This window comes from Electrophorus electricus, chromosome 17, assembly GCF_013358815.1.
Source record: "Electrophorus electricus isolate fEleEle1 chromosome 17, fEleEle1.pri, whole genome shotgun sequence".
Classification (NCBI taxonomy): domain Eukaryota; kingdom Metazoa; phylum Chordata; class Actinopteri; order Gymnotiformes; family Gymnotidae; genus Electrophorus; species Electrophorus electricus.
Window position 1 is genome coordinate 8,777,525 of NC_049551.1, and position 72,089 is coordinate 8,849,613.

At 39.2% G+C, this 72,089-nt stretch overlaps 3 protein-coding genes across 5 annotated transcripts in view; 1 reads left to right on the top strand and 2 right to left on the bottom strand.

The window, feature by feature from the left end:
- Window positions 1-32,905: 32,905 nt before the first annotated feature.
- Window positions 32,906-36,892, bottom strand: LOC113576752 (GTP-binding protein Di-Ras2). The gene is made up of 2 exons (XM_027009038.2): window positions 36,669-36,892; window positions 32,906-35,651 (listed from the first exon to the last, which is right to left on the bottom strand). The coding sequence occupies exon 2, from the start codon at window positions 35,629-35,631 to the stop codon at window positions 35,032-35,034; it is 600 nt and encodes a 199-aa protein (XP_026864839.1). The 5' UTR covers window positions 35,632-35,651; window positions 36,669-36,892; the 3' UTR covers window positions 32,906-35,031.
- syk (spleen tyrosine kinase) lies at window positions 35,870-52,838 on the top strand. Of its 3 annotated transcripts, none has more exons than XM_027009036.2 (14): window positions 35,870-36,503; window positions 43,209-43,662; window positions 43,964-44,124; window positions 46,168-46,306; window positions 46,664-46,736; window positions 46,908-46,939; window positions 47,513-47,581; window positions 48,883-48,958; window positions 49,131-49,290; window positions 49,606-49,815; window positions 50,406-50,595; window positions 50,789-50,929; window positions 51,288-51,400; window positions 51,674-52,838. In XM_027009036.2, exons 2-14 carry the CDS (start codon window positions 43,261-43,263, stop codon window positions 51,744-51,746), a joined length of 1,839 nt encoding a protein of 612 aa, XP_026864837.2. In that variant the 5' UTR covers window positions 35,870-36,503; window positions 43,209-43,260; the 3' UTR covers window positions 51,747-52,838. The 3 variants fall into 3 exon arrangements, with proteins under 3 accessions (XP_026864837.2, XP_026864836.2, XP_026864838.2); XM_027009035.2 differs by lacking the exon at window positions 35,870-36,503 and adding an exon at window positions 39,838-40,172; XM_027009037.2 differs by lacking the exons at window positions 35,870-36,503; window positions 47,513-47,581 and adding an exon at window positions 39,838-40,172.
- A 17,449-nt stretch (window positions 52,839-70,287) lies between these two features.
- The window catches only part of auh (AU RNA binding protein/enoyl-CoA hydratase), a 20,649-nt gene continuing 18,847 nt past the window's right edge, over window positions 70,288-72,089 (bottom strand). Inside the window, exons 9-10 of the mRNA XM_027009007.2 lie at window positions 71,361-71,408; window positions 70,288-71,014 (exon numbers count right to left, since the gene is read on the bottom strand). Coding sequence (XP_026864808.2) covers window positions 70,937-71,014; window positions 71,361-71,408 — 126 coding nt within the window. The 3' untranslated portion in view covers window positions 70,288-70,936. The remainder of the gene's footprint in view (window positions 71,015-71,360; window positions 71,409-72,089) is intronic.

The window sequence follows — 72,089 nt, forward strand, 5'->3', positions numbered from 1 at the left end:
GGCAAACACATTCTCATTAGTAACCTTTGGTTCTTCCCACTGCTTTCTCAAGAGGTCCAATGGTCCCCTCACTTGATGACCATAGATTCACTCAAATGGAGAAATCCCTGTAGGTGCTTGTGGTACCTCTCTGTATGCAAAAAGAGCTACTGGCCCCAGTCAGTGCCAGTCTGTGAAAAATTAGCAAAGCATTGCTTTGAGGGTCTGATTTAATCTTTCAACTAAGCCACCTGTCTGAGGATGATAGGGGGAGGCCTTAATGCCACGTATGCATTCTATACACTTCTTGCAGAAATCTAGAAGGTTTATGCCTTGATCTCTTAAAATCTCCCAAAGCATCTTACAAACAGAAGCATCGGAGCAATGGCCACATGTCTAGCCTTGATTGTGCACAATGGGAAAGCTTTTGGGTAACATGTGGCATAATCACATACCACTAAAATATACCTGTTCCCTGTCTTGCTTCTTTCTAAGGGACCCACTATGTCCACACCTATCCTCTCAAATGGGCTATCAATTATAGGTGGCACATGCGAATGTGCTGTGGGAACTGAGCTGCTTGTTGTCAATTGGCAATCACTACATGTCTTATAGGATTCTGCAACATCTGTGAACATTTTTGGCCATATGAAACATGCACCTATGCAAGACAGAGATTGATGCTTGCCTAGATGCCCTGTCCAGGATATAGAATGACCAAGCTTCATTACCTGTTAACCTCATTGAGGCTGGAACAACCAGCAGCTCAATTTCACCTTTATGCTAGTATAAAATTTCCTTCTTTATAATATAAGCCTCTTCATTGAAACCTATGCTCCTTTGCTTTATGCCATCAACCTCAGAGACTTTACTAAAGGTATGGCTGCAAAGTTGGATCCTGACCCTGCAGTGTGGCAAAATCGGATGGTATAGGGGCTCTACTGGGGTCTCAGGCATGGGTGGAGGCTCCTCTGCTAGGACTGACTTCAAGAACTTCTCCCTGTGTTGCTGTACTTTAGGCTTAACTGCCTTAGGGCAGTTTACTTCTACCTCAGCGTCATTCAATGGTAATTCTGCCAGGGTGTCTTTGGCACTTTGTGCTCTTGTCATTACCGTGCACTGTTGAGTTTTAGAGAGCAGATCTACTATCACTGGGATATCCTGTCCTACAACTACTGGATTTGGGAACTCTGCAACTGCTACAGTCAGGAGAAATGTTTGTCCATCTACCCTCAAATAGACCTCAGCAGTGGGTTAGCTTTTTTCATCTCCATGTACACAGGTTACCTTTATATTGCACTCATTCCAGTCCTCTCTTGGAAACAGACTTTCCTTCGCTAAAGACTGAGTGCTATCTGTATCAATCAAAGCATTTTCTTACTGACTGTTTACTAGCACTGACACCATGGAGCCAGTTATGACTTTAGACTGTATTCTAGGCACTGTACACAGCAAGGTAGGCTTGTTTTTCTTGCGCTGACAATTGGGTTTAATGTGCCTTAGTTCCCCACAGTAATGGCATCTGACTGCTACCTTACTGACTCTCCTGTTAATGACCTATTACTTTGAGGTGTACTTGGAGGTACCATAGGTTGGGAGTATCAAAACTGCAAGTGTGCCCTGCTGTTGGCATCACCAAGAGACCCCCATCACCCTGTACAGACCCACATCTGGAGTTCTGTTCATGGCTGAAGTAGCAAGGACCTTGACCCCTCCTGGCAGAGATGAAAAACTTCAGCCACCTATGCTACCTGTTCTGCTGTCTTGGGGCTACAGCCTTTGATCCACACCTCTAGTTCTGAGTTCATCATCTGAAGAAATTGCTCCAGGATAATCACTTCACATATCTCTGACTTTTAAAAAATTCTCCAATATCAATCAACTTCAAAACATGGCATTTTCCCTTAAAATTCCCTTCCCTTCAACACAGGCTACAGTTTATTTTGTTTCCAAGATAACATGGAAGCCTCTCCACAAAAATAATCAGAGGTAAGTTCAGTTTTCACTTAACCTACTTTTGTTTTACCTACTTAGTTAAAATATACAATATTTTCTGGCCAGATAAACATTAAATGTAAACTCTAGTAATATATAAGAACAAGATTTAATCTCAAATACAATACATTCCTCATCCCCTGCAGGTCCTCACTAAATAACACTTTTCCATGCATGTTAATCATTCAATAAATCACATCAATGAAGTTTGGCAAAACAATTCCTGTGTGATAATTTACATGCATACATATATATACATAGCATATGTACATCTCAAACACAGAATCCATGTGAACACAATGTGGTGGAGGGTAGCTCCATCACACTTAGTCCACCCAAGCCCATCCTCACTGTCGCCCATAGGGGTCTGACCAAAGAGCTGTTTATAACTGCATTCCATCAAAGACTGCAACTCTGAGTGCAGGCAAATAGCTATCCCCTAACAACTCTAGATCCAAATAAATATATCTTACCATGAGGCTATGCCAAACTAGTCATTACATTCTTTGTATATAAAGAAAAAGAAGTTTGGAAACTCACATTGGGATGAAGAAGAAGTAATCACCTGTTATCTGCAAGCTGCTCCACTGCCTATTGTCCTGCCATAAAGCTTTGAAGGAGCTTAATAACTCTAATACCATAAACCGCTTGTGATGTCACATTTGACTATTTATTCAGTGTTTCTTTGAAGCAGGTGCAACAACATTGCCTGTAGGTTGTTTCCAACAGCCTATGTGAAAGCTAGTAATGTGGTCGTGTTTTATCATAAGGACAAATTAAAATTGGAATGTCATATTGGAAGATGATATTTTATATTAGTCAAAATAATATCACTGCACTATCCACACTAAGTTTACACAGAAACATTGAACTATTTACACTTAGTGCAAATAGCATCTGCAATTATCATTTACACTAAGTAAATAACAGCATAATTCTGTTTACACTTAGATTAAAGAGTAACCTCTGTCAAATGCTAGTAGAATGATGTTACAACATATATCATTGATGTTACTTTGTGCAAATAACAATGGATGCTAGTTATACTCAAATAATACTTCAATGTACATGAAGATAGCATTTGCAGTTCTAATAAGTGCACATAGTATCATTATTTATTTTAGCAATATAATTGTTTTGCCATGTTAATTGCTAACAGTATCATTCTTACCAACAGCGCCCCCTCCAGTGTCCAGTGTGATTACTGTCTTTGTCTTAACTGGTAAATCATTACAGCTACTTAGGAACTAATGATTAATTCATCATTAATCAATTAGTCTGAAGCTATAATGAAATTGAGAGGACAGCGCATTTTTATTCCACCACATGAATAACCACAAATGAAACAGCAAATGGATCACAAAAGAAATGAAGTCTTTCTCTAAAATAAGTACATGAATAAGTGTAAAATAAAGAGAAAAAAATATATAAATGAAGCAAAATATTTTAAAATATTTAAAAAGAGATAAAAGGAAAAAGGATCCAGACAGGACTGTGCCCTTCAAGATGACTTCTGCATTCTGAAATTGTATACATATCACATGATATTTGCAGGTTAATAGGTACAATAACACTGTATTTACACTCGCTATTTAGTCAGATCCTATGACATATGCATGATGCGTGACCAGAAATGAAGGTTTATGACGAAGACAGATTTAATGTTAGCTAGCTAGCAGACTAATTTAGCATGAGTTGCATTAGCCAGCTGTCTATGGAGAGGAATTCAGGCCAAATTGAAATGCAGTCACAACAGTGGAAAGGCATGAAATGTAATACACAATTGACATTACTTTTCAATACCAAAATGCAGATTAAGTGCCAGAATGAAAAGCAAAGCCTTTGTTATATTGTTTCATGTTGTGTGACCTCTTTACTGAAAAACAATACATGGGATTTTGCATTTTAAAAAATAAATTCTGAATTTGTCAGAATTTAATTCCATCCACCCTGAAATGTAATCCACTTCAAACATGTTTGCCTCATTCAAAAGCACTAATTTAACTCATTTAAAAGCAATCACAATGAATGCAGTGAAATGCAATGCACAAAAGATTGTATTTAAACAATAATGTGTAAAATGTGCCACAATGAAAAGCATTGTTTTAATGTTACTTGATCTCTTAACACACACACACACAAAAAAAAAACTCGTGAATTTGGATGAATGAATGAATTTGTGTCAAAACTCAATGCAAAACACCTGCGATACACGTACCTTACAACTAATATCGAATTTCACTGTGTGCTGCTGTGAACTTGCCAAAACAAAACATCATTGCATTTGGATCAAGAACAGTTTGGTATTCATGCCACAATTAATTCAGTGTTCTATCACATGCCACAACTGGGGAAGTGGTCCATGATATGGGGTCAAACAGACTCTGATTTGGCATGAATTTGGCACAAATTCCCCCCATAGTTAGCTAGGTTAGCTAGTTGCTATGGTTGCCCAACTAACTCCTCTGCTCTACATCCAGTGGGAGTGATGCTATAGTAGATAGTAAACATCAAATAATAATTAATTCCAGAAGCTATAGCTAGCTAGCTAATATGTTATCATTAGCCTGCAAAATTAGCAAAACCTTTTTAACCACAGGATCATTAATGACTACAGTGACTACAAAGGTTTTGAGAGTAGCACAAATTTTGGTTTTCACAAAGTTTGCTGCTTCAGTTTTTATGGTGGTAATTTGCATTAACTCTAGATTGTGAAGAGCGATCAGATGAATTGCAATTAACTGCAAAGTCATTCCTTGCCAAGAAAATTAACTTAACCGCAAAAATTAATGCATTCCAGCCACTGTATTTCAGCCCTGCTACAAAATGGCCTGCTAACATCATTTCAGTGATCTTCTCGTCCGCTCAGGAGAAAGTGTTAACGAGGACAAGACAGCACTCTGTCATTCTGATTAGAAGAGCAGACTGGTTGCTTTAAAAGGGTGGTGGTGCTTGAAGTTTTCTTCTGTTAACCATGGTTACCTCCAAGGAAACATATGCAGTCATCATTGCATTGCATCAAAAGGGCTTCATAGGCAAGGACATTGCTGCTCTGTGCAAGCTCTGCAAGGACATTGCTGCTTGTAAGATAGCACCTAAATCAATAATTTATTGAATCATCATCACGAACTTCAAGGAGAGAGGTTCAATTGTGCTGAAGAAGGCTTCAGGGCACCCACGAAAGACAAGAAAGTGCCAGGACCCTCTCCTATTGCAGCTACGGGATCGGGTCAGCACCAGTGCAGAGCTTGTACAGGAATGACAGAAGGCAGGTGTGAGTGCATCTGCATGCCCAATGAGGTGAAAGCTTTTGGAGGATGGCTTGGTGTCAAGAAGGGCAGCTAAGAAGCCATTTTTCTTCAAGAAAAACATCAAAGACAGATTGACATTCTGCAAGAAGTACAGGGATTGGACTGCAGAAGACTGGGGTAAAGTTATTTTCTCTGATGAAGCCCTCTTCAGACAGTTTGGGACATCTGGACAATTGATTGTCCAGAGAAGAAAAGGTGAGCGCTACCATGAGTCCTGTGTTATGCCAACAGTGAGGCATCCTGAGACCATTCATGAGTGGGGTTGCTCCTCATGCAAGGGAATGTGTTTGCTCAAACTTTTGCCAAACACTCCCATAAATAAGGAATGGTATCAAAGCATTTACATTGTTTAGCTGACATTTTCTATCCAAAGCAACATACAGTTATGGCTGAGTACAACTTGTGCATTAAGGGCCTTGCTCAGGGGCCCAACAGTGGTAACTTGGAAGTGGTGGGGCTTGAACCCACAATCTTCTAATTAAAAATCAAGTACCTTAACCACTGAGCTACCACTGCTCTAAAGCCTCCTGTAAGAGCAACGTCTCCTAATGATCCAGGAACAATTGGGTGATGAACAATGTTTTTTTCCAGCACCATGTCACAAGGCAAAAATGACAACCAAATGGCTCAGTGAACAAAACATTGAAATTTTAGGTCCATGTCTAGGAAACTCCCCAGATCTCAAACCCATTGAGAACCTGTGGTCAATCCTCAAAACAAACAAAAACACAGAAACTGTGATCAACTCCAAGCACTGATCAGGTAAGAATGAGTTGCCGTCAAGATTTTGCCCATAAGCTGATCAAGGCAAATTACAGAATGTCAAGGCAAATTACAGGCAAATTACAGAATGTCAAAGCAAATTACAGAAGTCTTCAAAAAGAAGGGTCAGCAATGTAAATATTAAGTCTTTGCTTAAACTGGATGTATTTGTCAATAAAAAAGTTTAAAAACTAATGAAATGCTTCTAATTGTACTTCACTATACCATATAAAAATCTGACAAAAGGATTTAAAAAAAAACGAGGCAGTAAACTTTGCAAAAACCTAAATGTGTTAGTCTGAACTTTTGGCCACAACTAGATATTATTTGTGTTCTAGATTAATTAACACCGCTGGGACACTGACATGCTAGTGCTTTGGTTATAAAAGTTACGCTGGTATGAGTGAATAAGGCACAGCAGTGTTGCTGAAGTTTTTGTATGTGTTACTGTCACTACTGGTTTAAAGGTGTCCTGCCCCCAAAACAAGCAAATTGGAAAAGAAAACAAACAGTTCATGGGTCATGCCAGAAACTAACCACTAATGAAAAAATGGAGGATGGCTCAAACTACTTGTGCATGGTAAGAGATGAGCTATAGTCTCTAAACATCCACCTAAAAGGCTAATTATTAAGGCTCATCTAATAAAGTGGAGGCTGAGAGAACACCTAATACAGACTTTGTTGATTCCTTGCTTCCTGGTCAGGAGGTATGTCAGTGGCAGTAGGGCTGAATGACCTGGGCTTAAAAGGCTTCTTCAGTTTTTGGCAGTCTACCTTAGGATGGCAATTAAAGCTCTTTCGTGTAGCTTTGATAAAATGCATCCTTTATTAAGACCCTAAAATGGGGAGTTTTCACTTTAGTGAAAAATTGTCAGTTGTGGTTTCTTTATTTTTCTACATGCTATTCTATTATTATTTACAGCAAATGAGTTTTTAAATAATCTTTGTCAGTGGTTCTTCTAAAGAAAGGTTTATTAGCTTTTCCTATGTTGTCCACTAGATGGCATGAACATTTCAAACATTCTGATGCCAAACCATTTCTGTCATGTCCATTTCCCTTCTTGTAGATCACATGTCTGCACACTGCATGCTTAAACTTTCTCACCATGTGGCATCTGCTCCCGTGCCAAACCACTTACCCAGCAAACTGGCTGTATGCCTGTCCATTTGCACACTTCCTGAACACTTATATGTAATTTCTCAGCATTTCATTGTTGAGGTGTACACAGTAAAATTCCTCCTTCAATATACTGCTGTATAGCATACATATTGAGAGAAGCAAACAGATGTAGACCATGTCTTTTATCAGAAAGAGAGATGTGGTCTGCTCTATATCAGTCTCCTTCCTGTGCTTGTTTAAATAGATGACCAATGCCCACTTTCCAAACAGTCTCTAGCACAAATACTTTATTGACCCGAGTGATTCTGCATGTTTGCTTAATGTAGCCTTTTGAAAATGGGGTTTGTCCTTGTTGTGGCTAATGGATGTGACCTACATTAACGTGCACTAGTGTCCAACATGTTCAGATAAGCTGTGAATCAGTGAAGACCTCAGACCTTCTCCATCTGGATGGGTCACCTGTGCAATAGGTAGCATTCAGAGAGGTACAAGTGAGACAGCACATGGATGCGCACCAGTGTATTGTGCAATGATGTATGAATCTTAATGTTACTGTAAAAAAAATGCATGCGGATGTTCAGAACAATGTCATTTGTCAAATTCATTTATATATAGAATTTGTATATTTGATGTTCATTTTGACCTAGTGGTAGAGGGTAAAGCAACTGCAACTACTAATAAACTAAATGACATTTTATTGTACCATAGCTGTTATATTGTTTCCCTGTATGTCAGTACTGCTTTAATAAAAGACTAATAACCATGTGCTCTAGCCTTTAGATGGAGCGGAATGAGACAGAAAAAAAGTTTGCCTCTTGTCTAATTTCATTCACAGACATGTTATAGCTTCTCCACAGAACCATATGTATTACGTAGCATTTTGAGAGCTTTAGGTGTGCTGACAGCCATGGGCTCTTTTCCACTTCAGCACCCATATGACCTTCGTGCATTGTAAGATGTCATTTTGTGGTATGAACAAATTCACATTCTAGAAACACTGAAGTGGAGGACTAGAGGAAGTTCCATTGGAGTAAAAGGGTTCAAATACTAAAGAGGCAGGAGGGAGTGCTCTGTTTTCCTAAACCTAAAAAAAATAAAATAAAAAAACCCCCAAACAAACAAACAAAAAAAATCATTGAAAAAATAGCACTGTAGATGTAACACTTTAGAATAAACTGTTACAAGTTAATTTTAGGTGAGAAATCAGACACGTATAAAACATTTTTACTTGCAGGTTGCTGTCATGCCTGTCTTCACAAATGTTTACCCTTTATTTACCTTTTCTATTTTTTCAGAGCCACAGCACACCATTTTAACTGTGTGCATTCACGCCTCACCACTTCTAAAATGCTCCAATTAAAAGGGCTGCTATTCTTAGCTTGCTGCTACATAATTTAGCAAGTTATTAGGCCAAAGTCGCAGAATGGACCTATCTGACCGTATACCAGTGGCTGTCCACATTCACAAAAGCTATTGCTAATGCCGCTCTTTCAGTTACTGCAAGCCGCTAGCTGCATCTACCATATGCTGTGTTTCCCTGAGCAGGATATTTTATTCTATATTTGCTGTCTTCATTTAGTTTTAGCATATAAATGCTAATTGTGCAGTTACTTAGCAAAGGGCTCTTTGGTGGAAAAGGGGAGCAATTAAAAGCCACATAAAGTGAATGGATCTTTCAGCCACTTGATTTTTGTTCTAGAGCAGAGGAAAAGGCCCACCATGCAAGCAATTAGTGACCCTTGACACAGGACCTGCTAGAGCCTTTCTTACATTATGCAAAACAACAGACTGAAAGACGTTTAATTAGCCAATTACCATTTTCAACCATCTGGATGTCTTCTTTCTCTCTCTCTCTCATTCTCTCAGTTGAAGTCTGCTTATTACATAACTGAAGCTTCTTGTGGGTGGTGTGTCAACTGTCAAGTCATTATTAGAGCCCCCTTTCTCTCTCTCTCTCTCTCTCTCTCTCTCTCTCTCTCTCTCTCTCTCTCTCTCTCTCTATATATATATATATATATATATAGATATATATATATTGTGTGTGTGTGTGTGTGTGTGTGTGTGTGTGTGTGTGTGTGTGTGTGTGTGTGCATCAACCAATGTATGGAAATATGAAGAAACATATGACAAGTAACAATCCTTTCTCATGTTCTACTGACCAGGATGAATAAATGGTGAGCCACTCTATCAGCAGAGTGGGTGACTTGTTTGTGGAGGAAGTGATGGCTCACAGGAGTGATTACATTATTCAGTCTGCAGCAAGCCTGTTCATGCAGGCTGACTGTTGAAGGATTACACTGGGTTACTGAGCTTTTGAAAGGCATGGATTCATGTGTGTTCTCCACAATGCAAGAGACATAATAGACACAACTGCACGTGGCGAAGCACCAGCAAAAACCTACACAGCTGTCCTTACAAAACACAATAAAATGAAACCAAAACAATGATTAGGTAGAAGATAAGGGCAAGTTTAATCTCAATATTAGATACACATTTGAGAATTTTTATGAAATGATTCATGATTTTTAAATACAGATTTTAGCACAGTTAAAATACTCAGTACCACACAATTTGGTGGTAAGGACAGCTGTCCTTACAAAACACAATAAAATAAAACCAAAACAATTAGGTAGGATATAAGGACACATTTAATCTCAATATTAGATACATGTTTAAGAATTTTTCATGAAATGACTTATGATTTTTAAATATAGATTTTAGTAGCACAGCAGTACCACACAATTTGGTGGTCATTAATTAAATGCTTACTTTTTTAAAATTATAATGGACTAAATGATTTTTGGATGAATAACTTTCATAGATCTGTTCATCTAATAAAAGCCGGTGCACTGAAAAATATTCAGTGAAAACCTTGCCTACTCAAAGCTGTGAAGACAGAGAGTGCCATTAAAATTTTTTTATCCTAATTAATGACCTTCCCTCAAAAGATTAATCCCCGATTTTAATCAAGGGTAAAATGAGAATTGTGCCTTTCCCTCAGCTTGGTCGAATGAAGCTCAAGTACAATCCTTGACTTTATTCACAGCTTTGGGCAAATGATGGTTACACTGAGGGACTCAATAAACAATTTTAGTCAAAGTCATCAAAAACTATGGATTAAGATGAACAAGAGACAAAATGCATATCTCTCCTATTCATAAATCAAATGAGGAGATATATGATTATGTATTTCTTGATCTCTTATCTAATACAAGCTTAATGCTGCTCCCACAAAAACAGGCATGTTACCTTGTGCATTTAGACTGATTAAACTGCATGTTCTGTGGGACAGAATGACTTACTGATAGGTTATCTTGCCCTGGCCTTGGTGTTATTTCTCAATGATGCAATGAGAATACGATTCTGGTAGTATGTAATGGGACAGAGGACATGCTTCATTAAGGATAGAGGGGAATTGTGCTCCCATCATCTTTCTGGTTTTATTCCTGTTGACTGTTGTCATTGCGACCAATTTATTTATTTATTTATTTTTGACTTGGCTTTTTTTAAATTTATTTTTGAATGGCTTGTCTAACTCAGATTTCTCCACCTTCTTATATACATTCTTTTAGGTGTTACCATCACCTGAAATTGCCACATCTGTTATCACTGTTCTTTTCTGCTCCATATCTATTATCACATTCGTTGGTTTGTTACTACTTATTGATCTGTCTGGATCTGAAGGGCCCACAGGATCTTGCCTTTTTTGTTTTCAACCATTCTCTGTGGTTCTTCCCGTTTGGCCTTGGGAGTGTCCAATCCTTATTCTTTGCAGACGTAGCTATATAGTGTATACAATCCCTGCTACTTCAGTTGTACCACTCAGTGTATATTGTTACTGCTTGTATCTTGCAGCCAGCAACTAGGCTAAGGATTATCTCAGGGTCTTCCCTGGGTCATACGCTCTGTGAAATGACAGAGAATATGCACTGTATATGATAGTATTTTAATCAATTTTGCATTTTCACAACATGCCCTGAAATCCATGACTTGGCCATGCAAATAACTGGAATCTTACTGGTAGGATTACTATATAGACCTAATTTGTGACTATATAAACCTAATCTGTGACTAAGAGGAAGCATGGCCATATGAAAGCTCTTCAGAGCATATTCCACAGTTCATTTCTGCTCCTAATTTAGGATTGGATAAATCCCTATTGGATAAATCCCCATTTCAGTTTGTTAGAGAACAAACTGAAATTGAAACACGAGTAGCATATTTGTAATAGAATTGTCTGGTGGCCAGAAACCCCTTACATACAGTTAATGTTCATTCTTTCAGTCACTGGCATTTTTGCATTGACCGCCTCAAAAAATTTAATAACAGATAATGCTGAAATGTTGTCAGTTCCTGTGGTCACAGCTGATTTTCTTTACATGCATAGACATTCAGTGCCTGTTCACATGAAATTTTTTTTATTAGATATGAATGCCAATCCATACCTAAAATGCACTTTGGGTCAAATCGATGGTAATGTTGGTAATGGTAATGATATATAATTGAATGAGAGCAGTTGCAGGGTTCACCTACCTCTTAATCAGAGGGGCACTGAGAAGAAAATGTGCGAATCTTGGTGTGTGAAGTGCCATTAGTGAGCTTGATCTTGTGCCTTTTAACAATAAAAGAAATCCTTGAAGGTTAAGAAAATCCTAAATTAACTAATTACAAATTATGACATCATATAATCAAACAAGATGGTTCAGTGAACTCAACAAATTGTGATACTTCTATCAATAAGATAGAAAGGCTTTGGAAGTGATTTGCCTGATTGTGATGTGCCTGTTTGCTTGCACTGTTCTCTTTTGAACCCTCTGATCCATGGACTGTTTATGTCCACAGGATCCCCAACAATTTATTATTATTTTTATTTGTTTTGATGGCCCATTCTTGAAAAACCTTGAATAGGATGTACATGAAAAGTCCAGGTTGTTTAAAATAGCAGACCTAGTACCAAATAGGTTGCCATGTTAAAAGTCTATAAGCTCACTTGTTTTGCCATTCCTGTACTCAGAACATTAACTGATGCTGAGCACATTAACTGATACTGGAGAACTTGTGTTGGAATGGATAGTTTACTTGTGTTGGAATGGATGGTTCAAAAGTTAGTGTGTGCTTAATAATCTATAAACTCAATGTATATTTTAATTAATAGTATCTTGCAGAGTAGATAACCACTGGTGCACAGTGCTGTCAGTTCAGCAGGTGTTACTTTATCAGTGACTTATCTTACCTTTTGATCAGGTATTGCTGGATCTTCAGGAATTATAAGAGGCTCAGAGCTTTCTGCCAGAAATGTGCAATTAGGTGTGTCTTATAGGAAGAATGGACAGGGTTAAGGACTGCAGAGGGACTATATTAAATTCCTGTGATCTGGAATGCATTCAAAATCAGTCCTATGTTTAACAGAATGAAATCCTAAATGTGTCGGAATCATTGTGTTATAATACTGTCTGGAATTCTTTTCTATGGCAGTATTAGGTCATCATTCTTGTGTTGCTTGCCCCTAAAAAAACCTTATAGTCAAAAGACCACATCATCTACTTTCTCAGTCCTTTCATGCAATAGGCAGCATGTCAGTAGTTTGCACTTGTGCCTTGCTCTGTTCATGTGTTTAGAACACGGCTATAGGGCAAGCTTCTCAGTACATTTTTGTCCCTAACAGTCGCAGACCTCATAACGCTACCGCTCTTCGACAGCGAAATTCAAAAGGAGGACATTGCAAAAGATGGCATGCTCAGAATGAATCCCACCCTGAGCACACAATCTTTTTCTACTTGATAAAGAAAAAAAAAAACCAAACTCCTTGCAAATCAGTGGGTGCCTGTGCATGAATGAGACATGATCCAATTATAGCCAAAGCGCCCCAGAGAGCATGTGAGGCGAGGCGAAGCAAGGCAAGGTAAGGCAAGGCTCCACTCACACAGTGCATGAAGAGGAACCTGCAATGTTCACTGGACTGCAGCATGTGATAATGTAGGCCAGGAGCACATGGGCACTTCATGCACCGGTAGGATTGCACAGGTAAGGACACAATGCCTCAGGCCTAAATCACACTGTTCTGCTAAACTAGGGCTTCCTTCACCCTGTCTAACTGTCAGAGCAGTGGCAGCATAGGGTGGGTGCTTGAGTGGGATAGGACTGGTGCAGGCATTCGCTGCTGAGCTCCATTAGGAAAGATCTGAAGATGGATGCTTATTATGCTGTGTTGCTGTCGGTGCAGATCTGCTCTGTGTGCTAATGCTAATACAGCTACACATTTCATGCCTAAAATAGGGAGCCGCTGGGATAGCATCTCTCTCTGTATATCTATCTGTGGTAGGTGATTTTTGGCCAGTGTGATTGACAGGCTGGAATGCAAGGCAGAACGAGTATTGGACCAGCTGACATAAGAGGTTTGCAACATGGAAGCCTGCTCATCCTGTCTTGGAAGCTTTCATTTTCTGCTTCACTTATTAAGTCTTTTGCCTCAAAACCATCTCCTTGTAGCTCCCTGTAAAGTTGGCAAGACATTGGCACATTACAGAATATTTTGTTTTTCACCCGTTAAATAGTGAGGGATGGAAATGACTGGCTATTATACATAACTTATAGATAACCTTGTGTACTTCACTAAAATTTTGAATCTGTCTCTACATATGTACTGGTGGTTTGTAGGTTGCTGTTTTTGGAGAAGATTTGTGTGTGTAGTGTATGTGATAATTCGATAAAAAAATAGTAATTTGACATTCAGTGTTGGGGAAACAATGATGACTGATGGTTCAGTGTATAATCTGTACTCCAAGAATATTGGAAATAGCTCTTTATTGGGGATTTATCACGGAACGCCCTCCTGAGTCACATGGTTCACATTTGTTTGTATACACACCCTCCGTGAGGTCGCACACCTGCACAGGGTTTTTGATGGTAAGTGTTTTTCTATTAAAACCCCTGTCAGTGCGCACCTCATCGTTGATCGTTGCTATTGTTGCTGTTTGTGTTTGTGTAGAATGTCAGTATATCGTTAGTGCTAGGGTTACTGTGTGTATAGTCTCTGTTTAAAAGTTCTATTCATCGTCGCTAGCATTAAGTGTATTCACATTCACTGTTCATGTTATGTGTGAGTGCCAGCATTGTCATCTGTGTTTTATGTCATTAAATGTTTCACTAAGTCGAGGGAGTCCTGCTCTGCACCCTGCGGCACTTGGACAACGTTACAGGATTTTAGAGGAGGCAGAAAACAATCATATAGTTTGTAAGAGCTTGGAAATGCATTATATTTTACTGCCTCAATCTGAATGCATTTGAATTTGAAATTTAATATGAGGATGGAATTTTCTCTACAGTAACCCTCAGTACTGGGCCCCTTTCTCTCTACATTGAGAGTTTGTCTTATTCAGAGATTTACACAGACATTACACTCTAAATTCAAAAACAGTTATTAATATTAACTCTGTATGCATTGGTTGTCATACAAAACAGCAGGTTTAGAGTTATTGATAATGTATTTTAGAAAATAATGGTGATAGATGCCTTAAAGTTTCGAAACTAAATGAATCCCAGTATGTATCTGAATTTCTGTATTTCAGCCTGAGCAGCTCAGACATTCAGCTCAGACATTTATTGCTAATACTTTCTCATTCTAATACATTTATTGTAATGGTTCCATCCCTGTACCATCATGGTTCCCATGGAAACTGTGCCATGTGGTTTTGTTGTTGTTTTAGTTTTGAAGAACTGAAAGGACATTATGGAAAACACAAGGTAACAATGAACTACTGAAAAACATTAAGAACATGCAGTACCAGGCTTACAAACATTAAGCAGTGTGGTTTATTACCATATGTGAATGAGGTTAGGTCACATTTTATTTCTACAGCTTGGATCTCACAAAAGTTTTTATCCCACCCAGATTTATCCCATTTTTACACACCAAAACAACAAGCTGCTATATTAAAACTCTTTGGTCTCCAACTTTAAAATGCAACCTTGGCATAGTCAGTGTGGTTAAGGGGCTGTGTTGCGGCAATGGTGGTGTTAAAACTCTGTTTCATATTTATCCACACCTGGTCTTGTGATCTCTTCCCTAGATTCTTTCTCCAGCTTCTCATTTATCAAACTCACATGTTCTTAGACCTTTTCTTGATTGTGTCTCTTGGCAGGTCTGTGGCCCTGTTTCCAGTTATACTGCTCTATGAAGTGAAATTGATTATCGTTGTAGACTATGAAGCCACTGCTTTAATTCTGTCTGTATTCTGCCATGAAAGGACTGCAGTGTTGTTCCAGAACATGTGATTTTACCTTTGCTATGTTATTTCTCTTTTATGTTCAAGTATAACTGTAACAGACAAATGATGGTTTTAACATTATGTGTAGCAACTGCGACTTGCCACAGGAATTAACCTAGCATGGAAATAAGCAGCAATGCTTTTAAATATTATCGCATATGATAGCATTGTTGTTAAATGATTAGAACTATGTTTATTTACAGTAACAGCCATACAATAATCAAGTTGTTTTTCCAAACTTGCGTGTGTTACATCTCCATTTTCAAAGAACCTACTTCATTTAGATGAATAAAATAAATAGGTCATTCTTCATTCTTCTGTGCCTTTTTCATTGGAAGCTCACTGAAGAATGTTTTATAATTTGAGTACATAATGAGATAAATAAAAACATAGCTCAGGTATCTTCTATAGCATTATAGATAGCAGCTCTAGATACTGTATATTCAATGCCTGACACTATAATGGAAACAACGACATTATAGCTACACATACTAGCCCCTTAAGCAGGTACATTGATGTATGTGGTGGCATGCACAAATTGTCAGCCACCCTTTACCCTATTAACCACTGGTGATTTCTGACCACATATCCACTTCTGACTGGATATTATTTGGGTGATGGACCATTTTCCACACAATAGTGACACACACAGAGAGAGAGAGAGAGAAAGAGAGAGAGAGAGAGAGCAGAGATACAGTAGTTTGTGCTGCTAATGCATCGGGTAACTCAGGCAGTTACTGGAGATTATACAATTTTCTATTCTGGATTGAGAGTGGTCCATCAGCCAGAAAAATCCAGCCAACAGCTGTCCTGCACACTGATCATTGATCAGGTCTAGGGGATGGCTATCACTAGCTGTGCATGGACACACAATCAGACTGTTCACCTGTAATGTGTATGAAAGGTAGACATTTGAAATAAACAGATCAATGGGTATATGTTTGAAATACACATATTTGGAGAAGACAATCTTTCCCTTGACATGATCAGTAAGTCTAAGGGGTTCTTTGGAGGGTTATTTCAACTAATATAACCAAATCACAGTGAGTTGAGGGAAAAACATCACTACTGACAGTATAAATTTATTCCTATAATGTCTTTGACTGGAACAACACCTCTGTCACTAAACACACTACAGAATCTCCCTCTACATATGCTGGTTTTTCTCCCATAATGGGTAGATGGACTGGCATTTTAGTAAGGTGATACAATATACATAGCATACTGTAGTATTCATTCTGCCTTGCAATGTTTTTATACAGGTTCGTTTTTACGGCAGACTTAAATGTCACTGCAGTGTGTAATATTGTGTATTGTAACATTCAATATTTAGCCTATAATTATAGCTTCAGTATCAAACTTAGATTCCTAGACTATGATCTATCACTGACTTGTTGTGCTGCTCTTTCCTGGCAGAAAATGTGCATGCATGTAATTCATGTTCCCATTTATTGTGGTTTTGATTTGAGTGCTTTGCCTCATTAAAGGCAGCTGCTCCCCTTAAACCAGAAACATGTTAATGTTGATCTTTGTGGATCCCATTGTAACCGCTACTTATATTAGAAAACAGATGACAATTTGATATAATCCTGAGCAGGTGCTACTCAACACTGGCGTGACATTTTAATTCCTCTTTGGTTTTGAGGTCACCTCTCCATCAAGACTACAGCCTAAGGAGGAAACATGGTACAAATGTGTTCACAAAACATGTAAAGCAGCAGAGATGATGTCTGTTCCTGTAGGCTCTTGGCTGTATATCGCATCTCAGCCGTAGATATGCTTTCAGTTCATATTTACCTCTTTAGAACTCCACCGAACTGCCAGTACGATTGAAGAATGCCTGACTGAGGCATAAAAATTTAGCTTTTTCAGTTAGTGCGTTATTTCACTGAAACCTCCTCTATGCTTTGTGATAACAAACATTTCTCAGCCATTTCCTGTGTAAATGGGTGGGCAAACAGAAAATCACGAGAGAGGCAGTAATTGCGTGGTGGTATCACATTGCATAAAGCCTTTGGCCAATGGCCTGATGTTGGGGAGCTCTTTATCTCTGGGCAGTATGTTTCTATTCGTCTCTCATTGTTTCCATCAGGGTCTGGTGGTAAGCATGTCATGCTAGATGCTCAGTCTAGATTAAAGGTGTCTGCATTCGAGTGAGCATGAGAGACCAGCATTTCCTCACACTGAGCGCATGGTTTGACATCATCAGAACGCTTTCAATTCAGTGCTAGTGCTCAGTAGGTATGTCATCAATGCGCCGAGTGGAAGCCACTCCCTGTAAACGCCATGCTCTGGAACCAAGGCCTCTCTTCCAAAAAGATGCTTTTCTCACTGAGGCTGTTAGACCCCAGCAGTGTTGTGCAAAATAAAGCTAGTTTTTATTTCACTATATCTGTGAATCTCCTATTTGCTGGAATTGGTCAGATCTGCAAGAGTCTATTTTGTCATATTCTGATTATAAGCTGTTTTATTTTTAAACAATACTTCAGTTTTGCCTCTCCTTAAACACCTTACAGTTTGAGTAAAGCTGCAGTTCCTCACACTCATACTAGTAAGTGATACACCAAACAGGCAAACCGATCATATTACAGGTTTAAGGAGCTTGAAAAACATTAAAGCTAATTTTGATTAAATGATGAAACATTTAATTACAGCTGTACTGTTGATTTATATTTGAATATTATATGATAGAATTATAGGATTTGACATCATCATATGTTATTACTTGATGCACTATATTGGCAAAAGTATTCGCTCATCTGCCTACACACACGTTTGAACTTGAGGGACATCCCAGTCTTAATTCATAGGGTTTAATATGTCGGCCCACCCTCCAAAGCTATAACAGCTTCCACTCTTCTGGGAAGGCATTCCACAAGGTTTAGCAGTGTGTTTATAGGAATTTTTGACCATTCTTCCAGAAGCGCATTTGTGAGGTCAGATGCTGATGTTGGACGAGAGGGCCTGCCTCTCAGTCTCTGCTCTAATTCATCCCACAGGTGTTCTGTCAGGTTGAGGTCAGGACTCTGAGCTGGCCAGTAAAGTTCTTCCACACCAAACTTGCTCACCCATGTCTTTATGGACCTTGCTTTGTGCACTGGTGCGTAGTCATATTGGAACAGGAAGGGGCCCTCTCCAAACTGTTCCCACAAAGTTGGGAGTATGAAATTGTCTTGGTATGCTGAAGCATTAACAGTTCCTTTCACTGGAACTAAAGGGCCAAGCCCAACTCCTGAAAAACAACCTCACAGCATAATCCCCCCCCCCCCCTGCACCAAACTTTACACTTGGCACAATCCAGTCAGACAAGTACGTTCTCCTGGCAACCGCCAAACCCAGATTAATCCTTTGTTACTCCAGAGAACAGTCTCCACTACTCTAGAGTCCAGTGGTGGAGTGCTTTACACCACTGGATGCAACACTTTGCACTGTGCTTGGTAATGTAAGGCTTGGATGCAGCTGCTCAGCCATGGAAACCCATTCCATAAAGCTCTTTATGCACGGTTCTTGAGCTAACCTGAAGGCCACATGAAGTCTGGAGGCCTGTAGGGATTGACTCTGCAGAAAGTTGGTGATCTCTGCACACTATTTGCCTCAGCACTGTCATTTTACGTGTCCTACCACTTTGTGGCTGAGTTGCTGTCGTTCCCAATTGCTTCCACTTTGTTATAATACCACGGAAAGTTTACTTTGGAATATTTAGTTGCAGGGAAATTTCATGACTGGAGTTGTTGCACAGGTGGGATCCTATCACGGTTCCATGCTGGAATTCACTGAGCTCCTGAGAGCAACCTGTTCTTTCACAAATGTTTGTAGAAGGAATCTACAAGCCTAGGTGTTTGGGTTTATACATCTGTGGTCAGCTTTTCTATTTTTCAATAACAGCAGTCTAGAAAACAACTTATCACATACTGAGGCCGTTTGTTATTAATTTTACAACAAACAATTGCTGTGCATTTGCTACACAAGTATAATGGTTTCTATAAATGTGTATAATTCTTATATAAGAGATCCTATTTCATCCTGTTTGCAGTGGTTCCGGGCCTGTCATTTAAATAAAGAAATAAAATAAGCAAACAGATCAGCAGAATGATTATTTTTATTTAGCCTGATGTCAGACAACAGCCACAAGATGCGATCAGCTTCATTCTGACTCAACACCTAAGCTCAACCCATTGTAAATATAGAACAGGATAAGGAATATGAACCATGATATACTGATATACTGATACACATGATATACATTATACACTGAAGACATAAACAAAACAAAAAATCATGTCCTATAGCTGAAAAATCAATCTAATAAAAAAGGCTTGCAAATTTAAAATGCATTGCTTTTAAAGAATGGCAAATAAATGTAACTGATCTGTATGCTGCACTATAGGTTGGACAGCACTTTTTATTATTAATGGTATTGTCTAAATGAAATGGTGTGTATGGCAGAGACATGCTTAATTGGCCTTGGGTGTGTGTGTAAGGTGTGTAATTTGATTAGAGGAGCTGCTTCATGGATTCAGATATTGATCCGACACGGTATGTGTATGATTGCAGTGCCTGCGTCAGCTTCCAATTTCTTGCACCTGTGGCCTTGGGACCTAGTGCCTAGTATTCCTGGGCATTCATTACAAATCTAGCAGTTACACTGGAATTAAAATGTAGAAATACATATAATATGCTGTAAAGATAGATCATAATATTCATTGCATAGGATTCTAAATGTCAGAAAGTGTAGATTAGTTCTTTTCTTTGAGTTTCTTAACTTCTTTGCTACCATAGCAACTGCTTGCAGTTCAAACAGATATGTCATTAATGCAATGTCCATTAGTAGTAAAATACCTTGCCATGGTCTGCAGGCGTTCATTTTGTTGAACAACAATACTTTTCTTGGTTTCTTGAATGTAATGCTGACAGTAGACAGACTTGTCCAGTAATGGATGAGGAGGAATGGGTGATAACAATCGATCCTTTTGTGCTAGTTATTTTAGTGGCTATGTTAATAAATTTACATGTAGCACAATTAGAACATTTAAAGTTTACAGTACCACTGTTATTATCTGCTTGCTTGCTGATCAAAGACCTCCTGTTTTGGTTGGAAACCTTGTATACTTCAACATAATTTTGTTTTAGATATTTCTCTATGTTGAATATATATATATATATATATATATATATATATATATATATATATATATATATATATATATATATATATAATGTTTAGATATTAAAAATTCAAAAGTTGAAGTGTACAAGTATACTAGGTTTCCAGACAAAACAGGACATTTCTGACAGTGATCTTTGATTATATATATTATATATATACTCTTTTGGGGAGACTCTCCTGAAGTAGTCTTCTGGTATATTACACCAGGCTTCTTTCAGCACTTCCCAGAGTTCCTCTTTAGATATAAGCAGTGTCTTTTCCTGCTATTCCTCAAGAGTAAGGGGAGGTGTGTGACAAAGGCTGAAGCATCAACGATACCCGGGTCTCAAACGCAGGTCCTACAGGTTGTAAATGTGTGTGCTCTCAGCTTTTGTCACACTGCAAAGCCATATATATATATATATATATATATATATATATATATATATATATATATATATATATATATATATAGTTACATTTCACTCTGAGACTGTCAGTCAATCTGCTGGGGTCCATGCCCACACAGCAGAATGGTAAAAGGCAACAGAGCAAAAAAGAAAATTCTGGTCAGCAGTCATCTTGTAGTCGCAAAACAAACCAGTAATGAACAGGGTAAATGCTGGTGATAAACTGTACATGTCATCAGATACAGCTGTTATGTACACTAATAAAATGCACCTATAAAATTGATCTGATGAATGAATACAGGCTCAATGTAGGTGTCTTTAATGAGGTTGCTGGTAAGTGTATCTATTTACGCCATGATGCTTATTAGCTAATTGTATTTGCATGGCCTGCCTTGCTCATGCATATGAACAGAATATCTAAGTGTGCGCAGAAATGTAAAAAAACCAAGCATATATTTCAATTAGTTGGTATTATCTTAAGTGCAATAGCTAATGCATAATACAGATTTTTCAGATTATTAACCTGCGTTCCATTAATGGAATTAATACATGCAGTCACCATCATGCTAAACCTGCCAGCATGCTAAATCCACAGGGACCATTAATAAGCAGTCCATCATCACTAAAGGAAGTCATTTATCAGTGACCCAATATGCATCTCCCTGAGGCTCCTCAATCAATCTATCAGGGAAAGAAATGATGCAAATTTTCAAGGTCACTTTTGGGGCTAATTACACCTGAAAGCACTGTTTTGATGTTGCCTGACTCTGCTGTGGGCTTGCTTTGTGTTCTTACAGTTCACCCAGAGCATAGCTTTCAGTATCTGCCTAACAGCTGCTTTGTGCAAAACAAAATTAAGCCGGTTGTATTACTAGCAATACAGAAGTGTGAAAAAGGGGAGAGTGTGAGGCCGAATGTACTCAGCTGAGCTCTCTGATGTGATTGCGTCCCTCCCCTACTGCCACGGTTGCTCTAAATTCTGCATGATTGAGTTAATGAGCACAGGGTGTATCAGAGCAACAACAGAGCTCAGCAAGTGTGTCTCTGGCTTGCAGTCAAGTGTGTCCCCCAGTGGAAATACCGTACAAAATATGAATGCATGGTGCTAAGTTGAGGCTTCCTGTCCCACAGGTCTTTATTAGGAAAATGTGGTTGTTCCCAAGTGTAGACACCAAAGTAAAGTAAAGGCACTCTGTAATTTGAATACAATATCGCTTTAACTGGGCAGGCGGTACTTGACATTTGTGCATTCCGTTTGATACCAACTATACACACACAAACACTCACACTCACACTCAAAACACACCCCGCCCCTCATACCTGACTGAGACCATATGCCATGTTTTCAGGGTGCCATCTGTGAACCAACTGGTCTCAAGAAAAGCTTCCTATCAGAACAGACTGCAGCATTATGCAATTCAATATGGGAAGTAAAAGCATGTGTACTCGGAATGCCGGAAGGCACGTGCCAAAGTTGAGACTTTGTTGAGCTGTTAGCTTGAGCTCCAGACAGATTCATTTTGTAATTATAAATAATATAAAGGAAATTATAAATAATATGAGTTTTAAATGGATATGGATTGTATTACGAGGATGTAAAATGTTACTGTAAAGAGCTGTGCCCAAGTCTTATTAATAAAGCACATATGAGCACCCATGTTTGGCATGACAAAGTGGAACACAGAGCACTATTAATTGCTGCTATTGAGGCTCCATTTAGGCACAGCACATTTTGCCAAGAGATGAATATCTGTATTATTTCTGTTCACCACTTTGCTCTTGCTTTGATTCATAATTCTATGCTTTCCTCCCAAATGAATTTCTGTCTGCCTGCATTACAGTAATACTCCTGTAGCTTTTATTGATTGTTGATGCCATGTAGTCAGATGGATGATGTCCATATTGTGGGAGAACCACAGGGATCCGTGGTGCCTAAATCCATGTGTCTCAAAGTGCATCAAGCAGATATGTAGATGAATGTTAAGAACAGCTGCAGGTTGAGTCAGTGTAATCATCTCTACCTAAAAGGCAGTTTCACTCACCTTCACTCACAGTGTTATATTCCTTTATGAAAACTGTATTAAAAAACAAATGTACAATTTTGTTTAGAAATTATGTTCTAATAACATTCATTTATTGCCAGCACAAGTTACAGGTACAAAGCTGACCAAATTCATTCAGTGTCAGTTTACCAACAGAAACAATCAGGAACTCACATGTGACATATGCAGTACTCCAGCCATACAGAGATCAGTTAAAAACAATGAGCTGATCTAATGCATTTTTAAACATGCACTGCAATCAACAAATGGTGTTTTGGAACACAGGTCAAGTGTTTCAGTGTCAGTGATGCCATTGCTAGAGTTAAATGCACTGATTGCTTGGAAACTCATATCACTCCCACTCTTAGTGCATGTGATGACAGCTTAGGTATAAGTGGTTCCTCTGGGAAGAGGACAGCTGTAGCATCTGTTGTGGTTGCCACTGCTGGATTATGTTTGATGCAGCAGAATCTAGCCAGCAAGCACAGTAGTTGTAGAGAAACATAGCATGTCACTACACACACACACACACACACACACACACACACACACACACACACACACACACACACACACACACACACACACACACACACACACACACTTATCAGACTGATAGCAAGGGACTAAAATAATATGAGGCCAGACTGCACCAAACACATGTCCTACTTTTCACATCTCCACTAATGGCCTACAGTGAGATGTCTGACTTTTTTTTTTTCTTTCAATACACTCAGATTTATTTTGACCCACTGCTATTTCAGTACCTAATTCATCCAATAGGGTTTATTCCTTTCATGGGAATAATACAGGCTATCACTGGTGTTGAGTGTCCTGAGGTATCTAACACATTTACAGCACTTAGCTGATGCTTTGGATAGAAGCAACTTACAATTATCACTGAATACAACTTGAGCAATTGAGTGTTAAGGGCCTTGCTCAGGGCCCCAACAGTGGCAACCTGGTAGTGTTGGTGGGGCTTGTACTGGGAAATGTCTGATTGCTAGCCAGGTACCTTAACCACTGATCTACCACTACCCATACAGCTATTGATCAGCCAAGTTCACACACAGTCCTATGACCTATTCCACCAAGTAATTTAAGTCCCTGCATCATCCTTTAGGGCCCCCAGCCAAACATCTAGTTTAGTCTGATGCAGACATTGTCACTGTTATGAAACTGGATTATTTGAAGCTTAGCATGTCAAAATATAAAAGAACTCCAGAAATGGACCTGACAACTTGTTCTTTTAGTTGAATGTAAATAAGTTTAAAACCAGGAAGATATTTCTGCTGCCTTCAATACTCATTCATTAAATAAATGCCAAAAATAATGTTGGGTTTTATGCATAAATTCAGTTTAAGTAAAACATGATCTGTAAGGAAAATGTATTACATTACATACAGTGCATTACATTGATTGAAAAACCTTTTGAAAAACAAAAGATTGGCAGATCATTTTCCTTTTGAAAAGACTTGAGTTACAGTAACTTTGTCACTTGAGGCTTGCCTTAATGACTTAATATTATAAATGAGACATGGAGGTGAGATTTAAAACTTATCTTTTGTTTAAAACTGTGACTTCGAACTGAGCTATGCTGGGCACAACCTTGGATCTATTGATAGTGGTGTAAGTAAACATAAATCAAAGAGGAAAATAGAGGTCCCACCTTGTGCTTTAAATGTAGCACTGTGAGCAGATAGCCAGTTGTTGGTGCAGTTAATTGTGCTGTTAGATTGATTCCTTGGGCACAGATTTCCAGAAGTGCAGCAATATTCCACCTCTCCAAATAATCTGCAGTCATACATTGGAAAGCAGATCTTGTTTTTAATAGGTACCAAAATAGCATCTCACTTCTATTCAAACAGCCTCATTGCAGTCACACCTCCCTTTTGGTGCCAGTTTTTCACCTGGGTTCAGCTCAAAGGTGACATGTAGATGAAAATAAACTGAAGAATGAATTGCAGATCAGTGGGTGAGAACATCCCTGTTGTTATGATGGGAAAATTGCAAAAGATTGCAGTTCAGAGCAGACTTTGCTCTTCTGGGTGCAGAAGTCCCAAAAAACACAAGGGTTAGCACACACTTTTCATATTAGCTCACAGAAGAGCTTCTCCCCAGAAGGAGTGACAAAATTACTTTTGTTGAAGGAAAGAGTCATGAAGAGTCAGTCACCATGATGACACAGACCTTGAAAGTGGAATAGCAGACTAAAGTGCATATGGACTGTACAGTGTAGGAAAACAGTGCATAGACAGACTAAAGTTTATAGGGCTAGTGCAGTTTGGCAGTGCATAGACAGACTAAAGTTGGTATGGCTGCTGCATCTTAACAATGCATAGATAGACTGGAGTGCTTATGACTAGAGCAGTTTGGCCATGCATAGACAGACTGAAATGGATAGGATTAGTGCAGAGTCAGCACCTCTCAGTACTCATCATTCTCATGAAACAGTTCATTGACTCATATGTATAACATACTGCAAAATAGGGATTTTTGTGATGTTTCAAAAACCTCATGAGCCTTTTCTGCTGGTCCTGCTGAGTTCCAAAGGGCCATATTGGAAAGTGAACACTGAAGGCAGCACTTGGCATTCATTAAAAGGTCACCTTCTGTGATGCGATTTTGAGTGCATTAAAGATGTCTGAGAAGATCACAGTCAAAGCAGTAATTGAGAAACTATGATCTTTATCTGAACCGCCAACCTAAACTTGTGCCTTGCTGGGCATATTAAACAGAATTAGGAAGATTCTTAAGGAGTAGCCCAATCCTGTTGTACATCAGTCACAATCAAAGCATACTTACTCCAGAGATCTCGGCAAAGAATGGCTATTTCTGTATTGGTTGGTTTCCACTGCAACCAACCAATAAAAAACACACACTGTTCATTGAAAATTGGTTGATAATTTGTTACATTGTGTTTGAAAATGAAGGAAAAAAATATTCACATATAGCACACACAGCAAACTGAAACCCAACACCCTAAACCAGTCAGCGTAACACAATATAGATGCCTTCAGCATTAGGAAATGGTGGACTCTTTGCAGCATCACTTCCAGCACATGGTCTAAGAAGGGCTGTTGGGTGTGGCATACGCGGCAATGCTGGCGGTGGGACAGCGGCAAGATAGAACGCCACGGACGTGAACAGAGAGCGCACGTGATGAAAGATAATCCAACGGCAGATGTGTGCCACTTCCTCCCCGCAACCCCCCTTCATGGGAGGCAAGGCAAGCAAACATAATGAGTCATGGTCGTCTCTCCAATACACTACGGCCCGCCTAGCGCCTCCACCACCCACGTCACCATGGCAACCAGCCATCTCGCCCAGCAGCTCTGGGATGCATCATTATCATTGTTGCATGTGCTCAGGAGAGAGAGAGAGAGAGAGAGAGAGAGAGAGAGAGAGAGAGAGAGAGAGAGAGGTGGGGGGAGAGAGAGAGAGAGAGAGAGAGAGAGAGAGAGAGAGAGAGAGAGAGGTGGGGGGAGAGAGAGAGAGAGAGAGAGAGAGAGAGAGAGAGAGGTGGGGGGAGAGAGAGAGAGAGAGAGAGAGAGAGAGAGAGAGAGAGAGAGAGAGAGAGAGAGGGAGAGAGGGAGAGGTGGGGGGGAGAGAAGAAGGGAGGGAACGGGAAGCAGAGGAGTAAACAAGTTATACCAAATGAACATGAGATAAAGTAGTTATGGTCAACAGTGTGACAGTTTTAGGGGTGGTTTAAGTAAAATTTCTTACTAAAGTGAAATTCTGCAGTGATTAATAAATGAGTTAATAATAATCACTTTATTATTAACTCATTTAAATCTTGTCTCACAGTGGAGAACACATTTATCACAGTGCATAGCTGAACTTCATTCTCACCTCCTCAATTACAAATCTGAATTTGAATCTTAATCATTCAGCAGCAGCAAAACTAACTTTGCCTTCATCGGCTACGTGGCTTTTCCTAAATGATGAGTGTCTTTGTTCTCTGTAGCTCTTCTGTAGCAGTTCCGCTATGATCTGTGATTGCATATAGTATGGTTCTGGATACCTGCCACTCTGTGGAAATGAAAGAATTGTGCAAGGCTTCTGCTCAGAGTTCTGGGGAAGTCAAGCTTTTCATGGCATAGATACGTACACGGCTATGCGGACAGTGCATGAATCTGACATGAGTATATATGTATTTATACAATGAATGGCCACTTTTTTAAAGACAATCATCTAGTTGCACATTGGATCTCCTTGGGCCTTCAGAGCCAAAATTCATCATGACATAGATTCCACTAGGTGTTGAAATCATTCTGCCTGAATCTTGACCCATGCAAACGGGATAGCTTCTCACAGTTGAGGTGGAGGTACAGGCATGCTCTGAACAGCCCATTATACCTCAGCCCAGAGTTTTTTAATGCTCTATGGGAATAAAATCTGATGACTGTGAAGGCCAGGGAAGCAATGAAAACCTGTCATGTTCTAGGAACCAGTCCATGACTATACAATGACTATCCCTTGCACCAGGGACAAAACATAAAGTATAAACCTAGCTTCAGGGGACATTGACAGCCACTCATTGTGTGCACAGCAGTTGCCACTGTTCTGACCCTTGGTCTAATGTGAGTCAAGATCTGGACCCAGAGATAGTGTTTCCCAAACAGACGTGAAAATTCATGGCTATATTTGCAGAACTGTCATGGTTTCAAATTGAGGATGTTCCCCTCATACAGGGGTTAAGGCTAAAGAGCTTCAAATTTACTATGAAAGGAGGTGATGGAAAAGACTGACATTTTTGCTGGAGTTCAGGTCACCCTACCTTTTTTCTCAGAGGCTCTTTCTGTATTAGACATTCAGAAGGGCCATAGAGAGCTATTAATTCACACAGTGAATATTCAGCCTACTTAATGCTTGTGAAGTAATGTCTGAGAGAGACAGTTTTGGCACATGAGTGAAACATTTTTTTAAAAAATATTATAAACAGAATTCTTGGTGGCCTCAGATATTTACATTTTTATAACCACCCAGAGTATTAAAATGCAATATTTGTATGTGGTAGGGAGCACCTGTATTCAACATTTGCTATTCCCCACCCCCCACCCCCCCAAAAAAAGAAAAAAAAAAGAATTGTGCTGTTAAGGTGGCATCTTGTATATATTTGGCCCATAATGACAAATATTTCCATGCCATGTTTCTACCTGTGTGAGAAATTCAGTATTCAGTAACATGAATTCTACTTTCTCTCTTTGACCTTTTTTTCCCCTCATCCCTGAGGTCTTGGTGAAACAACCTTGGGATTGAAAAGGCACAAATAAAGAAAGAAGCTATTTTTTGCTATTTCACTTTGCAGCACTTTGCAGGGTTCTCTCCGACCCTTGATGTTCATATAGTCTCTTGTGGTTGATGGCTTTGTCTTTTTATAACACTTTGAGCCTATTGTGCTGTCCTGCAAATACAGTAAAGTCATCTGGAAGGACACATCTTACTACCCCACTGTTTGCATGTGTCGTCTTTTTCAGTAGGACTTACAATGAGCTTTTTAGACTGTACATGGCTAATAAGAACACCAAATATTAAATCACAGTTCCAGGAAGGCCTGTGACTTTGATCCCACATCTTAAACATCCCAGCCATGACTAGTGAAGATAAAAAAAAGGATTTGAAAAAAGGTATGTTAAGAACTATATTAAGTAGAATGTTGAGTGATCGCCTAATATTTGATTCATACTCGCAATGCTTTCATGGGATTTTGCAGATTTGAACCATAAAAGGTTCTTACTGTAGTTTGGTGAATGCTCTGCTCTTACATGCAGTAAGAACTGTAAGGCTGTCCTGCCTAACTGATGTAATAGTTTCTGTTATAGCGTCACTGTTAGGAATGATGCAAAAACAAATTGACAAGTTTAGGAATACAAAGAGGGTTGCTTGCATTCACTGTATATGTCCTTAATTGTTCCTTTGTGCATTTTTTTTGTGTTTCACAGATTTCCTGACACCATTTGATGCTAAGACATGTTTCTTCCTTTGAGATGAGCCTGATATGTACATGGAGATACCAGGCAGGAACATTTGTAAATAGTTTTGGGAAGACATTATTACCCTTCTTTAATTAGTGATATTTACATTTAATCATAGCAGCCAAATCAAATATAGACATCAGCTTTACTGCGCTCACAGTAGTCACCTAAGGTAGGGTAAGGTTTATGCTTTATGCTTTATTTTAATATTAATTATTATATTAATATTATATTAATATAATTCCAAATGTTCTGACTGCCAAACCTCCAACATTATTGTCCAATTTGGGAGACTTGCATGAATTATATGTGCTCTCTTTTCTGGGTAAATACTATCTAAGTACCAGGCATGTGTTCCTCAGTTCTGGCAGCAGTTATACCTAAACTGAAAGTTGTATTAATTCCAGAACATTTATTTTATTTATGTAAATGGTGCACATTCTGTCAATATAAATGTTTTTATTTTATGACTCTTGAGTAACAGTACATATATTTTAATATAACTTTATTTGACTTATTCTATGAGTTACTGGAGGCTTTTAATACTAATAACCCAACAGTTCCCAGCAATTAACTATAAAAGTTAAATAATTAGGCCCCATACTTGCCATTAATTGTGGTGCTATTAGCAGACAATTTGTAGACTGACCCTTTGGTTGACTTGTTAACATAAATTCATTCTCTTCCCTCACTCTCTGTCTCTGTCTTTGTCTCTCTCTTTCCCTCAATCCCTTTTCACTCTCTCTCTTTTTCTCTCTGCTGGCTGAGTCACCAGCTCTACTCCTGCTGACATTACACAATCTCCTCCGCCTCCCGCACAGCCAGCGGCATGGCAGCCGCCGTCTCCATGGCAATTGTTAATCTCCATCAGAGCTTTGGCCTCAGTGGTGTGGTTGGCGCAGAGACATAGAGAGGCTCCATGGAGAGTCCCCGCCAGCCTGCCTTATCTCTGTTGCCTGTGCATTGATCCAACTGAACCTCACGCTTGTCCCTGCTGCTCTACCTGCTGCTCTACCTGCCAGCACAGTTTTTCAACACTAACCCCATCATGTCTGTTCTTAAACCCCTGATTTTTTTAGATTAATAAATGTGCCATGTATATAAGGGTCATGAATGCTTGAATGAAACATGTGGGAGCCATCTAATAAAAACTGCATTCCCATTGAATTCAGCATAAACTTCATAGTAAACACTCATGCTCTGTCATATAAAATCCTCTTTGGTTCCCAAATGCAACAAGCCAAACTACTATATAATGGCAATCAAAAAGACTACTCTGTTCTGGATTATATCACACATCTTAATAGTATACACTAATAGTGACCTAGTCAAAGCAGTATTTGGCTATGTCCTTTGCATTAATGGCTTAGTAATCATCTCTGGATGAAATATGCTTTATTTAGCACAATGTTAAACATTCATCTCTGATCTCAAATGAGTCCTTGAGGCTGCATCACTAACAGAGAAAGAATTCCAATTTTTTGTCTCAAAGGGCTCTCTTGAGAACAAATAAATCAGCTTGAAATAAAGCTCACTCTGATTTGGTGGAGATATTAATGAAAGAATCTGGCACAGTCATTGCATGATGCAATACAGATACACACAAATGCATATTTTTACACACACAAACACACACACACACACACACACACACACACACACACACAAACACACACAGAGGAAGTCTTATTTGGAGTGTGATTTGGTGGAAATAAATGAGAGAAACTGACACAGGCATTGTATTATGCAACACACGCACACACACCCTCACTGACTTTTTGAGGCGCGCGCACACACACACACACACACACACACACACACACACACACACACACACACACACACACACACACACACACACACACACACAGAGACTCTGCATGGCCAGGCCTTTGAATTATTCAAATTTGATTAAATTCAGAGTGAGTGAAATGATGGATATTGTCATTGTTCTGATGCCGAAGTGGCCAAACAAGCATTTACAGACACATTTAGCACTTTGAGACACTTGATATTTGGCCTATGACAGTGCTGCAAAACAATGTAGGACTTAACTGTGGCTTCCTGATATGGATTCAATTGCCAGTTGTAATTTATGTGACTGTAAACCAATGTGACTGTAAGAAGAAAAGGCCAGTAATGAGACTGAGGGTGTTGCACTTCAGAGGTTTTTCATAATTAGCTACTGTGGGCTATATTGCAGCAATAGGAATGCAAATGTGTCTTTGTCTCATTTCATACTCATAAGCTTATACATTCAGTTTTTGTGTACTTGAAATCACTTTGCCTGGAGTCTTTATCTCCCATGCAGACTTTTGGTTCTTTTGGTTGGGAAAGTGTTACCAAAGATTCTCTCTCTCTCTCTCTCTCTCTCTCTCTCTCTCTCTCTCTCTCACACACACACACACACACACACACACACACACACACACACACACACACACACACACACTCACTCACTCACAACTCTCTCTCTGTCACACACACTAACAAAGAGAGAACAAAACCTCTGCTAACTCTTTCATTGCCTTAGCTCTTGCGACCTGAAACTAGACCCTCGGCAGGCTGTTTGTTCATTTACAACTGCATGGCTGTTTGATTTCAGCTAATGTCAGGATGGATGCATCTGTTCCACTGCCCTTACTGACGCACACCATCTCGGGCCATACGAAGAGAAGCTGCTGCATCCGGAGTCATAAAGAGGCCATCCCGGCCGCAGGCTTGTGGAGCGCTGGCAGGTGCTCCATTATGTCGTCTGAGCCACTTCACTCAGCAGTAATGAGCCGCCATACGGCCTGATTAGTCATATCTCATACTGCAGGTAGACCTCCCCTTCTTTTCTCCTGATTAATCAGTGTGCTCACACCATCCATTGTGTGAGGAGGCAGAGGGGCTCCTTGCCATCACTGGGATGACCATTCCAGGTGCAGCTCTGAAGTGCAGGGGTCTGAGGCAGGTCGGTGACTCATCTTGGCCCTTAGACCTGGAATTAGCTGAGCATCTTACAAGTATATCATAAATGTCATGCTGCCTTACAGGACAGCATGGGTCCAGAAAGAATATACAGCAATTAGGATAATTCAAATGTTCAAAAACCTTTGGATTTTGGAACCAGGAAAAACAGAACATCTGATATAACCATGCACAGGATAACCATCATTCAAGTCTAACTTGAAACAACTGTACTGAACTGTATCTCCTTTTCAGTAATGTGTGGTCCACTTACAGTACACTAGATAAATGCAGATAATGCAGATTCTTTAAAGTGTAGCCATTTGGTGTAACCTTCAGAGAAATTTGAACTGAATCTGTCAATAAATTAAGCAGCCTCATTAGTGTTTGCAGGACATGGATGTCCTCTAATATTATAATACACACATAAAGTGTTTTTTTGTTTTTTTTGTAAGATCGAGTAAACAAATAGTACTGATCAAACACTTTTAAATGATCATATGTGAATGAACTAAACCCTTCCTACACAGTAGTGGCCAGAAGTGTGCAGTCCTCTTCCAGGAGTTTTGTCTTTTTTTGACTGAATGCAGAATAAATGATATTAGACTGCATTGGCAAGGCTAAGAGTATACCAGCTGATCTCAGTAGTGTAATATACCAGTCAGGTGCGAAGTTTTGGCAGGGATGTTCAGGCTCTCACAAGTATTTTCAGCTCTTGCCAGATATTCTTAACCAGTGAGGCTTACCTATGTATCAGAATGAATCGCTGTTAACTTCTAGACACACACCCACCCACCCACTCACATAAACACATGCACCTACCAGCACATACACACATGCACACACACATACACACCAATGCACGTGTGTGCACCACACATTTTGGTACAAACCTTTAATTGTTGTTTTTTCATATGTTGTAAGCAAAACAGATACAAGATGAAATGCATACCTTTCTTTATTTTATGACCTATATACAATGATATATAAACTTGTAGGCACACATGATGTTTAACAGCAATTTCATCAAAACAATATTACATGATACTTATTTTACAATTCCGGCATAACAAACAGGCGTAGTTAACATCAGCACTGAGTCTAAGCACTTTTCCTGCCCAAATAATGCATACCACCAACTTTTGTTACCATTTTGGTGCCTGTAGCTAGACAATTTTTGGATAGACATCTGGTCATACCGTAATTTCACTACTGAGAAATCTACTTGTCATTCTTTTACATTTTTTGTTGCAGTCATACTAGAAACATTTCCATGACAATGTGGCACTTAGATAAACCGCTCACTGAACATGACGTACTCTTAATAGTACTGATGTAAAGGCAGACAAAGCAGGAATATAAGATAGCTAAAAAGCCAGATTCTGCCGTTATAATTACAAGATCCATCATGCTAAAACATACAAGTTATGTCTCTGAAAAAGGGTTGTAGATGGTTATTCATATTAGAATATACCTGTACAAACATATTTGTTTGCTTGTTAAGCAGAATTTAAGAAGATTCTGGAAGGGATTTGTGTTGACTTTGCAGAGCTGAAGCCCTCTCCTACAGCTGCTTTAATCATGCAATCCAATCAAGAAGCTTTACGTAAACTACACATTCTTGCCATTCTCATTGGACCAAGCAGTTTCATTAATTGCCTCAGTACTTCACTCACAAAGGCAACATTTTGAATTCTTTGAATGAAATAACATCTGTACACTGATTGAGATCCTAAATTTGGCATACTTTAAAACACCTCCAGGATACTGTCATGCAAGGTTAGTTTATTTTAAGATTAGATCTGGAATATGCACTTTAAAGTACTGAATGAATCTTTGGAGATAACATTTTAAACAAAATTTTTTTCCTTTATTGTAATATTTTCATTTTCAGCTTCCAGTGATGATTAAGCATACTGTCTACCAGTGGAGCTTAGCCTTACGGCAGGTAGATGGTTGACAAATAAATAAAATCTCTAAAAAGTCTAATTTGAGAAAAATATTGTTCCATTTGTTTTACATCTGTGTGATTCTGCTTCAGTGTCTGATATTTCAGGCTACAGTCTTATATTCTGAATAGGCTTAGTACTGAAACATGCCTTAACTTAAAATGATGATGGTGTTGACACATGGAATACAATAGATGCTGAATTGGTTATCCATTATGTAAAATAGAAATTAAATGTAAATATTCCTTAAACACAATATTATTATGTGAATATTATTTCACATCAAAAGTACAAGTTAACGCTTTGATGTGACTAGGCATATGACTATCCATTACACACTAATGCACTGTTTATGCAAATTGTTTACTTAACGAATCATGAAAATGTAACTTTATACCACCAAAACTGTAATATCTTCATAAAGGTCATTAGTGTAATACTCTATCACCATTGTCCTCTGGATCTGAGCCTTTCTACTATGTTGATTTACACTGTAATATGACCAATTCAGCATCTTTTAAAATAGGCTCTCTAACCTGAATAACCTTCACCCATATTGCTCTGTGTAACATGCATCTTGAGGGGCAAATTAGTCATTTAGGTATATGATGTTTGAAATCTTGCTCACACTTCACCAATCTTAGGTCTTCATTTCCTAATTACTGTTTCAACAGTGGTTAGTGCTACCATTCAATGGATCCATGCACCTTGAAGTTTCTGTTTACCTGTACGTGAACTGTCTTTAATGTATGGGGGAGGTTGCCAAGCACTAAGCAATGATGTTGGCAATTAGGATCTGGGATCTGGGATGAACTTGCATAAAGTGAATAAATCCCATGCTCATTTGTCAAACCATTACTGTGTAAAAGAGTCTTAATTCTAGAATGGTTCTGCAAGGCGTTGTCTGTAAGTTGTCTGACATGTCCTCATCTTAAAAGCCCACAGTCCCTTCACTCACTGAATGTCCTATCAGAGGAATATGTTATGGTAAAGAATAGATCCCTCCCTTTGCCAGGCATAAAATGGTGCTAGTTAGAACTGCTGCATCGCTGGAACTCATATGTCCTTGGTTTTTCTCTTCTGATGAGCCCAGCAGCAGGATGCCTCCTCCTACACCTCACATGACCACGCACTTCCCTTTGAGCTTTTCAGCACGTTTCTGCTGCTTGTTTTTTTTGCCGTCGATCTGGAGGCTGACAGTCCTGCGTTTCTCTAGGTTGAGCAGCTCCTGAAAGAGCTCCTTCACATTGTGGTTGGTCTTGGCTGACGTTTCCATAAAGGCACACTTCCATCTCTTGGACAGGGCCTCCCCGTCACCGGTGTCTACTTCACGCCCGCTCATCTCATCAATCTTGTTGCCCACTAGCATAATGGGGATGCTCTCCACATCACCTTTGATCTGACAGATCTGTTCAAAGATGGGCTTCAGCTCCTCCAGCGACTGCTTGCTTGTCACAGAGTAGACCAGGATGAAGGCGTGGCCCTTGGAGATGGACAGGCGCTGCATGGCAGGAAACTGGTGGCTACCTGTCGTGTCGGTTATCTGCAGTGTGCAGATGCTCTTGTCGCAACTGATCACTTGCCTGTAAGTGTCCTCTATGGTGGGGATGTAGCTCTCGCGGAAAGTCCCCTTCACAAAGCGCAGCACGAGGGAACTTTTGCCGACCCCTCCAGCCCCAAATACCACCACCCGGTAATCGTTGCTCTGCTCTGGCATAGTTCTGCTCTGGCATAAATCTTAGCAGTAGAGGGAACAAAAAATTAGACAATGATATACTCTCTCATAAGTACAACTAATTAATAAATAAATATTTATTCATTTGAGTGTTTATTTATTTTAACATATCAAATTTATTTTAATATAAATAAAGGAATACATATCATTAGCAGATTTAGCGTGTTCTGTTTGACATGTTTTAATATGAAGAACCATCAATTGTTGAATCAACTTACGCTTTTGGTGAAAAAAGCAAGTTAAATGGCTCACGTGTTACTATTAAGTAAAACTCTGCTATTACACCAGCTGAGAATATATCCACAATCTCCTCTGCTCAGTGGATAGTGTACATACACACGTGCCTACCCATCAGCAAAATTTCCTTCCTGCGCAAAACTGCTGTATAACAAGAGGAACATATTCTACCGTGCGTCAAAGTAGGTGTGTATATATAGCTACACATCTTGTGCTGCAATCGTTATTGTGTAGAAGATCATAAGGAGAATCATTTCATCGCCTGAAAACGTTGGTTAGTTTGTAGTTCTGTTTCGACAGAGGTTTCTCTGAAGAAAGCCTAATATCCACAAAATATAGAAACTGCAAACGTAGCTCCTTACTTAGGACAGGCTACTGCTTAATAAGAAGAGTTTCGGATTTTGTTTCAGCCGATCTCACGTAGACACGTACAGTAGGTAATGTATGAGTGGCGAGGTTCGTTTTGTCGTATTGAACACGGCTCGGTTTTTTTTCGCAATGCACATTGTTGTCGAAGCTATGATATTGCGCCGTTGGATGTAATCTGCTGCTGATGCAGGCAAGATGCACAGAAGATGCAGGAAAGATAAAAGCCATAGAAAAAGACGTAGCATGCTGTAAGTACATCGGCATCGCACTTCTGTTCATTTCTTGCTTTGTATTTTTTTCTTAAGAGTAACTCACGAATTGGCTTTTGATACACATAATGAACTCGATTAAATTGGCAGGGCGTAGCCTGTAGTAATTATTTCACACACAATTATAACAAACAAAACACTCACCTAATATACTGGCGAAGAGAAAACTTTAGGCTCCTGTTATCATATTGTACGGCGTAACAGAAATTATGGAATGGCTGTTGTCTTTCCGCATGTGAGGTTGCTCTTGCACTAAAAATCCATTCGATCGCTGACTCCAATTTTGAAAGCCGCAGCTTTGTGAGATTCGCGTCGCTCTGTGTGGGTTCGCTCTTGGTGACGTAAAGTGGAATCTCACTGCTTTGCAACTCCCCCTTTTGAAAAAGTAAGAAACCCCCACAACGTGAGTAGCTTGCTGGGAAGCCGGCACCTGCCACCAGTAGACTATGGATATCTTAAGTAAACAAATTTATCAAAACAATGTATTATCATACTTAATTAAAAGTCTACTCCTGTGGAATCGTTACGCGATAAGACATACGAGTGGTGTATATTTATCAAAGCCTAAATGACGGGTAATCTTCAATGTGTATTGAGATATCATCCAGTCTATAAATAGACACTGTCAAGAATATCGCACAGAAATGTTTCAGACGACTGCTATTGTTGTTTAGGGTCCCCCCAATTATATAACCTTTTCCCTTTCCCTCAAGAGGCCATCTCTCTCTCTCTCTCTCTCTCTCTCTCTCTCTCTCTCTCTCTCTCTCTCTCTCTCTCTCTCTCTCTCTCTCACACACACACACACACACACACACACACACACACACACACACACACACACACACACACACACACTATCTTTATTCCAGTTCATCCAGGATATCCAAAACAGCCTCAAATAGCCCCTTGTAACATTTTAACTATTTTTACACTTTGATATTTGTTTAATTGTATTATAATCATTGGGTGGAATTAAAGGTTTTCTTTGTATAATACTGTTGCATTTTAAAAGCCATTTTTGCTACTAAAAGTATTTTTGAACGATAACAGCAAATATGTCAATGGGATTTGGTTTCATCTAACTTTATTTTATTTTTAAAAAATGGGCGGGTGGGGGGCTGTGGGGAAGAAATGCAAGTATAACATTTTAAGATGTAAACTTTGCGTTCAATGTGGATATATAGATATATATATTTTTTTCCTTAAGAACGATTCTGCCCCCTGATGGTTATAGCTGGTATTTAAGACAATCAAACTAAGCACCTAACTATTCGGATAGTTATGTGCACCTGGAGAGTAAAATGAGTAAAAGCATTTCCGAAGACTTCCGGTGAACATGCTGGGCTCTCTAAAAATAGGTTTAAGTATGCGAATATGCTACCTTTGCACTCTTACAAGGCTTGATGAAAACAAAAATGGTTTAACCCCAAAGTAATGTCATGAAAAGAAAAAAAAACATTTGAAGAGTTGCCACATATAAAGTAGTTTAGGTAAGCGCACTGAGTTAAATGTCACACATCTGCAAAATGATGTCAGAGGGCTTGCATCTCAGCAGACTGATGTGAACCTATTCCCTGTAAAAAAAATAAGCCAAGTTACACACCTCTGCATCTGTAAAACAGTAGACCAATCATTTAAAGATCCATGTCGAAGCAACAATAACTTATTGTTGGTATTGTTGCACCTGCAGCTGCATGAGTATATATTTTCAATAATTTATAAGTAAAATAATTTGCTTTCCTCTCCCCAGAAGGAACATGATGGAATAAATAGTACAGATCTCTGAAACAAAAGAAGCTAACATTAGCTAGGTGGGGTAAGGGGAGGCAGTGTGGCATAACCTGGCCATTATCAGCAAACATCATGAGTGGTTTCACCTCAGTGGTCCATATCGCACAGATGTCGTTCACAGTGCTCCACTGGCCATGACCCTGTGCTTATTGCAATGTTCTACACGATTTACATTATGAAATTCATTATGTAAATTTACACTCATATGTATTTTGTTTAAACATATTTAATCCCATAATTTCTTTGCATACTAATCACATGCACAGGCAGAATTATGTTTTATGCTGGTTAAGTATGACTTATTTATTATAAATATTAGATAAAATGTTTTTGTTATTTCACTGATATGTTTCCATCTTTACATTTCTTTTTAGTTTAAATTTTAGTTCAGATATATGTATAGTATATAACCATTCAACTGCTTAGCATATACATGACTCATTTTATTCTACATCTGCTATATCTGATATCTGCTTAAAACTGTATTGACAGATCCTGGCTGTTTTATCACTCACACATCTTTTTAGAGATGTATTAGTTTCTTCAAATGAAGAATTCAGAAAAGAGGCTTTATGGTCAGCCTTTACCAAACAAATCATATGACATTTCATTTTGGTCTTCTAATAGTAAGAAAAGCAATTTTTAAACTTACTCATTGCTTAATGGGTTACTCACAGCTCACATAGCTTCCTCTTTCTTTTTCTATGAAGTGAAAATAGTACTAAATCATGCTTGATATTAAGGAGCTGCATACATGCAAACATACTGTATATAAAGTTGCTAAAGATTTCTAGCAAGATGCTAGTTGCTAAAAAATGCTAGATGCTAAAAAATCTTTTCACAATAATATGCATAATACTGCAGTATTATACTGTGTATGTTTCCCTGCCAACATCTTGCATCTTGCTACAAGATGCTGGATTGTCTATAAATTAACCCCTAGGTTGTAACTTATCCTAGTGTTGAAACTTGCACAATTTACAGCCTTGATGTTTAATGAGTATACCAGTCTCAAGTCTGTGCTCCATTTTAATTGAATGTTTAAGAAGTTAAGAAAAACATGACTGAAAATCTTTAATATATGTGCTAGTTCTGTACATTAAAACAGCATTTCCATCTTATTTTAAGGCAATGAAAAATCTCCCAATTCTTCTCTAAACTCCCCTTGAAACATTTACCCAAATTATTTTAAATAAAACAAAATATTTAATATTGTTAAATGATTACTTCCTCATTTTCTACTTTTTCTCCTTATTTGAATTTCTCTTGTTTTTCATTTTCATTAGTATTATCAAGTTTATTTATATCAGTTTGTACAATTTGTGTGTTATGTGCTGAACTTACATGAAATGGTGTAGTTTTAAACTTAGAAAAGTTACATTAATATAATTCATAGAAAGTTCTAGTGACCATAGGGCCTTATTTGACGTGACTCAAATATGTTAATTTTTCCACTTGAACCCAGTGGCTCATATATATGTACTTGTGTTAAAAGGGGGAAGTCAGAATTTAGACTTAAAAAAATAGACTGAAGGAAGTAGCTACAAGTTACTTAAAATGAGGAAGCTTAGCATCAGCTCTACTCAAAGCTAAATTCATTTTTATATTTGCAGTAAGCTCCATTTTTTACACAGCAGAACTAATTTCTTTTCAGTTCTTGTCAACCCTTGCATGCTTTGAAAGCCCTTGCTGTGAAGATTCTCTTGTCAAGTGGGGGGTCTTTGTAGAGTTATAGCGTTTGAACTATCCAGTCAGTTTTCGCCATACCACATCCTGCTCAACTAGATACCACTTCAACATGGTTGCAACAGTATAGCACTGCAGCCTCAATTAGAAGGGACTTGTGGACTTGCTAAGGTAAGACTCTAACTCAGTACTGCTCAGTTTTAGCTTCATGGTGGCTGTATAATTGTCTATATAATGTGACATTACAGATAATTCCATTTTATCCTAATTTTTCCTAATGTGACAGAGGCCTAAATTTAGACCTCTAAAGGGATGTTGAATTAAAATTGCAATATTTTGTTGTTTCATCTCTGTGTTTTTCAGACGTTATTAATGTGAACATTTGGGTGGTGCTAGCAGTGCTTAAAACAGTTGTTATGATGTGAAAAATAAGCATTATTGTATTATTACAATTTATGATAAATCTATTATTAAGAAACTCAGTAAAGAAAAGAAACGTTTCCTAATGGAAAAAAGGGATGATACTGTAAATAGAGCTATTATGTAGATCTAAATGAAACATGCACTGGTCTTCGGGAAATTTCTTATTTTTTAATGAAATATGGAAAAGGTAAGCTTTATTCTTCATAGCATGTATCTTGTATGTGTTGTGGGCTAGCATGCCTGATCTCTTATTAGATAGTCACTTTGAAGCAAGCAGTACAAAGCTTTGTTTGAACAAAAAATTTGCTCTGCTATCATCTTTTCTAACATGTTAATTTTATTAATCCTCCCCCCCAACCCCCAGCCCCCCTGCCCGAAAATCTGATAAAATATCAATTTATTTAAATATCTATGATGATGTGCCATGATGGGTCAAAAAAACTGCTGCATATTGCTCTTCTGCACTAGTTGAGAAACACTTTTTATCTTGTTTTGTAACAGTACAATTTTACTTGTAAATGACTGACATACTGGCATACTAGAAATGGTCTAAGAGTATTTACGAGAAAAGAGTAGTTAATTTTTGTCCTGATGTTTAAACAACAAAGTAAGAAGTGCTGCTTTAAGCATGTTCAGCTGTTTTACCCTTAGCAAATTAGTTTCAGATATATTTCTTGATACTTAATGCTTATGGCCACTCTCTGTTGCGTTTCCGTCTTAAAGAACTATTAGAGCATGAATAAACAACAAAATTATGAATTATGTGGGACACTGCTTATATATGTGTATTAATTTCTTTTAACATTTTTTTTTCAACTTGTTGTATTTTCACCTTGCCAACAGGTCTTTGACTTTTTCCCCCATAAATATTGAAATGCAATAATAAAAATGGCTTTCACATCTACGTCACCATTCGGAATTCAACAGTGTTGCCCCATTGTAAACTCTTCCAAGCTCCTGACTAATAGTATTTTCTCTGTCCATATGCTCCCATACAACCTCAGGTTGAGAGACCTGTGCTGCCCTGTGTGTTCCATATGTGTTCCATCTGTACATTTGCATTGTGTTTCAGTGTTTAAAGTCATTATCCTGCAAAAAGATACTTTTTTGTCATTAAAAATCTAGGTGAAGTTTTGGGTATCTAGGTGAAGTTTGGGTATTTGTGTTCTTCCAGTAGAAAAAAACAACAAAAAACTTTAATTTAATTTGCATACATATTACTGTTTACTTAGATTTTTGTGGAGTATTGTATATAATATATTATTAATAGTAAAAGGTAATTAAATGGCATATAAATAACAAAAAAGAAAAATGTAACAATCAACCAAATAATAATAAATAAATAAGTAAATAAATGCATAGATGTAATAATCTATATGGAATATATACTTTAAATAGAGATGTCTATTTGTCTATTAAATAAAGACATCTATCTAGATGGTTATTTCTTTCTTATTTTACTATTTGGTACAAGGTGCCATTACCAGAACAATGAGCTTTCGTGCTTTGTGAGGCTGCCGTCCTCTCTCTGTTTGGAATCTTTTGTGGTCAGAGCTGCATGTCAGGAGTACTGCATCTCTACCTGTGCTCACTGTTCTCTCTTTTGAAGTCACTGCACTGAGTGTCGAAGGTGGGCTGAAGATTTTAATTCATATGGAAAAGGACAACAGGATGTATACCATGATACATCCTTATCATGGATGTTGTTTTTTAAATATAGGTGCATCCTACTTGTATGAAGGCTACCAGTGCTGTCTTCTGCATCACAATGTCATGCTAGTTGCACACCACTTGTTTATCTGTTTGGAGGTCCCACAGGGGTGTTCAAGCTTATATGATCCTCTCTCAGTGTATGTTTCCCTGCCAGCATCTTGCTTCCTGCTAGTATAAATTAACCTCCAGGTTATAACTATCTAAGTGTTGAAATTTGCACCACATACAGCTTTGAAGTTTAATGGATGCACCAGTCTCAAATCTTTAGCTCTGTGCTCTACTTTAGTTGCATTTTTAAGAAGTTAAGAAAACATGATTGGAGATCTTTATCATTTGTGCTAGTTCTGTACACTAACATAGCATTTCCATCTTATTTTGTGGCAATGAAATATCTCCCAAATGCTGCTCTAAACTCCTCAAAAAATGTTTTAAATGAAGACATTTAATATTGTTAAATAATTACTTCCTCATCTTCTCCTTCTCCTTATTAAAATTTTTCTTCTTTTTCATTAGCATTATCAAGTTGATTCACTAAGAAGAAATATCAGAAGTGAACAAATGTTTTAGAAGCATGATTAGTGGCAGCTGCTGGTAGCAGGCATGCTGGTAGCAGGCATGCTGATGTGTCAGTCACAGGCATGCTGCTCAGTTGTTTCCCAAAGCATCACCCACACTATAAAGTGAACTGCTACTAAATATTCAAAATATACTCTTACTGGTACAGAATAAGCCACATATCTGAGTGGCCGCATGGCGTGCAATGTAATGTGTTTTTGAGCCCTCATAGTGGCATGTTGGTGTTGTCACAGTGTGGCCAATGATTGGAAAAAAAAAGAAATAAATTGCTCATATCCATCAATGTCTCAATTTAATTCTTTTATAGGTTCATGCTATCTCTACAGCTGCTTGAATCTTCCTCTTTCTTGGGCTTACTTGTCATCCACAATATTACATACTTCAGTGACTGATCCTCACTATAGATTCAGAGTGACTGATCCTCACTACTTTAAAAAAATATTTAAGGCTATAAATTGATTACAAAGACCCAAATCCATGTTCTCTCTCTTTCAGGGGACAGTAGTGAGTAGGATTCCTCTGGGCAGTCGCAGCTGGCCGTACCAGCATGGCGGACTTGGTGCAGGGCCTGGCCTTCTTTTACGGCAACATCACACGAGAGGAGGCAGAGGACCATCTGAAGCAGGGAGGACTGAGCGACGGCCTCTACCTGCTCCGGCAGAGCCGCAACTACCTGGGTGGCTATGCCCTGTCAGTGGCCTTCAGCCGCCAGTGCTACCACTATACCATAGAGAAGGAGCTGAACGAGACATACGCTATAGCGGGAGGCAAGTCGCACCGCACACCGGCGGACGTGATCGACTACCATGCGCAGGAATCGGATGGGCTCATCTGCCTCCTGAAGAAACCCTGCAAACGGCCGCGTGGGGTGCAGCCCAAAGTGGGTGCCTTTGAGGACATTAAGGAGGAGCTGATCCGGCTGTATGTAAAACAGACCTGGAAGCTGCAGGTTTGTAGCTGCACTTCATTCTGGCAGTACGTCTCAGTCAAGTAAATTTGGTCTCATATGCTAGGAGGAATTACCACCATTTTATTATTACATGAGTGATGCAGGAAACGATTAATTTGTAATGGCATGCTGGGACTTTCTTTATCTTTTGACTGTATTTCGCACACTGAAATGACTGCAAGTGCTAGCAGAGTTGAGAAAGTTGTTTGTCCATTTTCATATCCTTCCTGATAAGAATCATGTGCCATTATTATTTATTTTGGGTATCTGTGAAATAGACTAAGAACTGTATTTTGAGCAGGGTGCCGCGTTAGATCAGGCAATCATTAGCCAGAGACCTCAGCTGGAGAAGCTGATCGCCACCACAGCGCATGAGAAGATGCCCTGGTTCCACGGCACCATTACGCGTGACGACTCGGAGCCACGGTTACTCAGTGCTCCGCAAACGAATGGCAAGTTTCTGTAAGTACCCTTGCAGCAAACAGGTCCTGCCTGTGGCATGCACTTAGTGCCCAGCTCCACCTCTCCCTCCCCTAAACTCACAGCAATTTGACACAAGGTTACTGTAGCACGTGATCAAACAGGTCTGAGCTATAGGCTGAGAAGAGGTGAAAAACAAATAAAGATTTTTACCTTTATTTGGGGATACTGGATTCATTTTTATAAATATATTTAAAAATAAATTCCAGTTTAGTAATAGACTATAGACCATTAATGATAATTAGAAGAGACAAACAATCACTAATAATCAGTAATAATAGATCCAGGAAAGATGCTATATGGGATTATTTTGGAATATTTGGTTTATATATTCCATTTTATATATATTGTGGAACAATAACAATTGTATTTCTCTGCTGGCTATTGTTTGTGATAAAACATGAAAGTTGTACATGTAGCACCAGCTGTTCACTATTTTTATTTAATTTCATTTTAATTTCATTAAATTTTTACATTTCATCATTCTACTGTGAATTTTATTTACAATATTTATATTTACAATAACTTGATTTTAGCAAGTATCAATGTTTATTCATTTTAAAGACATTTCTTAGCATAATTTAAAAAGTTGAATCAAATCAATCTCAGTAATTTTTCAGATTTTATTGGAATCTATTTGGTTAGGGAAGACTGAAGTAATCAGGATTATTCCAGTAATTATGAAGATGTTGAGGGCTATCCAGAGAACATTCTGAAACTCAGTGGTACTTATTATCTTCTCAGAAAGCCCCTTTTAGCACTTCACCGTAAGTCGTTTTTAAGAGCTTACACCATTTCTCTTTTTGTGTGTGTGTGTCTCTCTCTCTCTCACACACACACACACACACACACACACGCACGCACATTCACAGAGAAACACAGTGGTTTCCGCTCTCACATTGTTGCACAGGACTTCCTGAAGTGACCAAAGAAACAGTTGGAGGAGGAGTGCCAGTGTACATGTTTGGCATGTGTATGTATGTGTGTACATGACACAGAATGTGGATGAGGCTGTCTGGCTGTGATGTGACACTGGGTGTAATGCCACACTTTTATCTCAAGTCACTTTAAATAGAATATCGAAGTGTCTGAACTGTGCAAAAACTGCAATGCATTTTCTTTTTGTTTTCATTGTACAAATTTTAATTTGTGCAATAGCATAACAAAAATATATTTATATTGTATTGTACTAACGGTGTAATTACATTTATTATTGTTGCAATTGAGTCTCATGCAATATTGTGATAGAGTTTGTGTTCACAATACCCCTCCATAATGACTTGCATTGTAATTTTTTTTTAATATGCTACTTCATTGAAAGCATTTCTTAGGAGAGGTTCTTTGGCTAAATAAGTATAAATTGTGTTATAATTTTTTCCATGCTAGTCAGTGCAAGTGCAACACTTTATATTGGTGTTGTATAATTAAAGCAGGAGAGTGTTGCACTTGCACTGACTAGCATGAAAGAGACTATAACATATCTATATAATTTTACCTCAGAAAATGATTATTTTCAAACTATAAAAAATGTTCTGTATTGAATAATGTCGAATTAACATTTGTTAATTAGGCTAAGCTGGTTTCTGGAATTAAGATGACAATAGCAGGGAAAGTCCTATATAGATACAATTATAACTTTATAAAATGAATAAGTGTTCTCCTCTGAATTCCCACCATGATTTTTGGTAGACAATAACTTTTTTTGTTTATTGTTCTTTGTTGTAGTGCAGTGGAAGCTTGGTCTTATAACGTAATACAGGAAAAGTGTTTTTCTAGTCCATTGGTTACTTTGACAAAAATAACATACAGGAAACATTTGTATTCATGTGCTGTTCTGCATTATTTTGCATTATGCTGTAGTGCCACCTATTGGTAGCCCTTGGCCAGAATAATGCTGTGGTCAGTTGCAGTGTCTTTGATCAATATTAGAAATGTACAGGATGGTGAAAGGCTTCCTCTTACACTGTTTATTTCAAGTGTTCTTGGTCTGATATGTTTGATTTAGCATCTGTCTTTTGTTAACAGGATACGGCAACGAGATGCCAGTGGCTCTTTTGCTCTTTGTCTCTTACACAATGGCCAGGTCATGCACTACCGCATAGACAAGGACAAAACTGGCAAACTCTCAATTCCTGATGGGAAGAAGTTTGACACTCTCTGGCAGGTAATTATACTGCTCATGTGCAGACGGTTGAATTATACCCGGTGAACTTTTGGAGGAGGTTCAACATGAATCTAATTACAAGAAGATGTAATAACTTGCATTTAATTTTATAATTAGAGTTTTCTGCCTTAAAAAACTAGAATGCCCTGCTTCAATTATTTTGCTCAATTGTATAAATTTATGTTAATTTATTTTGAATTGAGTATGTGTTTTTGCTAGTTGTATATTTAAGTCTAATGTCAGTTTATTTTGTTGGCCCAGTATATTTGACTTTTGTAAAATTTGTGTTTGAATTTGAGCTCTTAAAAATCAGAGTGGCTGCAGTATATCGACTCACTCGTGTATTTTTCTGTGTAGCTGGTGGAGCACTACTCCTACAAGCCCGATGGACTGCTCAGGGTGTTGACTGAACCCTGCCCACGACCTGATGGTAGCAATGTTTCCTCTAAAAGTGGATGGATGGATGGATGGATGGATGGGTTGATCAGTGGGCTGTAGGAAAAGTTAATGTATTATGGATGCTTAGTAAAACAGAAATTATCGATGACTGAATGTGTGAATGTGTAAATTGAATATTCATTGTTATATTTATTGTGCCTAGGCCGTCCAACAATTCCTTCCAATCATCCAATGGTGAGTGTTGCTCTTGAATAATAAATGAAAAAAAATGTCCAAACCATAAATTTGATCAGGTGAAGAGAGTGTGTAGAATCAGAGAGTGTGAAAAATTTGATCAGGTGAAGAATTAGACATTTACAGACATTTGTTGCAGGCACCCTTTAGTCTCTGATGCACACTTTATTGGTATTGCACCAATACAAGAACATATATGAACCATTTATTGTATGTACACACCATCTGTTGTAAACTTTCCTCTGCACCATAATATTGACACACAATAATAGTTCACAGGTAGAAACTGATATTTCAGGGCAACGGTGCCTGCAATTTAGAGTACCTCAACATGGGCATGACAGTGACATCACATGTTCAGTGGGTTTTATGTTGCCTGTAATAAACTGTGCTGTCTTGTTTTTTAATCTTGATAGCAAAAAAATGACCTCTTTGTCATTCATCTCCAGGCTTCGAATAGATATCTTAGTCCTGATAAAACTCATTAAGCAGTGCGTATGGGTCACAGTTATGAGTAATGCAGGGTAGGGTTCAAGACAATAACTTTATCCTTTCTAAAATTGTGGTTTCTAGCGACTTGCCACAGGTGGGATTCTCTCCAGAATCAAATCCTACTCCTTCCCCAAACCTGGCCACAAAAAGGTGCACTACCATGTCGGCCTGTCCGCTCCTCCCCTGCTCTAATCCACCACTGCATGTGGTTTTGCTGCTCATCTTTTCTAATCTTTTCCACCACTTACCTCCACACACATCATGCGCCCCGCCGGCAGTGAGCCGACAGAACAATATTACTTATTAGTTTGTTATTTTGATGTGAATATGTCCATTTCAAAACTGAAAAAGCTCCCAGTTTAAGTAATACATATCTAAGTTAATTCCTGCTGTGTGTTATTTTAGGAAATATAAGCATACATTAATGAGAAAACCAAAAGTATCTCACAATGCAGAAAAAAAGGTTGTTGAAGAATCTTATATGTACATTATGCATAAATTGTGAGCTTTGCAGTTTTACATATTGTTTTAACATATTGTTTAAACATAATCTAGAGGCTTTGGTTTGATATTTCACATTTATTCCATCAAATGGATTTTCCTTTGTGGTACATTATTCAAAACAGACCCATTTATTAATATATGCTTCCGCTGTAAATGATATGCATGGCACCAATATGATAAAGTGACATTTGGTTTGGAACTTGAAAGATCCACATACACTGTTTAACTTTCAGAACCTTTGAATGTTTTCTTATACTAAGAAGAGTTGTAAGATTAAGTCCATGCAAATCCGTACAGTGGGACAGTAGCGCTATCCTGTCACCTAGTGGTCACTAGGAATGTTTCTCAGTTTTTAGCTGAAACTTTAAAACAAAATAAAACAAAACAACAACAAAAACAACAGCAGCAACAACAACAAACACAAAAAAAAAACAAAAACAAATGCAAACAGTGCAGATTAACTAATTTATAAAGTAAGTTTATCCAAATAAAAATAGCATGGTAGTTTAAACTTGCTAACATAGATTAGTATTATCAGTTACCGAACACTTTCAACTAAACACTGGCCTACCATTCCCTATGGCTGCCTAACATTAATTCTTTATCTTTTTATACTTTGTGTGATGAATTCATCTTGTGGCTTTTTGTTTGTTTGTTTGACTTAATTATGGACTGAGATTCTCCTCTCATTTATGGTCCTTCACCAGAATATTCAAAAGTCATACAGTAAGATTTCGAAAGTCAGAGGATACACACAACCAAAGATTTGTTTGCAAAGGTTTAAAGAAGGTGTGAAGGTGCTAATGCAAGGGGCCATGAAGGAGACTGGGAACCAGCGTGTGGCGTTCTCGTGTACCACTTCAACGTCACCAGGTGCCATGCCACTGTTTGTGCACCTCTGTGTGTCTTTACTGTGTCAACCTTTCCCTTGTCTTTTGTGCCAACAGATCAGAACAACTACCTCAAGTGCCCAGGCCTCCAATTCCAACCCTTATGCCACAAGGCCAAAACTGTCCACCACAGGTTAGTTTTTAGTTTCGTTTCAGACCAGCTAAAACATAGAGAAGCAGTCGTATCTGTAGCTTGGGACAATCTTGGAACCTGTTTCATACTGCACACGCTGACAACAGCCAATCAATGAGTCTTTCACCCTTCTCTGCTTCTCTCCTCACTTGGTGTCTTTGCTGAAATGCAGAAGCTATGCCCATGGATACTGAGGTGTACGAGAGTCCATACGCAGACCCAGATGAGCTGCGCTCAACTACGGTGGATCGGAAGGACTTGTACTTGGAGGATGGCGAGCTGGGCTCAGGCAACTTTGGCACTGTACTCAAGGGTATCTATAACATGAGGAAGTGAGTGTCTTTGAATGCAGACAGCATATATTTTTAAGTGTCCTTTGGGTTTCACACAGTTGAGGATGTGAGATTCAAATCCATGGTCAGATGTGGTGAATACTTTAATGTTATATATTTTAAAGCTATCAGATGTATAAAATATTCCCCCAGGTAGCCACCATTTTGTTTATGTGAAGGTTTGTGAATATAAACTTCCTCATAATCTAGCTTTCAAGCCTGTGGTGTTTTAGTAATAGTAGCCAGTGCAATTGACATCATGTCTTTGTGTATGTGTGTTTTGTGTGTGTGTGTGTTTGTGTGTGTGTGCTATAGAAACCAGAAGCCAGTGGCGGTGAAGATCTTGAAGAATGAAGAGAACAATGTGGCCGTGAAAGAGGAGATGCTACGTGAGGCTCAGGTTATGCAGCAGCTAGACAACCCCTACATCGTGCGCATGATTGGCATCTGTAAGGCCGAAAACCTCATGCTGGTTATGGAGCTGGCCGAGCTGGGGCCCCTGCACAAGTTCCTGCAAAAGAACAAGTACAGCACTCCTAGAGCATTTCCCAAAATAAGACCACATGCTTGATTTAATGTGGTAACTATTGTCACATACAAAACCAAACTGATCCACAAAGCATATATGAGAAATGACCCAAGCTCAGTGGGGGTTATGGTGTTATAGCTTGAGATTCATGGAGCTATTACTTACACCCAGTGCTTGCAAACTAGCATTATTTAGGGTTCTTTTACACTGACTTTTGCTGTGATTTATTTTTATTTGTGAACTCTTGATGTTTAAAATGGAAAAGAAAGTGCAGACTTATCATTTAAGTAAATGGAATATATCATATATATCATCTAAAATATCATGTCAAGCCTGTTAATGAAAGGGGGTATTGTGGGATGTGTATGAAAATAGTTTGTGTAATGTGTACTGTTTCAGTCTATTAAAGCACAGCTCATTTTAAGGCATGAAGCTGGTGGTGGTGGTGGGTGGATTAGGATGATTCTAACTGTGACTGACAGTGGCCCTAAAAAAAAGTAATAGAATCTTAGCAATGCTATCAGTTATCAATAAAGAATAAAACCATTTTAACTCAAATTAGTCATTTATTTGCCATTTCACTCAGGCACATCAGTACGAAGAATATCACAGAACTTGTGCATCAGGTCTCAATGGGGATGAAGTACCTCGAGGAGCACAACTTCGTCCACAGAGACCTAGCTGCCAGGAACGTGCTCTTAGTCACCCAGCACTACGCAAAGATCAGTGACTTTGGCCTGTCTAAAGCGCTCACTGAGGAGGAGAACTATTACAAGGTACAGTTCAGCACAGTTAAAGGTGCCTTTGGAATCTGCATAACACTGAGAAATACTGTATTCAGCCTAGCTTTCCTTTTTATCGTATTTTAACATTTTGTTGTGTTTGTCTATATCTCTTGCTGGTAACACTGTGAGACTAGACCATGCTAAACCATGTGTTGACTGTTGTCGCTCTCTGCCTTTCATCCAGTCCCAAGGCCACGGAAAGTGGCCGGTAAAGTGGTACGCACCTGAATGCATGAACTTCCTCAAGTTCTCCTGCAAGAGTGATGTGTGGAGCTTTGGTGTCCTGATGTGGGAGGCTTTCTCGTATGGACAGAAGCCGTACAAGGTATGTGGCAGCCTACACTCACTGAGGGAGCTTTCCTATGCACAGTAGCCTTCATTTTCTAATGACCAAATCATGTGGGTAAGCAAAGGCGCTACTGCTGCCCAAAGAGTTAACCACCAATAAGTTAGCTACCAAAGAGTTGTCCATCAAAGAGTTATACCCTTTTCACTCCTTAAATATACACCTGAATTAGTGCACAGGTTCCCCTTTTAATGGAATCTTGCATGTTAGAGCAGGGAAACTACTTAATATCCAACTATCCCAAAAGCTGGTTTTGAGGCTGGCACTGACTGCCCAATGGTTGGGCTCTCAGCTGGTTTCTGAGTGTGATTTGATGTTGTGTTTCTGTGCTGCACAGGGCATGAAGGGCAACGAAGTCATCCAGATGATAGAGAATGGGGGCAGGATGGATGCCCCACTCAACTGCCCATCTGAGATGTATAATCTTATGAAAAAATGCTGGACATACAAGTGAGTGACCCAGAATGCATTTGTGCATGTTATAGTCCAGGGTGTTCCTGGCGTGGTATGAACTTTTGGATGCTGTCTTCAGAAGACATGTTTCATAGTTCTCAATTTTTTTTTTATATGTGCTCTTGTATACATCAACTTTAGACTTTTAAACAATTAAAGCTGTTTATAAGCCAAGATTTTTTCTTTTAACTGATCTAAATGTTGATTGTCACTGTCTGTCATGTGATCTCAAATAGGATCACATTCGATTGTGTTATTGCTTCTGTGCAGGCCAGAGGAGAGGCCTGGCTTCTCAGTTGTGGAGCCCAAGCTAAGAGACTACTACTACGACATCTCTCACTGACCACTGGATACAATGTACACTGCTAGAAGAGGCAGGATGTATGAAAAGCAATACAGTTGGAGCTGTTTGGACATGGAGTTTAAATGAGTTCAGAATTTAGGACTAGTTATCCTGTAAAATAGTTAACAGTTGAAAGGTCTGCTAGTGTTGAGATACTAGGAGAAAAAACAGATTTAAGGAGTAGTAAGACTGAACATTTTCTTTTCTCTGTTATTTAATGCATGCTTGTTCAAAATGTTTTCATGTAAACTGTAAGCCAAAGTTTCAATCAGTAACCACCTGACTTGGCAATTTTCCTATAATATATTTCCTATAGCTTATAAAAGTTTCCTCTAGTATATTATTTGGAATACTAGTTTCAGTTGTATAATTTTTCTACATTTATATTGATACTCAGCAATACAATGCATTACTTAGTACTTATCAAATTAAAACTTCTTCACTTTTAACCATGTATTAGTATTGCAAGCTGAAATAAGGTGACTTGATGCTTAAAACAGGCATTGAGCCGAGGTTTGAGCACGTGTTGAAGAGAACACATTTCAGCTGCAAAAGCAATAACTGTCCACACCTAGAAAGAATGGAACACCCCCTCCCTCCCAGTATTATAATCCCAAACTCATAGTCACTGTATTTGCCTGGAGTAATTTGCAGTGCTAACTGAAGGGAAGTTAAAGTGTACCATTTTGGTGGATGGTACATGGATGCTCCTAATCAGAAGCTGGTGTGGTGCAGATGTATAGATAGCAGAGAGCCTCTTCTCCCTGCTGCAACTGGTTTGCTTCCTACAGAGAGCATTCCTCTTCATATCCATTTTCACTCATGCCATATATGTGATCTTTTGCATGTTTTAGGTTTTTTTTTTCATTTTATGCACAAAGACTGAAAACTGTTGCTTATATAAAACTGTGAGTCCTGCAATATTTTTCCCCACATTCAGAAATGTACACTATATGTCAAGATGTCTCTATAAGGTTTAAATTTTGACATTCATGATTGTTGTCATTCAATGCTTATTTCAAGCCCTTTAGTTCAACTGACTTCCTAGTTAAAGTTACCATCCCTGCTTCCCAATCCCAGTGAGCGTGAAATGAAACAAATCCACTGTATCCTTTGTGGCGTCTTCCAGCTCCTGCCGGGGAACACTTGGTTCAGACTGTTTGGTTGGTCTGGCAAGCTGGGCACATCCACTCGTCTTCCCCGCACGTATTCCTGACACAGCGGCCAAATGGAAACTGTGATGCATTTATTTGGCCTATGCACAAAATATTCATTGAAGAAGTAATAAATACATTAACTATTCTGAATCTTTATTTGCTTGAAGTCATTTCCTCAGTTAAGGTACTTGACTTGTAATTGGAAAGTTGCTGGTTCAAGCCCCACCACTACCAAGTTATCACTGTTGGGTCTCCTGAGCAAGGCCCTTAACCCTCACTTGCTCAAGTTGTACTTAGTCATAATTGTAAGTTGCTTTGGATAAAAAGTGTCAGCTAAATGTGTAGAAATACTGACACATTGCATGTATATATAAAATGGAACTAGTTGAGCTGCTATATTGGCTCCCTCATAAAATTGGACAGCATGAAAAAGTTTAATTTACAGTGTATCTGCCAGAGCAACATGCTGTTCCTACAGTGTCTCTGCCCCCTGGTTCATCTTCATGATTTTTCCTCATGGTGCAGTTTTGAATTACACCACTAGATGACAGTAGTGATCCTTTTTAGTAGGGTAGGATGTGATAAGCAGGTACGAAGTTCGGAAGCTTGACAGAAATGCTTTTACATGCTTGCAATACATGCTGGATTATGAGAATGGGCTCTGATGTCTCTACATACAATATGTGTTTACCACCAATCTGAAAGACCTATATAATTCCTCACTGAAATTTAACAAAAATACTTAAGAATTGATTTATATAAATATATTTACTGTAATTGTACTATTTTATTATCAAATGTTATTATACTGTTACATCACAGACTCACTAGTCACTTCATTAGAAACACCTACCTTGTATTTCTACTCACTGGTTGATTTATTTATGTACATCTGCTTCACAGGTGCATTTTATTAGGCTCTGTTCAAAATAGCCTACTACATACAGTATACTGCACTCAGTATAAACTATATACCAGATAGTATAGGTCCAGAAGTAGTATGCAGTATAGTATCCAGTATGTGACAAACACAAACCATACTATGAGGTCGCATGAATGTATAAAGGTTCTGCCCACTTGAGAAAGATTTTCTGCCACCGTTGCATGATGGGATATGCAGTACACTACAAAGACAGCTCTAGTCGTGTACAGGAATATTTGGTGGAAACAGTATGTCAGTTGGGTATCTTTTGCGAACTGGAAAAATTTATTTTTGTCGCGTACTGCATACGGCATACTGATTTGGGACCCAGGCAGAATGCGAGTAGTATGTAGCAGGCCTTACTCTGAAGATATGGGGAGCAGGGGGGGGGGGGGAGGGGGGGTGTTAGTACATGTCATTGTCACTGCTGGGTTTGGAGTGGTCTTGGGTGGAAGGGTCTAATATATTTGTGAATGTACCATATTTGAACCTCATCCAGGCTCGTTGTGTACCACTCTTCAGTCATAACTTTCAGTGTCACTAAATGGTTAGTAATTCTTAAATAACAAATATTTTTCAATGGAATCTTTCACGTATTTAAATAGCAGCTTTTTGCAATCCTATATAATCAAACTTTTCATAATAATAGTAACTCTCACCATATATACTGGCAAAATATCTCATCTTGTGTGAAAATACTAACTTAAGACTCTCCATTCGCCACAATCACCCATATATAGAGCATATAGTCAGATATCTACTGAGCGTATATGCCTGGTCAGTAAAACTTAAGCATCACTCTCTCACATACACAAGCATGCATGCATACACAGTCGGTGAAAAGTGTAGTGGTAAGGCTAGAGCAGAACAGCACAGAACCACAGAGAACACAGGCTTCCGGCCTCACACTCTAACCTCTTGCTTCAAGGACCTTACACACACACCCAGACACACATACACACACATCACAATGTTCATGAGATAAATAGGATTTAAGATGTAAGGCTTACACATACAAAAAAGTGAATGCGGTTGTACAGTCTTCCTTGTCTTCTGTTTCCGGGGTTGTTATGAGGAAGCAACCCAGTGACACGGAGATGGATCAGATAGGTAACACCACGGCACACCTTGGTCTGGTGGAATTGGTTGTTAGATAATTTCTCAGTGTACGTAGGGTAAGCTAAGCAGGGCTACCTCTAATATGTCTTGAATGAAAAAAGTTTTGTATTTCCAGGAGTCTGCTCTGTCAGGATCTCGCAAAGTCCTACAAAGTGAAGTAGGGACATCAAACCTTGTTACTATGGCATTTATACACAGAGGAGCAAATGGGAGTGCTGTCAGATAAAAACAGAACTTGTAGGCCATAGAAGTGACCGATGACCTTTGAGGCCTAACAGCATACAGGTAAAAGACCAAGAACTGCACTATCAATGGGGCTCACTGATAACAGAGCAATTATGGGTAATTTATGGTAACTTATAAAGCTTAAGAAGGTCATGCAAATTTGATTTAAAGATACCTCAACAGTTCAGTAGATATGTTTTCATACAGCATATTTATGTGGCTTACATATTTATGGCCTACATATTGTGCCTGAATATGTTTCAAATATATCACTAATGCAGACTCTCCAGTTTATTCAAGTTTTAAATTTCAGAATTCAGATATACTTTAAACTCAAAATGCCAACCATGTCCACAAGCCTAAACTTCAAACATGGACAATGGGATGACTGGGATCATTAAGCCACCCCACAGCTTTTGAATAAACAAACATATCAGTTAGAGAAGGGTGAGAAATAAAGTGTCAAAAGAAAAAAAAGTCTGTGTTGCACATCTGCTGTTGCTGGAAGTCTCCCATGAGACTAAACGGAAGAGTCGGCCCCGCATCGCAGTGTAGGTCCCTCCCATCTCTCTCTCTCTCTCTCTATCTCTCTCTCACACACACTCTCTCTCACACACACACACACACACACACACACACACACACACACACACACACACACACACACACACACACACACGCACGCGCACATGCATACGCTCACTCACCTCCCTCCTTCTGTGGTGGGATCGTCTCGGCCCCTCATCTAGGACATCTGCCGGAAGCAGGTCACCCACAGTGAGATGTGCACTGCCTGAGACAGCCCCTGCACCTCAGGGGCCCGAAGCCACAGCACAAGACTGCAGCAGGGCCCTCGGTCAGGCCAAGCTGCCTGCAGGCATCTGATAGGAGCCTTCAGAACCTTCTCAGTGGGCAGACGGCCGGATCTGGAGCGGTGCGGCCGGTAAACCAGAGCCTATTTCTGTTGAGGCCAGGTTTGCTGGGGGGCGGTTTAGTAGCAACCGGCCAGGACTTGGGGGTAAGGGGGTTTCAGTTCTAGGGGAAGGAGCAGTGAAGATGATCTCTCTGCATGACAGGTGCTTCAACCGTCTCCTTGAAGCTCTAATGCAAAACATGTTTTTGAAAAAGCTCAAGTTTCTGAGGTGATACTATATATCTACAGTTAATAGTATTGTAGTTTTTGAATAGATTTGTTGGTATTGTGGCTCCAGGTGATTTATCATCAACAAATTAAGTGCGCTTGTGTGCATCAAAAGAAACCCAGTATAAACAACTGTTAGCAGCTGATATGAACTGCAGTGTTCAAACTAGAACCACCAAATTCAAAATAAATTGTACACCATGTATAAAACATGTATAAAAAAGGTCATCATTTTTATTATTTCAGTACATTATTATTTTTGTCCCGTTAAGAGGCATAGAACACTAATAAAGAACACCTCTGTCATCAGCTGGAAACTCACCAAAACTAAGGTCATAACCAAACACACAAAATCTGACACCAAAGTATACCAGAAATGAACCATATTAATGCGTGGTGTTGGGCAGTAGGTTAACTAACAGCGCAAGGGGCCACTGAAGTGTGTGGCTCAGAATTTAATTTATTATGCAGTGGAGCAGCTGCTAGTTCAAACCACCGGAAATCCATTGGAAGTCTACAGAGTCTTCCCTGGGCCCTATGTGGTCAGGCTGCGGTGGAGCCGAGTGGGTATCTGTGTGCTCTCAGAGAGGGGAGCACTGCTTTTCTGTGGAGGGCCCAGAGAGCAGGCCTAAGCCTACAATCCAGTATCCGCTACATGTACTCAAATCTATTCCAGATTTACTTCTACCTGCAATCAATGTGTGAAACTAGTAAAGCATTTTACCAGTATTTCTGTGCCAGAAAAAGGACATTAGTCTCGGAGGGCTCTACACGACTCTGGTGTCATATTTGGGTTGGATGCTAGAGGCTTGGACTACATTCTTGTGAGCATCTAGCAGAAGTGCGACTCATCTTATTTTCGTCCAGTAAGACAGGTCACTCACTCATTGCTGACCAGCTCTATGAGATAATTTTAAAGAAGCACTTGAAGAGCATATTAAAGTCCAAGTCTCCTAATATTCTCAAAGTCACTAATATTAGATAAATGTAAAAGATTTTTCCTGTAAAACATTAATGTTTGAAAGTGTTTTGAGTAGATTACAATAAATAATACTGCTCCATTCTTCTCATAAGTCACAACTGTCATTCACTATCATTCACTACAAAATCCAGTGAAGTGTACATTGACTATACAGTCATACAGAGTTTGGTCAGTCATCCTTTCACAAATGAAAATGCTAATGTCAAAGAATGTCACAAGGTGGCACCCAAGCACTGAAAATGCAATAAAAAGTTTCTCTAGTAGTATCGCTTTTACTCAAACACGCAGAATATTTTTATTGTTTTGTTTGAAAATATACTAAATGTCATATCATTTTTCCATCTCCAAGAAACATTTCTCAAAATTTAATATATCCAGAATCTAATATCTCTCAGAAGACCTATAGAAAACTTCCATTAAATGCAGTTCTTCACACAGACTGGGTTGCATGTTTCATCACATCACACTGATGTCCTAAACTTTGCATACATACCTGTTTTTACATAATGTTAAATGGTCGAGGTATGGTACTGGTGTTCCATTCTGATCTTTATTAGACAGGAAATGACTGTGGACATAACCGGGCACTCATTGATGATTCACCAGTGCACTATGCATATTGGTGGCTTTGTCTACATTCTGTCCAGTAACACTTTATTGCATTGCTATTATACTTATGCAACATCCCAAACTTAACTATTCAACCAAAACCACAAATGTAACACTGAAACATTAAAGGAAGTGGCCGACAGAAAGTATTACCAAACCTTCTTCCCATAGGCCATATCTCCAGCAGTAGGTTTTATTTTGAAATGTGCACTGTAGTACTGAAACATTTAAAGATACCACAGATTAACACTTTGAGTAGACAATGGAATTGTGACAAGATGATTGTTATAGACTAGGGTGATTTATATGTTTTTAATTATATATATATATATATATATATATATATATATATATATATATATATATATATATATATATATATATAAAATTGAATAATGGGATAATTGAAAGAGCAAAGCAATATACACATTATATATTCACATCTGCTCAAGAACTACAAAATTGTACTATACATATTGTGCTATACATATTTATTGTACTAACAAAACAGTGGTAAACATCTGTCACGGGTGAACAACGTGCAGACAGAAAATAAACAAACACGAGTCTCCAACTGAAGAGTTTAATGAAACAAAATGGAATATAGTCCTGCACAAAAAGGAACTAAATAAAGCCAACGTAACGTCAATGATTGTTAACTGGTCATACAAACACAAAGCGAACATAAAGACACAACCTAACGGCACACAGGTGAAACAGCACATGAGATTCAACATGCAGCACCTGTGTGGGACATTGCACAAAACCAAAACATACAACACATGCAACAGAAAAGCACAACAAAAAAGCAAAACATAAACAAAAGGCCACGTGGATGGCACCGCCACCAGACGGAGGCTGCTGGTGGCGAGACACCATCACAACCTCTGATTAAGGAAGATAAGAAAGTGCAAAGTGGTTGGAAATTAAGTCTAAAGATTAAAGCAAAAAAAAATTTCAAATTCAAGAAACGGGAATTTTTTCAAACTTGAACAGGACATCAAGGACATCCAAGTCTAGTTAGGTAAGCTTCTTTTTCTTGAGTTTTAACCACATTTGACAGTTTTGCACAAGCTATGCAACTGAGATTCTGAGAGAAAGCTCAGGTTTTTCATAGGCTGGAAACTATAACTGGAAACCTCTGTAACTCCACTTGTTCTTGTGTAATGTCCTGCTCTTGTATTTGTGTAAATACCGGTTAGTGTATAAAAGCAGCCTGGCAGCTGGTCCATACAATTTTGCAATGAGATAATCACTGAATTCATGGCAATGTTTTAAAAATAAAACAGATTGTTAAGAAGAAAACAAATTGCTTACTGCATCAGCTACTATTAAGACAGTACAGGTTCACTGATAAAATGGCTAATATGCACAGCCTTAACTGTGAGTACCTTATGGTTGCCCTCAAAACTAAGCATGCAGGGTCTACTAGAAATACTTTCACACTAGGTAGTAAGAGCAAGATAGATAAATCACATTAAACTCATCATGTAATTTTAGCTCTTTTTGTCCAGATATTTCTTCTTTAGCAAAGCATTACTGACAAGCTGAAAAGCATAAAGACCTCCAACTATGAATCCAGACAGATGAGATGAGTTGCATTTTGCACAAGCTCTAAAAATAGCATAAACAGGTTATGTCTTGTGACAAGCAATTGAAAACAGACAAAAGAAATCAGAGCTTATCTGGGGCTGTGAAGTGTGATATTTATAGTGTATACAAACAAGGGGTGCAAGGGGTCAATGAGGGGAATAAAAAGGATGTCTTTAGTATTACTGTTATTGAACTTAAGTCTCTGTCTAGCAGTACTATATAGCCTTTTGCCTCAGATTCAACTGACTGGATGCAAACTGAAGAATTCATTTCAGCATTGAATGTCTTCTGTTACGTTTTAATGGATGTCTACGGTGCAACCTCACAAATGAGAATTAGGTCTCTATGACTGGGAATTACTGGGAATATTTAAAAACAATATAATTCACTCATAAAAAGAACCAAACTGCCAATTACTATATACTATCCTCATGAAGCGATTTAACATGAGTAGGTGGCTTTGTCTTAGAAAGGATATGGACACCAAACCAAGTTTCATAAACTCATAGCTAAATTGTCTGATAATACGGTCTCACTGAAATAACTTGATGAACAGAAAGTTTTCTTTTAATAATTAGGTTATATGATAGTAACCTTGACTGTCAACTGATTGCAGCAAGGTAAGTGGATAAAACTGATATGTAGCTGAAATTGGTTAATTCGTCAGAACTAAGCCACCCTGTAAACTGAATGTCAGGTCCACTCTGCATTATAATACAGCAGGCTAGAACAAGCAGTAGAGTAAAAGGGTCCCAAGTTTGAACAGTGCGCCAATGTGGAACAGCTGCAAGCTATAGACACACATAAGAGTGTGTTGAACCAGGTGCCCTCACACGGGAGGGAGAGATACGCAGTGGCCTCGCGAGGGCTAGATTAGCGCCAGGCTCGTGCACTTCGCCCAGAGTATCGCCATCGAATTCCAGCTGCATTAGACGCAACGTGCGGCTCCACCTTGCATTAGAACGCCCAGTACACGGCCCGCTACCAGTCGCTAAAATTAGGCCAAGTCCGAGCAGCTGCTAAGACAAACGGAACTTTGAAGTTAAGAGTGTGTATCAGGTCTTTAAAAAGCGCGACACAAGTCTCTGGAAATCAACACACGAAAGAATTGTGCTTGTTTTTATTGTTGTGTGGTTTATGTATTTGCCGTCAGCAGGTTTAAAAAAATAATAATAAATAAATAAATAAATAAATAAATAAATAAATAAATAAATGAATGATACTGGAAAAAGCACGTAGGCTCTCGGTTGCTAGCCTGCTGTTGCTCGCAGAAGCTCGGGGATAGGAGCTGAAAACATTGCTCTTATTTTTAATGGGTGACTCACTATTTGCGCTGCCTGACGTCAGCAGCCACCATCAAGAATAAAAAGGAGAATAAGCGGAGAACGCGGAATTAATTAAATACTACATACGAGCAGTGTCGAACGGGGCAGATTGAAGGGTGTAGCAGGCCGCTCTGAATAATGTGGTTTCTAGGAAGGAACTGTTTTCGAATTAGGCAGCTACTGAACGTCACGTTTAGATGAGAAAATGGGACTATTGCCATTTTAATGAAGTGTGAATACAAGAGCGTATGCACATAAAAACCTGTTCGTGTTTCTGTGGTATCGGGATCATTCAAAGTAGAATGCAGCTGTGTGTAGTATACAAACCCACCGACGTGCAGTACGTTCTAGGAACATGTCGCTCTAATATTAATGTGATACTGAAGAATTTAGCCAGATCAGATTAGTTAGACCATGGTTCTAAGTATAATCGGCACTATGCGTAGAGCTCCATGATGGGAGCTGGGTATAGCTATTCAGTTAAAATGGGATAAGCCTGAAGGCCTTTAGAGATTAAAAGTAAATCCTTTGGTAAATAAGACATTTGAAATTGCTCGAAAGTTATTAAGTGTGATAGTCGAGAAATGCTTTTTTTAAATTTATTTATTTTTATTTATTTATTTTTTGATGACGTACAACTGCATGTTTGAAACATGCAGGTACAGTACCAGAGGTTAGGCAGGTGTTTATTATGGACAGCAAATTCAGACCTGTTATGTCAAATGTCTCTTTCAAGAGGTAACATCACATGGAGCAGAACTGTGTTTCATATTGAATACGATATCTTTCAAAGTGGAAATAGAGACTGGTTCAACTGACGAAAACTAGAGGAACAGGGTGCATCGAGAGTGGGGTCATGGATAAATAGTGTGATATCAAGCCTAATTGTCTCAATTTTGCCAATAAAAAAAGTGCTGGAATTCCTTGCAATTTTCAGTGAAGTCAGTTGTGTTTGACATCAGAATTCATCATATTAAAAAGAACTTTGGGATTATGACTATTTCTTGATATGAGGCTGCAAAATGATGTTTGTCTAGTAGTTTTATCCACTTCTTGGATGCCAGAAGGGCAGTTCTTTAAAATAAAATAAAAAAAACAAAACCTGTAGACCTTTTCCTACTTTTTCGCACATTTATACAGTACCATCCGACATTCCCTTCTAAGCCCTAGGTAGAATTATTTGAACAGGGATGTGACTTGAGGCTAAGAAGGTTGGTTTTAACTGGAGCAACAGAACTGAGGATGGAGGAACAGGTACAGTTACAAAATTGAACTAGTTCTTCTGTATTTCTACTAAGTGAAGTAGTAATAATGCATCCTAATAAGAACTTGTGAATCGTAGTTTCACTTTCACTTATTTTCACTTTCACAGTAACCGAAATGGTTCCATAGTATTTGAACAGGTGAGACCTTTAAAACTGGAAAAGCAATTGGATAAAACAAACAAACAAAAAAAAACCAAGACATGACCTTAAATCCCTATGGGGATAAAGAGAAAAAAAAAGTAATAATATACTGAATAATATGAACATTATATCTAGAAAAGGGTGCTCTGCTCTGTATGATTGGTGTGCCTCACAGGTGCAGGTACAGCAGTGTTAAGATGTGAAGTTCAAATCCCAGCTGTGCCTTGTGTGGTCCCTCACATTCATGAGCACAATTTAAAGTGCTTTTATAAGGAAGAAAAAAAAAGGATCAGGTGGAGGGGAATGTAGTAATTTTACTGTGAAAATCTATTTTATTGATGCATGAATAATGTGTTTGTTGTGCAACTTTAAAGATGGTGTGGTTAGTAGGATTTTTTTTTTTTTTTCACACACAGCACAGAGTGTATGCAAAAGCCTAACCTTACCGGATACACATGCGAAGGGTCCGGCTAAGCAGATAAGATTGTAAGCCCAAACTGGACCTAAATAAATACCAAAGAATGACTAATCTCTGTGCTTCTAGATAAGTGCAACTGCTGAGGCCAGTGCACTGCTTTCTTGAATACCTTGTTTTTCTCAACTCACACATCAAAATTTCACCATAGCAACATGTGAACATCACAGCTTGCCAGGGAAGTGATGTACGTAATTTGTTGCCGCGAGTTCACGTTGCGCTCAGAGGTTGCTATGGTAACAAGTGAACTTAAAAGCGGAGCCGATAAGGCGGCAGCCTGGGTAGAACTTGCGTCACTAAAAGTCACATGTAAAGTTTTTTTTTTTTGCTACGAGCACACATTGTTGTGAAGGCTGGGAAGAAGTAGTGGAGGACCTGGAGCACAATTGTCATTTCAAATCAGTTTATTGACAAATAACAGGGCTTGACATCACTCTGCCTAGTAAGCACTCTCCCTCTCTTTGCCCTTGCACATGGTTGCCAAGCAACCTGTCTAAACCTAGATCCTCACATGTGAAGGTAAGATAGCGCGGACTGACCAAGGTGCCTCATCATGCAGCATTGCTATATTTAGCTGGCAAAGTTCATCAAGTTTGTTTTCCAAAGGTGGGAGTGCAGTACATCACCTCAAGCAAGAATCAGTATGTATCTCTTCAGGCCTGAATTGGTATCAAGGGAAGAGGTTTTCTCTTCTGCTACCTATAGGTCCAGTTCATACTAGGATTCTAAGGAAGTCAGGATTCTTTGACATGGGAATACCTATTACATCTACAATTCTTAGTTTTCTTGAGGTGAACAAAACGTTGAACAAGAATACTCACAGCATGTATTTATGTATTTCCATGTATTTACATATTTTAATGACACCTGCTGAAATGTGGCACAACTTTGACACAAGCATTTACATGGGTGCCTTAAACCCCATAAGAATTACTATAACTACGCAGCTTCCACTTCTAATACTTGTTTTGTTCTTTTTTACAATCTGTGAAATGCTCTTTTGCTCCAAAGAAAAGCACGGCTCTGGGGTCACCTCTCAGCTGTTCATACGATCACATGCACAAGGATACAAAAGGTGAACATTGAACTTACTGTGACCAGAAGGACCTATAGAAATGTATGCTGACTCTGGAAGTGGACAGGTTTTAGACAACGCTTGCATCAGCCTCTGATAGTGGAGGAAGAGCGGGAGCTAAAGTCAGCTGGGTGGCTCTGCTGACACAGGCTTAAGGGCAGACACTAGCAGATATCTGAGCCCTGGACACGCATCGCTTGGTTTCATTGCAATGCACACTGCAGCGTGGCCTCCACTCAGACACTACACACTGAAGGGAAAGGGCTGCATGTGTGTTCAGTAAACACAAGTGTATCTGAACATCAGACAGAGGGCTAAAGATGCATGCATGCACACCTGTAAGAATACAAGAGAACACACCATACAGGCACATATACACACAAATGCAAACATCCACACATGCTGCACTCACAAATGTACATGTCCATGTTGCTTAAATAATGACTACCAGAAGGGGATTTGTATAGCATTTTTGGAATTTTGGCTCACATGACATGCAAATTCTGGCTACACTTTTGACCAAGCAGGGGGCTAAGACAATGCATAAATGATGTCCAGATCATGTCCTGCATAAAGGCCATATCATGGAATGCTAGATAAGCGTTCTTTCCCCAAAATCATACATATTTAATGTCAACAAAAATAAAGGAACACTTATCCTTGAACACATGCAGTGTTGGCAATCTTGGATCCTGTCACTCATCTTTAGAGCAAAGGAGGTCATACAAACACTTACACAAACAATATCACAATAAAACACTAAGTCATTTCCTCATACCTTTTACTTGGAACATATGGTACAAATGTTCACAACTGGAAGACAAAAAAATAAAAATAAAAAATTAAGGAAGCAATTTACCTAGGAACATTTTACACCAAAAAATACCAGCTGCCTGGTGGTGATGAGAGACCCCTTTATTTTTCAATGCCTAATAAGGAGTGTCAAATGGAAAACAAATGACTATTAAACTATTTTCAAAATCTCAGAAGTAAACAATTCTACATTTGGACAAGAATTGTTTATGGACTTTTTTGTACTGGACGTGTAACTTGCTAACTTCTGTTGGTCACCTCAACAATTGTGGAATCCACTGTGGAATCCACTGGGCTGTCCAATGAGGAGCGATAAACATGCACAAATGTGATGGGGTAGGAGTGCAGCGCTGCAGCTCCAAAGAGAAGCATCGTTCTGGAGTCACCTCTCAGCTGTTCATACGATTGCATACATAAGGGTACAAAAGGTGAACACTGATCTTACTGTGACCAGAAGGACCTATGCAAATGTATACTGACTCTGGGAGTGGACAGATTTTAGACAACACCTGCACTAACCTCTGATAGCAGAGGCAGCGTGGGAGCTAAAATCATCTGGTGGCTCTACTGACACAGGCTTAAGGGCAGACACTAGCAGATATCTGAGCCCTGGACGTGCATTGCTTGGTACCACTGCACTGCACGCTGCAGCGTGGCCCCCACTCAGACACTACACAGGGAAAGGGTTGCATGAGTGTACAGTAAAACATGAGTGTGTTTGAACATGGGACTAAAGGGCTAAAGACACCTGCAAGCATATATAAATGCATACATGCTAATACACAAACACATTCACAAACACCCTCTGTCCCACCTTTTCTGGTCAGAAATATAGCAATAATTTGCTTAAGTAGAAAATACAGTAATCAGGAGCCCACTCAAGGACTAAGATGAAAATTATTTTCTTCTTTCTAACCAATCCTCTCTTTGTTCTTAATGGCAGCTCAGAAGTTGCTGAGGGCTGGCAGACCTACTCAGAGCCAGAAACCTGTCCTTTACAGCCTCACATAAACAACCTCACCAAGACTAAAACATTTAAAAGGCACAAAGATATCATGAATTTCCTCCTACCCCCGACCAACACTTCCAGACAAAATTCTTTCTTGAAAATCACACAGCTCCAGTTACTCAACACTATGAAGACCTGATTCACTTGCGCCTCCCATCTCATCTCCTAATCTTACATATACATACACATGCATGCACACACATGCACGCACACACACACAAGCGCGCGCACACACACTCACACTTTTGTCTCCCTCTCATGCTCTTGGGAGCAGACAGCCTGTGTTTCTGAGGGACCATGATGAAAACCTTCTATTTTTAGGTGCATGGTGAGACCAAGAATAGATCACACGCGAACCAGTGGCAAAACAGTGAGTGTGTGTGATATCAAGCGCAGTAGAAGATACACACTTTTCTCACTCTCTAGCCGTTCAGATCTGCTGCCACAGCTGTAGTGCATACTGTACACTGTAGACAGGCATTATTTGAAGTAAAACACAAAATGCTATTGCTGCAAAATAGCAAAATATCCAAGAAATGTCTATCAATGCCCATCATTCACATCAGTATTTTCAATTTATTAAAAAATGTATTGTGATAATGCATGTCCATTTCTTGGACATGATTGAAAGTATAAATGTTTTGGCATGGAATATGTCAGATAAGGCCTCAGGGGCAGTATTGGGTTTCAATATTTTCTGGGCAGAGTAGAGGTGATATATAGGTTCATATGCACTGGCACACCATGGACCTATTATGTGCATTACTGTCACTACCAATATTTAATCTCAGAAATATCCTGATGAGTTCTTGCAGTCTGTGCTATGACATATAACACATATTCCAGCAGAGGTCACATGGAGTAGCCATAATTCAACATCAGCTTCACCACAAGTGCTGGAAAACAGAACATCTTGTTCATATCAGCAGAACACCCGGGTTTTGAGTCACTGTGTGTTCAGGAGTCTGGAATTCCTCTACACCCACAGGAACAGATGAGGAGGACATTAAAGCCTAAGTGCCTGACGCAAGATTCCCTGCTCAGCAGCAGCTGGGGGTCCTCGGCACCATAAAAGGGATGTCATTGCCTGGAGAGTTCGGGAAGTCTCATAAAATACACACACACACACATACACACACACACACACACACACACACACGCACACACACACACGCATACGCACACGCACGCACGCACACACCCCCACACACCCACGTTGCTTAAGTACTGACAACTAGTATAGCTTCTTGGGAACTTTGGCTCACAAGACAAATTCTGACTACACTTTAGACCAAGCAGTTTAGACAATGCAAAATGCCGTCCAGAGTGTCACATCTTAAGGTCATATCAAGATAAGAATTTTTCTCCAAAAGCACACTTACTGAATGATAACGAAGAAAAGAAGAGTCTTATCCTCGAGCATGTGCAGCACTGGCAATTCTGGATCCAGTCAGTCATCTTTAGAGCAAAGTAGGTCATTCAAACACATCCATCAAAAATTTCACTATAAAATGATCTTTCATTTTCTCATATTTCTTTACTTGGAATGTATTGTACAAATGTGGACAACAGGCTGATGGAAAAACAAGGAGAATGAAGTAATTCACATAAGAACATTTAACACCAATAGCATGAGCTGCCTGGTGAGGATGAGAAACCTACTTATTTTTAAAGCCTAATAATGCTTATACATGAAGACGAACACACAAACGAATAGACTTGGCTCTCCCAGCAAATGCACAGGAGGAGGGGCTGGTATTAATGGGCCTCTCTATTCCAGGAAGGAATGTGAGCTATTGGGTCAGCATGCTGGAGGAGGTGCCCTCCATAGCACATAGGCCTGGCCTTGGGCCCGGGGGCTGACGCGCCCACCACCAGATCCCCTCCCCTTCTGTGAGGGGCATTCGTGAGCTTCTCTCCTCATTCTCAAACAAGCGTTGAGCAGCCAAAACAAAAGAGGTGGCCAAGAGCATCTTGCACAACTCTGCTAAAAGAGGAGATGAACCTGATGTAGCTCCAAGCGTCTGTGCTTGCATGTGTGCGCGTTTGTGTGTGCTGGTGTGAAGCAAGCCCATGGCGCAACACATTGGTCAGGAATTAACCCAAACCAACGTGTATACATTCAGAACACCATCGTTCTAGTCAATAATTTCTAGGAAATGCTGAGAGAAGGGCTGGGGAATTTCATTACGATGTGAACATCTTTTTCTGAGAATCTGGCATTACTCATGGGGACTCTTCGGTAGTTGGTTAGACATTCTGTATGTTCTTATAAAAACTTTATTTAAAAAAACTCAGCAAAATACATTTAGAGGGCCAGTAGCTGTTCTTAAGACACACCATGTCGGTCTTTAAAATCCATTGTATAGGGCTCACATGACCTTATGATTCTCTCTCACTCACACACACACACACAAAACAGTAGTCAGCATCAGCTTTGTAAAGAGCCTCAGGTGCGGCACAGACAAGACTGAATAAAAAGGTTATGGGTATCTGTTGAAACGAGTACATGGTAGCAAGGTCCCCACAAAGCAATGGGCTTTGTTATTAGTAAGTGCATTCACTGCTTGTTGTTGAACATAGTTTCTTGTTTGTACTGAATGCAACAGGTCACAATTCCAAGGAGCACGTGTAGGTGAACCATATTTCCGCCCTCAATGGGAAATAATACATGTAACCTTCATCTCATATGTGAACCAGATACCAAATGTTTATGAGAATCAGGTCAGCACACTGGAGCCTTGTGTACCGTAGTTACCTTGAGAGCAAAACTGGGGCACCCAAACAGGCCAAGATGCTATATACATAGGAAAGACACACCAAACTGCCCAGGAGTTGCTCTGTTCAGATAATCTGAGCCACATTTTGCTGCTTCTGTCATAGCTAGTGGATCAAGAAGGGTGACTTCTACCAGAGCCCACACTGTCCAAGCTATACACACCACCCCTGCACAGTGCAGTGGCTTTAAGCCTAGACACACAAGTTCAGAGAACAGCAACAAAATATTTAATCTCAGGCACAGACACAGCGTCAGCCTTTCTCCCTCCTGAGCTCCCTGTCAAGCATTACAGCAAATAAATCACTCTAGTACTACTGAAACACACGTAAAAACAAGGTTGGGGAAGCGAGACTGCTGGGAGGCCAGTCATCATTCCTCATGCTGGAGCAACTGGAGTTGCTGGAGAAACTATTTTTGCCACATTCTGGAGGCTTCTTCAGGTGTGGTGCACCAGACCACTTCAAAAGACAGCGGCCGTCTGCCTGCAAGGTTGATGGGAAACAAGTGCTATAGCTCAGAGCTGACGAGTGAGGACATGCACTGCGTGAAGTGTCAGAAGAAGAGGTTCACTGAACTCCCAGGCATGTGGGATAGAAATGGAAGTTAAAAAAGAAAAAAATAAAAGGGAAAAGGATGTGGGGCAAATTCCTGAGACAACGCCTCACATCATTCCATAGTGGAATTGAGGGCAAGCATACTCAGGCATGAAGGAAGAAACTCACACAATGGTGACATTGTAGCAAAGCTACAGTAGACTCCATTCAGGATATTTTGGTCTAAAATGAGAATTAGGCATTTAGACTCCTGATATAACAGACATTTGAAATCAAAAAGACCATGAGGTAGGAGGGAAGCGCTTTACCTGACTACTCAGTTGTCCTTAGAGGCAACACATTCCTAGACCTCTAAGGGTTGCAATACAAAGTGATCTTTCATGCTTAATAAACAAGCATCCTCAATGGTAGCAGCACAAAGTAGACAGCTAACCTGTCATGAAAAGGGTTACAATAGCTGAGGTGTAGTGAGCAACACCAAATATGTCCATGGGACTTTCCTGAGAACTGAAAAAGGAATTAAGTGGTCAAAGGGGTACTATGAATAACAGGCAAACATAGTCTTGACACAGGCCTAATTGACAACTCACTCTTTTTTCCTGTTTTTGGGGTTTATTAGATAAGCATTACATCATTGGTTTAATCATTCCCAGAATGCCTGCAGGCACCAGGCTGGACCACCACGGCAATATTCCTGTTGGCTGACACAGCAGCTCTTGCAACAGACTGGGCTTTTTTCTGTCTGTGAGATGCTCCACACAGGGCCATCTTCCCCAGCAACCAAACAATGTCCTCTATACTAATGCCTTTTCCTGTTACATAATCCTGGATTTTTTTCAAGAAATAAAGAGTCCTCAAATAAGAGTCCCCAAATAAGACATCAAATTTTGGAATGTGGCAATGATTTTAACTGCCCAGCCACTTCCTGTGGCATGCTGGCTGGCTGGCTGAAATGGGTTACAGATTTGGGCAGATTTTTGAAACATGGAATTCCGCCTACCTTAGGCGTGGCTCTTACAGCATGTGGGAAAGACTTTCCAGAGGGAAAGCACACTTTAAAGTCTTTGCTATTGTATGCTCTAACCTTGGACTGGATTACTCCAGAATGATGGAATGGGCATCTTCAGACACAAGCAATATACCTCAGTCTACAGGGTGTCATAAAATAAATGTGAAAGGCCAATCATTAACACCCAGAGAACCTATTGCGTTCAGTGCGTTTTAGGAAGTCCCCTCTTACACAACCAATTGGTGTATACCAAGTGAAAATAGACAAACCATGTTCTTAACATGGCAAGGCTCTTATAGTATTGTTACCAGAAAAAAACAAAACAAACAACAAACTGTTCCAAGATGATTAACTTTTGGATAGTGTTTTATTGCATCAGTTAACAAAGGGTAGTTTTTCTCTCTACAAAAAAAATAATACTTCTAGAGATTGGTGACAGTGTCAGTCAACCTAAACAGCATATAATTATAATAATTTATTCTAGACAAGCAAAGATGCTTTTTGATGCACTTGTACTATTGTAATGTTTATGTATGGTTTAATATTCTTATATTAATATTTAAGCATCTGTAATATGATTTTCCTATTTTCTTTGTAGTGTTAGTTTGAATGTTGAAACGCCTGATAACTGAATGTTCAAAGACATTTTACATAGAATAGATTCACAACAATGCAACAAAGAAAGTCCAAATATACATGTGACATTAAACAAACAAAGGAGAACAGAAAGACAAAACATGCAAAATGGTTGATCCACAGGCAAGGGACATGTCATGAGCAGACAGGCCTCCAGCTCTCACCTCTAGCCCTGGCCAAGTCCTTGTGAGAAAGCTTGCTGTTGGCCTTTCTGCCCAAGGCTCAAGATGGGGTCAGCGGCGGCTAACTGGCTCGGGCAGGCACGTTGCAGGCTAGTGCTCTCGTCACAAGATCCATCAGAAGCAGTGAAAGGAAACTTGGAGGGCAGGGGTTCAGCGTGGCATGGGACAGCACCTCAGGGTTACTCACCCTTGTAGCGAGGGGGTCTCTTCTCCTTGAACGCTGCCAGGCCCTCAAGCCTGTCCTTCGTTGGGATTACCTAAGAGATGGCATGGCAACTTCAATACAGAACCAAAGAATTCCGCTATGTAAATCTGATTGATATTTGCCAGCCTAGTGAATGCCTATCTGCCAAGGCATGTTCTAAAATACAGCTAACCTCAATACTCCTTTCTCCTGCCTCTCTCTGCTTCCAGTAACTCATGTATATCTGTTTCACTGCTGTGATGTACGCCCACAACAACAATGCACATACACACATTTTCTATAGTCCTATACTTAAGCATATGCGAAATGAGAGGTGACAGCTTATTGGACAGATAAATTATGTTGCCAGTTTGATTCCTAATATTTTCACCACGTCTTGGGTAGATACTTTAGCTTACCTGTGCATAGCATGCCTCTTCAATTGCTAGCCCTGTTGTTAAATCCACCTGGAAATGTCAAACGAAAGATTCAAGACATAATCAACCTGAAGCTCTAAAACAACCTGCAGTATATGGTGGAATTCAGAAGTGCAATTAACATGACATCGCTGCTCATTAAGACACCAAAGGCTTAATGTCAGAGCGCTTTGCGCAAGGTCATGTCATAGTACAACATGCTCACCCATTTTTAAAGATCTGAAAAGAACCAGCCTGACACAAGCCTGGTAGAGGAAGCACGCTACAGAAACAGCAGTAAAGGCCATCTGTACAAAACTGACATGTCCTAGTTAACTGATGTCTCAGGAACTGACACGTCACTGAACCGTTTATGCAAATTCCTACGATAACCCTAGTACATCTTAATCAACGACAGGTGACCTAGCCATTTATTTCAGCTGTTCTGAGAATATGAACATATGTCATTAACACACCCCATTCATGCCTGACAATATAGTAAAACTGCAAATCTTGTGAGTGACAATAGGGAAGGACAGGAGCCCTACTTTTATAGGTTACCTTGGCATTTCACTGATCCAGAAATATCTCCCCAGTCTCACTCTGCACTAGGCAAATAACCTCATTTTTAAATACATGTCCTTTCACATAGCAAGACAATGCGACAGACCCTTAACAGCACCTTTTCTGAACCGACTGAACAGATATCTCTTTTCAAGAAGGTCATAGAAA

Coding starts and splice junctions, on each gene's coding strand:
- LOC113576752 (XM_027009038.2), bottom strand. CDS start 35,631: ATGCCAGAGCAGAGCAACGATTACCGGGTGGTGGTATTTGGGGCTGGA.
- syk (XM_027009036.2), top strand. CDS start 43,261: ATGGCGGACTTGGTGCAGGGCCTGGCCTTCTTTTACGGCAACATCACA. Junction 46,307..46,663: donor AGTTTGACACTCTCTGGCAG/GTAATTATACTG, acceptor TTTTCTGTGTAG/CTGGTGGAGCACTACTCCTA. Junction 51,401..51,673: donor AAAAAATGCTGGACATACAA/GTGAGTGACCCA, acceptor GCTTCTGTGCAG/GCCAGAGGAGAGGCCTGGCT.